Source organism: Leguminivora glycinivorella, chromosome 23, assembly GCF_023078275.1.
Source record: "Leguminivora glycinivorella isolate SPB_JAAS2020 chromosome 23, LegGlyc_1.1, whole genome shotgun sequence".
Classification (NCBI taxonomy): Eukaryota; Metazoa; Arthropoda; class Insecta; order Lepidoptera; family Tortricidae; genus Leguminivora; species Leguminivora glycinivorella.
In genome coordinates this window covers 3826434-3898522 of record NC_062993.1, presented here as the reverse complement: position 1 = coordinate 3898522, position 72089 = coordinate 3826434, and the positions used below count along the sequence as shown (strand labels likewise).

Sequence of the window (72089 nt, the reverse complement as noted above, 5' to 3'; positions counted from 1 at the left end):
CTATAATTAAATAGTTATTTTTATTTTGTCTTTTGTAAACAACAACCCTGCGGTATCACAGGCCTGGGGTCCGTTTTGACAACTAATCCCAAAATTTGGCGTAGTTTTACGAAAGCAACTACCATCAGACCTTTCAACAATGAGGGTAAAAGGGCTTTAATGGGATTCATGCGGTTTCCTCACGAGGTCTCTATGAACATACATACATACAATCACGCCTGTATCCCATAAAGGGGTAGGCAGAACACATGAAACTACTAAAGCTTCAGTGCCACTCTTGGCAAATAAGGGTTTGAAAGAAAACGAATAGTGTCTCTATGAAATAAGGATAATCATAAGTAGTACTTATCTATATCCTTTTTTACTTATAAAAATACAAAGTTATAAAATGTATCTAGATTAAGGTACATATTTTTAGCAGGGAAGTTATGGATTTATTGTGAGTAGTGGTTGAAACTATTAGTCCTATTACTATCCTATAGGTGTCACAAATTTTAATGAATAATAAAATGAAATATAAAATATAGACAACTACAAAAACAAGGACGTAGTCTAGAACGTTAAATTAACAAGAGTGGCAATATTTTTTTTTAGTCGATTAATTGTTAAAAGCTGAAAATCACTTATTCTAATCTATATCCTACGTCTCATACCAAACGTAACTTTTATATAAAATTATTCAATTAAAAAACAGAAGCTCACTCAGTATAATCTAAAGTATAATCAGTCGCTTTAATTAATTAATAATATTTAAAACGGCGGTAAATTAATTACCTTTTGACAAAAACACGGGAGTTGACTTCGGCTTATCGCTGGGGTTGGCTTTTATTGTTTTATTACTATTACATTATTCGTTATTATATTTTAAGCCGTTGGAATTGTTAAGAATAGAATACAATCGTACACATAACATAGATAACTAAAATGAATTTAAAAAAAATCCACAATATATGGTCTTAAACGTCTTTTAAAATGGCTACTATTTAGTTAAAAAAAAAATCTGATCAGTCACAAAATTTCACGAAAATCGATTGAGAATTGCGACCTGTAGAGAGTAAGTAAAAAACATCAAACCTTAGACCTACGCTGAGCTTCGGTCAATTATTTGAGATGACTTAAAATAAAAATCAATAAGAAATCATGATTCTTGCAAATTATACGTATGAAACTTTTTTCTAAATTATAAAAAATACAAAAAACGATGTGGTCATTGCATCAACTGTTTAAATGAAAAATTATTCATTTCTAATAGGTAGTTTAAAGTTAATACAAATTAAAAGTTGGCCATAACATTAAAGTGGCCAGGTTATCAGTAACAGTTGAACTAAATTAGTCCAACGCACCCATCACAATGCCACAGTTAAATATAGTTTAGCAGTATACTGTTTAAATCTAATACGGGCGAATTTTCAGAGTAATTGAGAAAAAGTTAAAAAAATATCAAGGCCATTTATGTTCCCGCAAGATTCTAATTTTCTTTTGTATTTATAAAATGTAAAAAACTGAACATCTGTTAGATTAGATAAAATCACAGATATAGGAAGGAAAGACATCGGACATGCATGGCGATTCGTATGAATTTTACGCCTATCGCAAGTTCTTAAACTAACACACACTTGTAGATCGACGCCCCTTTTGACCATTCAATTTCGTGAAATTAGTTCAATAATATATCCAATACGAACGATTTAAATTCTACAACAGAATCGAAAATGAGCAGTAAAATTACTAGCCGTCCCTTTTCAAAAATAGCATTACGGTGTTTTCCACAGGCTTACGAACGGCGAATTCGTGTGTTCGAAATAAAAAAATCGGTCCCCAGCGAGTCGTGTCATCACGCACGCACACAACTACAACGTATGCTCATTGCTCGATGAGATAAATAACAACCGCGATAATCCATACTAATATTATAAATGGGAAAGTGTGTGTGTCTGTTTGTTTGTCCGTCTTTCACGGCAAAGCGGAGAGACGAATTGACGTAATTTTTTAGGTGGAGATAGTTGAAGGGATGGAGAACGTCATAGGCTACTTTTTGTCTCTTTCTAACGCGAGCGAAGCCGCGGGCAAAAGCTAGTAAATACATAAATGAACATGAAGAACTGCGATATGTCCACCAGCGGTGATTCCCGTGGCCTATTATACAATAGTGACAATTGTCTCCCGACACTGACAATTCGCCGTTCATAGCTTGTTCAACAAGGAAATATCGACGCTTAGTAACAATGCTGGTACTTTTTTTTTAATTAAATGGCTTCAGTCCCAATAATTGGGACTATTTCGCCAGTGTTAAGGTGATATGAGCTAATTAATATTAATTAGTGATTTTAGTACGGTAAGTACGACAGTGTACGGTGAGTTAGCACTTATAAATTGATACCTTGATTTTACATGAGCACGTGGACTACCGGCCGTTCACGACAAAATAGAGGCTAAACGCGTTTCGAGATTAATTCTTCATCAACTTGTCACTACAACATTAGTTTACTGCATAATAAACTATCGATATTACACTTTAAACAACATTAATGAGCAAAAGAAAAATAAATTTTTCACGACACGAGACCGCTAAGATGGCGCTTGAACCGGAAGTCAATGCAGGTACTTATCAACCCAGAAATAGGCATAGAAGTGTCAGTGTCAAGTGTCAATATCACTGTGGTAAAACAGCCCACCGCTCTCTAGTATTATTTGCTTTGAGGGTAAAATACTGTATGTAAGTATTCTTTTTACTGTGACCTTTGCCCTAATTCCGTTTTAATTCTCTGTCACGGAGGGCTTAGTCATGGTGACATGAATAATTATATCATTACAATAATCTGTTAATGCTGAATACGAGCCTTGCTCTATTAGCATATTCATAGTGTTGTATGTATAGTCTATGACTAGGAAGGTTTTACACATGTTTTGTCTTTGAGAGATATTTAGATCATCATCCTGCTTGCGTTATCCCGGCATTTGCCACGGCTCATGGGAGCCTGGGGTCCGCTTTGACAACTAATCCCAAGATTTGGCGTAGGCACTAACTAAGTTTTTACGAAAGCGACTGCCATTGACCTTCTAACCCGAAGGGTAAACTAGACCTTATTGGAATTAGTCCGGTTTCCTCACGATGTTTTCCTTCACTGAAAAGCGACTGGCAAATATCAAATGATATTTCGCACATAAATTCCGAAAAACTCATTGGTGCGAGCCGGGGTTCGAACCCGCGACCTCCGGAACGAAGAAGGAACGGAGAAGTCGCACGTACTTACCGCTATGCTACCAGCGCTTTTGAGAGATATTTAGATATTTAGACTAAATTGGGTACAGTTATGATTAATTGAATAAGATTTGGTAACACGATTCATTAGGGAAAGTCGACTTTGTACTTTCTGCTTCTTCTTCTTTTTTCTTTTAGACACATATATCTGATGTTTGTCTTCTTTATGTTGGTGGTACAATAAATTGTTTACTTACTTAATGACTTGATTTTAGAACATTTCTGATCTTACGATTTTTATAAGGCACAGCGGGGCAAATCTCGACTGGGGGGCAAATGTAACTGGTCTTTATTTTTCATGTTTTACAGTGTTTGCATTTATTAAATAGAGTGTCTACCGGTTATATATGGTAGGCGTGATCAGTGGATACATGTAGAACTCAACATCATAGAGTAATAATGGAAAAAATGGATTAGTTACAATTGTCCCCCAGTCGAGATTTGTCCCGCTGTACCGTACACTAAAAAAAATGGCGTCTTTTTTATCACCGTTCTATTTAATATTTTGACTGGACTGTTTTAGCTAGAGATTAATATACTATATTGGAAATAATCTATCAACTCCTTAAACATTCAAGTAATTTACATACAAGCATCCACGGCCACTTAAAAAAATACGTAGCGCCTATATGTAAAAAAAAAAAAACAATTCTGTCACAAAACTTACAAACAACTTCAAGAAATATTTAAAAACATTCTCTGACAATGTTAAAAATTGTTTTTGTCACCTCAACACACGTATGTAAATTACCAAAATTTATTTTCATTTAATTCGTGCTTGCCCAACCAATAACGGTTATCTTCAAAATTGAATTAATTTCAAAGTAACGAAGCACCGGGTCACAACACAACACTCACAACATACGAGGGATTAATTGTTATTTTATTCAAATGCTTTTTAACATAAAAGTCTGGTCACCCTGCACGGGAATTATGGTTGCGCGATAGACGATAAAATATCAGGCCGTCCTTATCGCACTTACTAATAGTGCGATAGGGACGGCCTGCTATTTTATCGTCTATCGCGCGACCATGCTTCCCGTGCAGGTTTCTAATTTTACCCTCTGCACTCTGGGGTAAAAAGTCTTATGGCACTCACTCTCGTAGTAACGAATTTCTAAAATCTTGGGACTGCTGGAATAACGCTAGGAAGAAAAGTCCGTGTTGTAACAAATTTTATGATGTACTTTTTTAAAAGACTAAGGTGTATTCGGGTAATGCCATTAATCGGATAATTCCGAAATTCAAATGATAATCACCCGTGATTCCATAGTTATAAGGGTCCCTTTTCGGAATTTACCGACGGTTTTTGACGTTCGGAATTACCTACCCGAGTACACCTTACGTGAGTTTTGAATACGTGTCTTAGAAAAAAATAATTCAATAGGTAACCTAACTTAACTTTTGTCTTTTTGAAATTTACTCATTAGGTCCCTCTATTATAGTTATTATTTATGAAACTGGGGCATGCGCCCTAACGACTAACGACTTCGAAAAAAAGTAATACTGTTTCTATAGAACTAATTTTAACATTTTCAGTTTTTAGGGTTCCGTACCAAAACTATAGTACTCTTTATTATATTGTGCTTATGGTGCGACTCTGTCCGTCTGTTTGCCTGTCACATTACCAAATATGAAGAACCAAACAAGAAGCACTTATTTGTTGATATTTATCCCGAGTCTAATGGCTCTTATTTGTAATGAGTAAAAAAATAATTAATTTTCTTTAGCCCCTTCTAAACAGCATATGTAAATGTTTAGGGCAATTATGTAAAATTTGGCACACAGGGTTTGCATAATGATCTTAATTACAAAGCTCATTAGGAATCAACTTAGTTTTAATTATGCTTATCTTGTTTTAGATGTGAATATTTGTTAGACATTAGATATTATCAAAAATACACATGAAAAGTTTATTTTATCGGTAAGCCAAAGTTTCAGACAAAAACTTCGATTTTTTTTTGGAGTTATATAAAAATGGTTTATGTCCAAAATAGACAAAATTATGAGTCGTAATTACTTTTCATATTATTCTAGTAAGTCAAAGCTGATGGTCTTTGGCCTCGATAAACCGCTGTTTGACCTCGCGCCTCCACAAGTGCTAGCCTCGGGCGATATCTTAGAGCGCGTTTCTATAGCTCGAAATTTAGGTTTGCTTATGGATAGCAAGTTACGCTTTGAAGAACATGCGCTCGAACTCGTTAAGAACTGTTTTTATAGGCTCAAAGTTTTATATAGTATCCGCGATTTTATTAACGTCGACTTACGCGTAAATCTCTGTGACACGCTTATCTTGTCCAAGTTAAGTTACGCAGATGCAGTTTTCGGTGGTTGTATGCTAGCGCGTACCTCAGCATTAATTCAACGCGTTCAAAATGCTTGTGCCCGTTTTTGTTTCACTGTCCCGTCTCGTTCTCACATTACACCATTTTTGAACCGTAATAATTTATTAAACATGGCTTCAAGACGAAACTTACATTTTGCATCATTGCTTTTTGGAGTAATTCGTGATAAACAACCGTCTTATCTATTTGACAAACTCACCTTTTCAAAAGTTCTTATACGTGGTGCTCTCAGACTTAACGGTACACAACATAGAACGTCCGCTTTCCGTGGCAGCTTTCGTTATGCCGCAACGAAGTGTTGGAATAATTTACCGCCACCAATAAGAAACTCTAAGTCGATAAACTCTTTTAGGTGTAACTTTAAAAAGTATTTACTTGAAATCCAACAACAATAGGACTAAGCGGCCACATTCATAACTAAATTATCTATTATTACTATCTTTCTCTCTTTCTTATGAATGAGTCCTGATACTTGATTTTTCTTCTCTCTCTGTTATTGATCTGTATGTTCCATGTATGGTCTGTTTTGATCTTGTCATAAGTAGTTTTAAGTTTAGTTTTAATTATGGGTGCCCTGAAAATCAGTGCCGTGTCTCTTAGACATGGTCTACGCTGAGCGGCATCCTATTTGGTATACCGGTTCACTCTATTTGTATTGTGTTGTACCTATACTGTTCTTATACCAAATAAATATTTTTTCTTTCTTTCTTTCTTTCTTTCTTTCTTATTTATATCGTATTAGCATCAAACAAGAGGATATTTATATTTCTAACCGAAATAAATCTATGTAAATTGGTATTTAACTTAAGCTGACCCTATAAAAAACCTTTTAACAGTACAATTCAATTCATAACTTTTTAACAATTTATATTCCAGCTTCTTTATAAAATGTTAATCAAAATTTGACGTTATTTATTTGACAATAAAGTTTGATTTTATTCAAAAAGATCCGTCAAAAAGTCTAATAGCTTCAATGCTTTGCAACATGAGACGCTAGTATTTACCTATTCATTTTCAAAAAAAGGAACTTAACGCCCAAATCGACGCACTAATCTTGAACAAAGAGAAAAATAAACGGCTTTATATAACTCGACAAATTTATAAATGCAGTTTAAAAAGTATAAACGTTCTTTTAACCGTAGACAATAATACCTATAATAAAGTGTAATATTCTTTCATGCCAGTATAATGTAACTTGGCACACAGTAGGGGAAAAAAATAAAAAAACAGCTCCCTTCTTTTTTCAAATTGTAATTCGTAGGTTCAAATTGCGAATGCGGCGTTCTTATTTCAAAACATCAGCGAGGTGTCATTGGACACTCCCTCCTTTGCACGGTACATCGAAATTTCGGCCTAAACATTACCTGAGGGTTCGGTCGTTCAAATTTTGTGTAGAATTTATATGGCGCATTGTTTTAATTGTTCATGTTTTCTACTATAAAAGAAATTGAATAAATTAAGGTATTAAGTTTAAACAATATTCAACTATATACTGCTAGGTACGTAAATCTCAAAACATTCTTAAATTGGTTAAAATGTTTTATTATTTCTGAAAAGCAGTCAAAACGAGCAATGATTGTTATGCTTCAACCTACTCATGTACAAATAGATGTAAAACGTAATGTAAATAGCATATTTACATCCGCGTATTATTTTAAAATTTAAATAAAGTCGTGGAGAGCGCGAGTGAGTGATTAATTTTACCATTCCCAATTAACTGACGTGTCAATAAAGCAATCGTGTGTTAAATAAACCAGTTCATTATATTTTCGCGTCAATTATATTTGATTCATGAGCTTTACCAATATTACATAATTTTGTATCGGCTGCAATTAGGTATCGCTTTAGCGTATTATGATAAATTTACATTCAATTTATAATATAATAATACTATTGTTGGTGCCGTACTTACGCGTGGCCGTACAAGTACTTTAAATTTTGAAATTCGAATCGAATGTTTTTAAATGTCGCCTAAATGGTGTTCGGATAGTCGTCACTTTAACACCTTGGAATCGAATTACAAATCAGTATTACTGTTCTTAAGTCTCCTATTTTCACATGGCTAAGGTCTATATCTGCGGAACGTAGTGTTTATTTTAAGTTGGTATCCCTCTTTTGTCGTTATAATCTGTGAGCTTTCTTTGAAGATAAAATCGCATCAGGCAGGTAGAGATTAGAAGCGATTTGAAATCGGTATTTTTATTACGTAATGTTTCGCAAGGGATACCGTCTTCTGAGAAACTTTAGGCTAAAAGGAAATGTAAACAGTAGGATAATGTTTGTAAGCTGTCTGCCGATTATGCCAAAAATATGCAAGACACAAGCCCAATGGATTTGAAGCATTACTTAGATTAGATTTTGGATGCGATATCGTATCCGTGGGATTCGGGCTGTATGGTTTTCGCAGCCTTTCTCCAGGCAAATTAAAATTTACAAATTAAAAAGTGACTCAATTTTATTCTAAAGATAATTTCATTTTCAACCAGGTATTCTAAGAAGACTGTGACAAAGAAAAATATGCAAATTTTCATTAAGACTACGTTTTACTTGATGGAAACATTGTGAAGCAGACTCTAATTTAATTGTTGGATAGATACGACGACGAGCGAAGCGAGGAGCAGCGTGTAATACCTATCAACTGCGAGTACTCCGAACGAGTGATAGGCGAGCGTCAAATATATAATTTTTGCGTCTTTTTGATTTGTATTAGTGTTGAAAGCCTGTAAAGTGTTTCATCATCGCTAAGAGCTCACATTATGTGTACTTGTTACCTACCGACGGCGGAGGGCAATGCGTTATCCAATTACGCTTAGCCCGCTCTTTACATAAAATGATGGTTGATAGGTACGACGACGAGCGAAGCGAGGAGCAGCGTGTAATACCTATCAACTGCGAGTACTCCGAACGAGTGACAGGCGAGCGTCAAATATATATTTTTTGCGTCTTTTTGATTTGTATTAGTGTTGAAAGCCTGTAAAGTGTTTCATCATCGCTAAGAGCTCATATTATCTAGTTGTTACCTACCGACGGCGGAGGGCAATGCGTTATCCAATTACGAAATGATGGTGGATCTGGATAGGTACGACGACGAGCGAAGCGAGGAGCAGCGTGTAATACTTATAAACTGCGAGTACTCCGAACGAGTGACAGGCGAGCGTCAAATATATATTTTTTGCGTCTTTTTGATTTGTATTAGTGTTGAAAGCCTGTAAAGTGTTTCATCATCGCTAAGAGCTCACATTATCTACTTGTTACCAGCGGCGGAGGGTAATGCGTTATCCAATTACGCTTAGCCCGCTCTTTGCATAAAATGATGGTGGATAGGTACGACGACGAGCGAAGCGAGGAGCAGCGTGTAATACCTATCAACTGCGAGTACTCCGAACGAGTGACAGGCGAGCGTCAAATATATTTTTTATTTAGTGTTGAAAGCCTGTAAAGTGTTTCATCATCGCTAAGAGCTCACATTATGTGTACTTGTTACCAGCGGCGGAGGGCAATGCGTTATCCAATTACGCTTAGCCCGCGCTTTACATAAAATAAACATTAACGCGTGCCGCCCGGTAGCTACAGTCCACACGACTGCCATTGGTGAGTTTTAGATTTTTTTATACCATTTAGTTGGCAAACAAGCATACGGCTTGAGGTAAGATAAATTTAATATTTATTTACAATATTAAAACAACAGTAAAATAGGTAAACAATTCAAACTATAACATTTAAACTAAAATTAAACCTAAAAATAAAACTAAATACCAAGCTACCTATGAAAATACTTAACGGCTCAGCCACGACATTGGTCTAAGCGAGACAGCGGTGAGCGGCGGCCATACATTGGAGCGAGACACAGCGATGGGACTTTTCATTCGCACGTATGGCTGCCGCTCACCGCTGTCGCGCTTAAATCAATGTCGTGGCTGGGCCGTAACAACAAAAAATAAAACTGTTATAAAAAGAAAGGTAGTGGTAAGTAGTATTAGTCACCGTATCCTAAAGACGCCCGCAACTCCAGAAGCGTTAGCGACTTGTACAGAACAGAATCGTTCAGCCGGCCTAGCTGAAATGAAAATCGTTGACGCTAGACGCCGATCAAAACGCAGTCTGACTCTGTTGCATCAATAGGGAAGAGTGACAGAGATAGGTAGCTACGATAACGAAATTATCGTAAAAGTTTGTGTATTTGGCTACATAACAGTTACTTATCATTGGTAGGTTAGTGTCACTGCCAATAACAAGATGACCAACCTACCGATGTGCCGACGGAAAGTTTCATAAATTCTGAAATTTTCACAAAGGAAAACTTAGGAAACATTCCATACTTCGTGTGGACAATTGTATGGATGGAAACTTTCCATTTCATAAATTCAAATTACCTTTATTTTTCGTGAAAGTTTCGTGAGTTTTTCAAGAAATTTAAGATTTTTTTGGAAAGTTTCCGCAACTTGCATATCACTAGATCAACCATTACAAACAATGCACCCTTATTCGTCGAACAAACCAACTTTCTATCTCTCTCCAACATCGCTCATAAGTAAGTTAATTTATCGTCTAATTACACACGTATCTGTCTGTCTGTCCATATGCAAATGTGCCCAAACTCACAAACCCCTCCGCCTTTGATATGTTGTAACTACCCTCGTTTTTATAAGCTAAATTGAATCTTTTTTGTTTAAAAATAAGGTTGAAATGAGTGGGAGTTGATTATTTTTGTTTATGTTTTGTATGGCGACAATTAAAGTGAGTAAGGTATATTAATTGTTTTTTGGTAATAAGGGGAGATAAGAGCTTAACATCGTCTTATTGATAGCGCCACGTGGCGATGGGTTAGGGTTCCGTATAGTGTTATGAGAACCCTGGAAAAAATGTTATGAATCGTGATATAACTTGGGTTATCGGGCAGTTATACATAATGTCTATAACTGTCTATATGATAATTTATTCAAAACCAATTCGTTAATATAATATCTCATAACTAAACACTAATAACAATAAAAACTTAGAACTATCAAAATAAACTATTCCCTGTCGTTCCCGGTGCAAAAGTGCCCATGACGCTCGCAGCGTTTCCGCGTTGAATTACAATGGACAGCTTTTGCACCAGGAACGACTCGGGGCGGAGATGTCTATAACCTAAATTTTGTAGGAAAATTAATTACATATTTCACTAAAATATTTGGATAATTTTATAGTCTTCTTAATTATGAAGTTCCCCGGGATATCAATCATTGATGATATTGAATGCATTTATTTTTATTGTAAACTACCAGTACACAAAGCTATTGGTAATAATGAACGATACTGTTATATCCCAATATTAACTGAAATACATAATGGTTTGACGACCGGTTTGGCTCAGTCGGTAGTGACCCTGCCTGCTGAGCCGCGGTCCTGGGTTCGAATCCCAGTTAGGGAATTTATTTGTGTGATGAGCACAGATATAATTGTTCCTAAGTCATGGACGTTTTCTATGTATTTGTATATTAAGTATATCGTTGTCTGATCTGGGTACCCACAACACAAGCCTTCTTGAGTATACCGTAGGGCTCAGTCAAACTGTGTCAGAATGTCCTATAATATTTATTTATTAATTTAAAATAAATAAATAAAAAATAAAATAAAAATAAAATATTTCAAAAAGGCCAGGCCCCGTAGCCGAATGGCATTTCTCCGACGCCAAACGAAAGCGATACGCCGCTGGCTCTGTCGCGCCAATACGCAAGCGCGATAGAGATAGATATCTACTAGCGCTTCGTTTCGTGAGCGTTTCGTGAGCGATTGTGCCATTCGGCTAGCCACCCAGGTCTCAGCAAACAAAAGTAGAATACAGAACCCTTACATGTGCAAAGGGAGTCTCACTCCTGGCAGTTTAGAAAGCTAGCGCATTTAAAATGTGGCTATGGCAATTTGTATGTTTAAATTTAATGGATTAATTTACTTAAGTAAGATAAATTAGGACTAAGCTTAAGCGCTGGTGGCCTAGCTCCAAGTACGTGCGAATTTCGTCCCGGAGGTCGCGGGTTCGAACCCCGGCTCGCACCAATGAGTTTTTCGGAATTTATGTGCGAAATGTCATTTGATATTTACCAGTCGCTTTTCGGTGAAGGAAAACATCGTGAGGAAACCGGACTAATTTCAATAAGGTCTAGTTTACCCTTTGGGTTGAAAGGTCAGATGGCAGTCGCTTTCGTAAAAACTAGTGCCTACGCCAAATCTTGAGATTAGTTGTCAAAGCGGACCCCAGGCTCCCATGAGCCGTGGCAAATGCCGGTATAACGCAAGGAGGGATGAAATTAGGACTAAGCTTTAAAAAAAGCAGTAGGGTAGGGCCCAAGCTGCCGGTGGTCAGGGCTGCAGAGAGAGGAACCGCCGAACGGTCAATCAATTTTAATTTTGAGTGCAATTTAAAACCTTATCTTATTGACACCGTGTTTTTTTTGCCATAAAAATCACTTTGCTCATCTTGTCCTCCGCTTTCACGAGATTCTCATCATTGCTGATAGTGACGTATGATATGATGTTGCTTGAAATTATCGGAAGGCAAGCGCTAGCCTAAATACTGAGCTAGAACCATTTCGTGGCTTTTACTAGTCTATGTTTTCTGCCCTGACTGATTCATCAACTTACTTACTTAGCCAGCCCGATATCTCCAAAATTAGTTTTGGCCTCCAACACAAGAGGACGCCACTTTGTTCGGTATTGAGCGGTATCGCGCCAGCTTTCGCCAACGCCGAGCTCACGGAGGTCTACCTCCACTCTCATCATCCTCCTTGCGTTATCCCGGCATTCGCTGCGGCTCATGGGAGCCTGGGGTCCGTTTTGACAACTAATCCCAAGATTTGGCATAGGCACTAGTTTTACGAAAAGACCTTATTGGAATTAGTCCGGTTTCCTCACGATGTTTTCCTTCACCGAAAAGCGACTGGCAAATATCAAATGACATTTCTCACATAAGTTCCGAAAAACTAATTGGTACGAGCCGGGGTTCGAACCCGCGACCTCCGGATTGAAAGTCGCACGCTCTTACCGCTGGGCCACCAGCGCTTTTTTTAGGGTTCCGTACCAAAAAGGTACAAACAGGAACCCTTATGGTGCGACTCTGTCCGTCTGTCTGTCCGTCTGTCACATTCCTAAATATCTCGAGAACTACTAATGCTATCAACTTGAAACTTGGAATAGTTATGAACATTGTAAACCTCTACAAATAGAAAGTATAATTTTTTTAAATATATGAATTTTAATTGTAGAAAATGGCCAAAATGAATGGGGGCAAACTGTAAATTTCAAGTTACTAGGTCAAGTGGGATATCGTTAGAAAGAGCGCAAATTGAACGTAAATAAACTATTTTTTATAATTTTTTTGTCGTGGAAAAAAAAAGAATTTTGAAGGAAAATGTTAAAAAAAATACCGTTCCCCCCCCCCTTATCTCCGAAGTTTACCAACTAAAAATTATGAAAATTTTAGGAAACATTGGTTTTATGCTAAATATTACAGGAAAAATATAATTGTGTTTGTATCTTAGAAACTTTTTTTTTAATTCACAAAAAACTTTTCATATTTTTACTTTCAATTTACCCACCCTTGCGAATGTATATCGTACTTCAAATTAATACGAGATGTTATATTACGTAAACCGTCTTCTTTCCAATAAAGTAAAAACTGTTTAAATCGGTTAACATTATCAAAGAGGATCGAGTATTATAGAGAATGACTGTCAAAGTAAAATGTGTAATCACAGTGCATAGACTGCCATCTCTCGACACAAGCTTAAAACTTTTGAACCTCAGTTTTGACAATTTGGCCCATATTCTTAGCTTGATATGTTTTTAAATGTCAAATATTAATATTAGCGACATCTAGCCGAGCGTACCCCAAAGGTGTATCGCCATCTAGCTCACCGTACCTTTTTCTGTATGGTTTTGGGGTACGTTTTTTTCTTAGACTTTACCGGTCTTTACGAAGTTATATAGGTCTTTGACATTATAAAGAATTATCCCTGAAAAACCAACATAGTATACAGGTCGCGCAAATTAGTTAGCGAATTCACCGAGAGATGGCGCTATACACAATAATGCTCATTAGTACCTATACTTTTGTCTTCTAGTCAAGTCATTAGAGTTATACATATGAAAACATGAGATTATTTTAACTAGGTAGTTTGAAAGAAAGTTTATACGGGACCCTCGGTGGGCGAGTCCGACTCGCACTTGGCCGGTTTTTTTTTACCAGGTCTACCTCCACTCTATCTGCCGAAAGATATTTTGGGTGACCAGCAGACGTTCGGTCTCCCCAAGTAGGCCCTATTGACTGCGCGATCTTCACCTATTTTTTCAAGCCAACGGAGAGGATTCATCAACGCAGTCACTAAACTACAACTAAAGCACAGTAATAAAGAGTACTATCGTACAGTATGGCCACTCCCGCTCCCCGATGAAAGTGCCGCCCACTCGCTCTCGGTTACCTCACAGTTATCGTCTGTCAAAAACGCAATCAGTCGGCCTGTCATATCTCACTCATACAAGCATGGTACGCGTTCACCTACACGAGCTTATACTGTGTGCGTAGGAACGCGCCTCATTCATAATATTTGATCGCCAGTGGCCGAGGTGTGACTAAAGCTAGAAAGGTAAAATTCACAAGTTTTTTTAAGTTTTTTTTTAATAATAAATGGGCTTACTCTTGACCACAGACTAGCCAAAGGCAAAGACGTGGCCTACGATGGAGTGGGCTCGCCCAGAAGATGCCTGTTCACTCTTGATTTGAAGGTTGCCGGTTAATTCATAGTTCATAATAATTTATTGATAATTTAAAATTACATGTCCACTACTAGTACTACCAGTTGCAGTGCGTATTTACATTGATTTTAGGTATTATTGTACTATGTAGTTGTTTGGCCAATAAACTCAATATATTATTCTATTCTTTATTATTAATAAAGCAGCGACTCCACTAACGGCCAAGCCGGACCGTTATTAGGTACTATCTCCACCATCGCTAATTCTAACGCGATACTATCTCCGTATTTCGGGTGGTTGTCTATTGTTTGCCCGACAGTCATTTAACATAATATTCACTTGCCCGAATCTAACTTGCCTGAATTTCATTTGCCCGAATGATTTGTTTACCATAAAAATCATATGACATACTCGTTGTTTATCCGAATATTACCTTCCATAATCATACAATGCCATACTATTTGTTAGCCATATTATTAAGTGCAATAATATGGTTTCATAGAATATTCAAACGCCATAAGCAATTATTGCCATATTAATTGTTGCCCATATTATTACCTAACCTAACCTACTTTCTGATAGCAGTTTCATTTTCCAAGGGTCACAGTTCTAACCTAACCTAACCTACTTTTCCAGCAGTTTCATTCTCCAGGGGGTCACAGTTCTAACCTAACCTAACCTACTTTCTGATAGCAGTTTAATTTTCCAGGGGGTCGCAGTTCTAACCTAACCTAACCTACTGTCTGATAGTATTTTCATTTTCCGGGGGGTCACAGTTCTAACCTAACCTAACCTACTTTTCAAGCAGTTTCCTTTTCCAGAGGTTCACAGTTCTAACCTAACCTAACCTACTTTCTGATAGCAGTTTCATTTTCCAGGGGGTCACAGTTCTAACCTAACCTACTTTCTGATAGCAGTTTCATTCTCTAGTCCTTCTAGTACCTATTATAGTAGTTTTCGATTCTGCCAAAGCACATTATGGAAATTGACTTTTCTGGACGCTAATTTGTATGACAAATGATGGTATGGAATGTGGTAATTACGGATTTCGATTATTCTGACAAATGACATTATGGAAACTGACTTTATGGGAAACAAAGTTTCTGGCACTAGATTAATATAGTAAACAATGATTATGGCATAAGTTGTTATGAGAAACAATATTATGATTGTTGAATAGGATGGCAAATAAAATTATGGCAAATGAAATTCTGGCAAATGGGGGTATCCCATTTCGGGTCACTGCTTAAAAACTCATTATAATTAATGCTCACGGGCCTTATTCGCAACTACGCGACGAGGTATCAAAATTATATTGAAAGACAAAACCATGATTTATTTTTATACAAATCTATATTTCTTTTTCTATCAGCATTTAGATATTATCCCAGACTCTACCTACTTATGCCATACCATGTACCTAGCGTAAAGTTATAACACTTAGATAGTTCTACCCTCTTATATTATGTAAGAAAGGACTCCCCTCTGCCAACGAACTGTCCTGCAGTTTGGCAGAAGAATTCATGTTATCAAAAAAGGGTTTATTTTGAGAATAAACGATTTTTTTTATTCATTTTTAAAATTATTGAAAGTTAAAATGTTGTTCACTATCGATTAAAAGTCTAATTACCACCTTTAGAAGTTTAGACTGTAGCATTGATATTGAATTGGTATTAAAATTTAGTTTCCGAATAAACCTCAAATTCAAAAATTATACACTTAATTTAATTTATTTGTTTTTTGCACGATTTGCGTGTCAATTTTGACTTTTTTGGGGATGCGCATGTTATTTGATGGTATGTTATGTCACTTAGGTTTCATCGTTAACATAAATAAAGTAATTATTCTTATCAGTATGTTAGTCTTTACCAAGTCAAAATATAGCGATATGTAAGCGGAATTTTTGGGACAAAATAATTACGTAGAAATTTGTATACTGTATGTACAATCAACAACACAGCTGTGAATAGAAAGTGCCAAAAATATGTATGTAAATGTAAATATGTATATGTATGTACCTTAATGTACGTACAGGCAATAAAGTTTTGTACAATATACATATTTTCACCACACTAAGTAACTGGTAAAGACTTACTTTGCTATTCGAAAACAGATGGCAAAATTGCATTTTATCCACAAGAGTGCAAAGTAACTTCATACAAATTTTAACTTGATGTCTTAAGCTGGCTGGTAGAATTTACCTATAAATGATGATTTTGAATCATAAATATTGAATAAATCGATGGATTTTAGAATAATATTGAATGGTATCATGAGAGAATAAACGTGTGTACAGATATTTTAAATAAGTTTATACATACATACATACATACAATCACGCCTATATCCTACTAAGGGGTAGGCAGGTAATTTCCTGTGTACATGAGAATATAGTTAGACAAATCCAAGGTAAGACTATCTATATACTCAGCGACAGTCAAGCGGCACTCAAAGCCTTCACATCGCCCAGAGTTACCTCTAGACTGGTATTAAACGGCATCCAAGCTCTTAACAAGCTTGGAAGGCAAAACAAGGTGCAACTGGTATGGATACCGGGGCACGAAGGCTTCATTGGCAATGAAAACGCTGATGAACTTGCCAAGGCCGGATCTGAAGACAACTTCATAGGTCCGGAACCTTATGTGGGCCTTTCACAAGGAACCATCAGAACGGCTATGAAAGACCAAACAAAGGCTAGTCACCAAAAAGAGTGGGATGCCCTGGTTGGTCTGAAGCATTCAAAGCTCTTTATGCAGAGGGTAGACTCTGGATGGAGCAAAAAGCTAGGGAAGCTAGGCAAAAGACAACTCCAAATTATAACGGGGGTGTTCACAGGCCATTACGGGGTCAAAGGAATTTTGGCCAAGATGGGACACGCCGACAACACTGATTGTCGCATGTGTGGCGAAGAGGAAGAGACCGTCAGACATTTAATGTGTGAATGTCACGCCCTCGCCAGACAAAGAATGAAGAACTTTGAAGCAGGCTACCTGGCACCGAAGGACTTCAGAGAGCTACCCATGAGCCTCATCATCCGATACGTGGAGATGGTCGAGAAGCTCCTGAATAGCTGAAGGATCTTAGGATCGTAGGGGGTAATTGCACAAAAGATCCCGATGGGTCGAAGTGTATCCGTAAGGGCCCCCGCAGATTTAAGATAAGATAAGGGGTAGGCAGAGCATATATATGATCCACTCAAGTTTCTGCCACTCTTGGGAAAAAGGGGTCGAAAAAAAAAACGAAATTGTGACGTAAGTTTATCTAGAAAACAAAGCGGGACCATAAGAGTTCCTTTTTGGTACGGAACCCTAAAAATTCCGATTCATTGGGACGATGAACGTGACGAAAATGACTTAATCTTCAGGTAAAATGTTTTAAATAAATTAAAAAAAAAAAATACCTGTTGTATGAATGGATTAAAAAAATAGGTAGGTAGGAAGAAATATGAAGTATTCTTTTATACTACGGCGGTGGCAAACAAGCATACGGTCCGCCTGATGGAATGCTGACACCATAACCTATGGATGACTGCAACTCAAGGAGTGTCACATGCGCGTTGCCAACCCATTAGGAACTTGCAACATTTGCATTAGAAAGTTACAACTAATAAACGCTTCCGATGAAAAATGTCACTGTAATATTAATTAAACACGCCATTAACTCCTTTGCTACAGCTCAAACATACATTTTGAAAATTAATCTTCGACTTATACTCTTTACAGATACTTATTTCTTATTATAACTTAACACAAGGAAATAAAGGTTACTTCTGCAAACGACTTAAAAATTGATGTGTATAAAACAAATTGGTAATATCTTCAGCTCACCATTTTATTACAACATTCCAAATAATCTCTCTTAATCCTTAAAAATAAAGCAATAAAGGTTAAATTCGTTTAATTATGACATCATCGGCCGTAAATAATCAATGGGCAGCGAGTCAAATCGATTATCGCTTCTGAACGCATCTGCCATTCCAAATTTGAATAATTACAAGTTATAAAACAAACATGGCCGACATGAAACCAGCCATTAGGCGGTGTTACCTGTTGAAAAAACTGACGTGCCCGTAAATTACATTTTAACCATTTATTAATTGGTATGTTTTTCGTGAGTAGAATTGCTACTCAATTTGTGGGGGATGTGGACATTGCATACGGTATTTTTAAGTTAATAATTTAGTTATCGGTGATCTTAATAGGTTTACGCATTTTATTGTAAAACGATCCGCTTAAAATATTTGACGTATAAGTAGGTAATCATAATAAACTTATTTAATACAAACATTGTTAGTTATTTTATGGGAAAAAAATAACCACAATGTCTTTGCACACAGCTAGTTAGTTAGGACTAAGGACTATTTGATAAATAAAATAAATAAATATAGCCTGTCAACCAAAGTTTGGCAGTAGCAATGTACATCGAACTAAAGTATGGTATCCCTATAAAACGAACAGAAACCAGCAATGTACGTCGAACAGCCACAGATATTTTTTTTCAAGGGGCTCATTCGGCTCATTGGGTCTGCAGCATTGGAATGCCTCCCAAATAAAAAAAGCATATGAAACGCGTATACTCATCCTTTACTTCCTTACGAATTAGATAATGTATTAAAAAGGGACGGATATATGGTAGTTATTTCTCTTTTTCGTAGGGTGGAGGTTTCCACAGATAAGATACAAATGACACGCGAATATCCACCGATTTTCAAAACTAGTGTTGCTAGCCCGCGATTTTTCAAATTTGCCGCCTATTTCTAGTGACAAGATTTGGTTGACGGTCTATATTAGGGACACCTTACACAGATCGACTTAGACCCAAACTAAGCAAAGCTTGTACTATGGGAGCTAAGCGACGATATACATACATACTTAAATAGATCCATGACTCAGGAACAAATATCTGTGCTCATCACACAAATAAATGCCCTTACCGGGATTCGAGCCCAGGATCGCGGCTTAGCAGGCAGGGTCACTACCGACTGAGCCAGACCGGTCGTCAAATATCGTCGTGATATTCTGTTCCGGAAGCTTACAAAGTCACAAATAGTTGCCACTTGACTTCCTAAATTGCGCTGCATAGTCCAAACTAGTCTAATAGCCAGTTCCGGTGAAATCTGGGATGGAACGTGCTCACGAAAATATTTTTTTAAATAGGTAGTACCTATTTACTACTACTACACTTACTGAATGCAAGAATATCAAATTTATTTTTAAACTCTATTAAATTTAAACTATTTTTCAAATGCTGTAGATGCTGTAAATTTGGTCCAGGCTACATTTTTGTTACCTACCTTGTAGTATGGATGACTACGGCATCTTCAATTTGAATCATGCGATTTTGTTTATCCAATTTAATAGGTATGTTTTGATTGATTTAGGATCCAAATGGGTGTGTACGGTGGGATTCACAAAATCTGCCACAGAGCCCTATTTAACATTAAACGAAAACACCACTCATAGATTTAGATTCTTACTTTTTAAATCCCTGACTCCTTGTCAACCATAAACAAGTCAAAATAAATGAACGTCGTTCAAACAAATAACAATCGGAACAAACCACCAACGAACATTCCAATTTCGTAATTAAGTGACAGCTGATAACCGAAGAAGCACGGAAACGCACGAAAATCCCCGACAATCGGAGCGTGGCAACACTTGGGGGCATGCGACCGATCGCGCGATAACGTTCCAATTTTAATTAAATTAAGATTCCACCATAGATTATAAATCAGTAGATGACGGGTAGGTGACGTCATCATGGCACCACTTTTCCGTACGACAATATTTGATAGCCAGCTGGTTAACAAACATTCGTATTATTTTTATGGAGATTAAAAATATCGAAAAAAAGCGGTACAACGGTACTGATTGAAGATCGAGTTAGTTATATCTGTTTCTTTCAGTATATGGTATGTTTCATGAATGTACAGGATGACATCAGGTTATTTAGATCCTGATTATAATAGAGCAAGAGTCCCGACCTGCCAGACTGTTGCGACCGGCGGCAACGGTATGGCAATCACCATTGCATATCATATCATATGAATTTCTAACACATTACATACAAATCAGACATCCTTAAGAATTAAGGAAACTTAGTGTTATATTATTTTAACCTTTTGGTCGAAAAATTAGATAGTAAACATCGATACTAACTCTACATTTTCCTATAGTTTCATACTTGAGAAAATTAGGAAGGTCTGGCAGCCCTGGGTCCATAACCTTCCGTCTATATTTGTGTCTATGGAGTTCACGCCGGGAGATGGAGCTGTACTCAAAGCCACTCAATTCTCAAACCCGTACTCTTAAGGTTGATTTTTCGTTGTTCGCTCGCGTGTTTCGATGACATAATTAAAAGCATAAAAAAGCGAGCGATAGTAAATTATATGAACATTCATTTAAGGTGCATTTTAATAGTGATTGAATCGAATGGCGTGCACTATACGAGTAACAGTAATTAAGGACATAGTGCTGAACGAATGTAATCTCTATTAGCTGTCGATAAAATTGAAGTTTCTATGCTTTTATAAAGGTTTCGTGTTTTCGTATCGTTTTCGCTAAAAGGTCTGTTTTGTAGTTTTTACGGGAATAATCGAGTTAATATCGTGATCGCTTAATTAAATAGATATCTTCGTGAAACTGTTATTGGAATTAATGGCCCATTGGCGGCGTTATTGGCGAGTAATTTCGTTTTTGTAATGACTTTTATTATGTGTTTATGTCGTTTCTATAATATTGTTGGGATAATGATAATTGAGTAGGCATGTACTTTATATTTTTATCATGCATCGCTTAATGTGTCATATAAAATGATGGTAGGTATACATACATTTTTTTTTACTTTACTCTTTAGGTAAGAGTAGAAAATATGAGATAAAAAATCGGTAACGATCATTTAACTATTTGGCTAAAAATACGTTGGCAGAAATTTATAGCACTAAATCTCTTTAATACCTATTTACTATTTCGTTTATTTATCTTAACTCGTAATACTTACTTATTATTGCCAAAATAAAACTACAAATAACATTAAAATTATATTATCCACTTAATATCTACGATAGTATCAGACAACCCAATTATTTGCACTACTTATTAACCCCAAACTCTCTAACCATTACCCTCCCTAAAAAAAGCGGCAGATTCCATTTACAGTGTTGCCCACTTCCGCATTAAAAAACCAGTGTCGGAAGCGCCGGATGTGGCCGTTTAGTGTTGCCAGCGTGGGGCTGTGGGGTACCATGATGCTTATCACATTGTATTTACCCGCCACGCGACAAAATTAAATTTGGAATTAAACGGTAGTTTGCGTTTAACATTCGGTACAAAAAATACTGGATGAACTATTGTATATGCAGTAACGAATAAGCTTAGCGATACAATGAGGAAAATGTGCCAGTGTCTACGGCACCATGCTTATGGAGGATACCTAGTTTGTAATATTTTTAGTTTAGTTATGTATTTATTTTTAAATAATATTAGGTAACCTAAAATATTAGGACTTATGATTAGTATTTATTTATTTATTTTAAGGTTGATAAAGTGGACTTTTTGTATAAATAAATACACTCATACACAGCCAATGATTCTAGAAAGGATTAATTAACTTAATGGTTAAGGTAAAATAAAAAATAAGTATACATCAGCATATTTGTTTTATTCCTCTTATCTTATAATATTACAATATGACGAAGATCTCAACTACTATCAATAAATAACATTAATATTTAGAATTAAGCTTCGTTTAATTATAGGCTAGCAACATTACGGAACGTCCAAGCGACATGGCAACACAGTTTATACAAATGACAGAACAAGGACAAATCGCATAAAAAATAAAATAATATATATAGGTACTGCGACATAGATAATTTAGGTCGGCAACAGAAAGTCTTAAATTTCATAATCTTATAAAATTAGATCGACTGCCTGCGAATAATCTGAATTTTAAGAATGTGTATGGCAAACACATTCTTAAAATTATTCGCAATCTGTCAGATAAACCTGAAAAAAATCATAATCTTAAAAAATAAGACTGTATGTGGACAGTTGCGAAATTGTATGGAAATCCGTGCACTCGATCTGATTTCATAAGATTATGAAATTTAAAACTGACTGTTGCCGGCCTTAAGAAGGGCGCCACTTTCTACGTACCTGTCACATTTTTGATTTAAAACGATTTACATGGCAACAGTTTTATATGTAACAATGTTAGTTCCATTTTATTTCATTTCCACTATTTTAGGCACAATAAATATTTATATTAATTGCTATTGGATTAATTTGTGTTTCATTTAAGACAAAAAAAATATTACACTGTAATAATTATCTATTTATGCAATTTGTCCGAGTTAGCTAAGATTTACAGTTGAAAATAAGTTAAAAATCATGCTTAGGGCAGAAGTTTTAATAAGCATGATTTTTAACTTACTTTACAAATTGCCATGGAAAGACTGCAACTGAATAAAAAATAATGTAGACAAAAATGAAATCAATATTACTACATTTAAATTGTTGTCAAACATATTGGCACCGTCCTGCAAGAATATCTTTAATTTTTCATTTACAACTATTTTCTCTGATATTTATTATGAAAAACCGAAAATACATTTTACATCTTTAACAGAATCTTAAGAGCTGTATTCAATGAAGGTTTTTAAATACGCACATGTAACTGTACATAATAAGCATTAAAACACTCGCGTTGTCTTATTATGATACTCGCTTTTTGGCTCGTTTCATAAAACAACACTCATGTTTTAATGCCTCTCATTATGCACCAGTCACATGTCACATCAATAACTATTTACTTTTCACGGTAGACTTGGGAAAGATTAAATACAGAGAAAACTTCAAAAACAAAAATATTTAAAAATGCTTCCAAACATCCTAAACGTTAATCAATAATAATTATACCTAATCGATAAAAAGCATAGTCAGTTCTTTGCGATATATTTACATTTACAACTAGCTTACTACAGAATAAATATAAATACAAGAGAATTTCGCTATTCGCTATTTACAATAATTTACAACATGGAATGACGATTTGTACGTTATTTTATTTTACTTGTCTATGCCTCGAAATCGGTTTTTGAAAATCGAATCTAAAATTCCGCCAGATACATCTCTGACATTAGAAATGGCGCGAAAAACAAATTGTCTAACGGATGACAACACTTCGCGTGCTTATTTTTTAATTTACCGAATTTTTTTGACTGACGAAAGGTGTGTCAGAGTAGGTATGGGTTTTATAGCCTGTTAAGCGACTTCCGTCACTAGAAATAAGCGGACATACATTTGAGAACAAAATTATGATGGCGAATAATAGTAATTTGAATAAAAAACAATAAGAACAATTTCATGTTTTACAACTTTTTCATGTTTTAAAAATATAGTTGGATGATATGTTTTCGCAGTTTTTACCATTATTAATATGCATCAATTGCACCAATATAACAAACACAATTTGATTATACTTGAAATCAAATTACAATTTCGATAACAACGCTAAGCCTCGTTTGCAAGGGGTCAAGTAACTCGACTGTTTATACAAGTCGAGAGACTCGACCCCTCACTGCACTTGAAAGATTTCATAAATATGCATTTAAAAGACATAATCTAGCTTACAATACCTATACATATATGTCACATTAACATTTTGGCATTTGACATTTATGATATGACTAGTCCATTTGACACTCCGAGTCCCTAAAAATGTCAACCACTTTATAATGCAAGTATGTAAAATAATATTCTTACATGCAATGGTGTTCACAGATATTGACGAGTTTTGACACATTCTGTAAAAATTGGCAAAATCTATATGACTTGCCTGAAAAATATCACGACAAGCCTAAATGCAATGTAAGACTTAAGACATACTGTACAAATACACAATCGATCATAGTCGATTTGTGCTAAAATCTGCTTCACCAAAATGACAGTCATATGACAGATTCTATGAAAAGTCTTGTGACTGTTTCCATACACGTTTAAGGTATGATTGACACCGTGACACCGACAAACTCCATAAACGTAGATTCTCACTGAGTCACTTGTATGAAAGATTTCAACGCTTCCACTTCACTTTGGCGTTTAGGAACCGGATGTATCAATCAAAAACTGTTCAGGCCGTTCGGCCGTCACCTGACACTACACTAGGCTGCTCAGCGGCGCGCGTGACGTCACTGGCGACGCCGGCAGAGGCTGCAGTGGCGCCGGTGGCTGCTGCGGGAAATACACTCCGGGCTCGTTTGAAAACTGGGGGTGCATCGGCAGTGGCGTATGCGGCATCCCCGACGGTCTCGACTCGTGGTAAAGTATCGGAACGCGCACCAGCCGCTGCGCCGCGTGCGCCATATTAGCCGCCTCTAACTCAGCAGCCAACTGCCTCTTCCATTTATTACGTCTGTTCTGAAACCAGATCTTCACCTGCGTCTCCGTCAAGTGAAGACTCGCCGCTAAGCCGGCGCGTTCGGAACTGCTCAAATACCGTTTCATATCAAACGTTGATTCGAGTTGGAACACTTGGGATCGCGAGAAGACTGTTCTAGTCTTCTTCTTTCTTTTTCCTAGGTTGGTGTTGGGGTCTCGCTTTTCGTCTTTGTCAAAGTCATCGCTTTCATCGACGTCGGGGTCTGAGTCTTGAGGGTCTTGCTGTTGGGGGTAGAGTGCGGGGTGCAGGCGGGGGGAGGAGCGGGAGGGCGAGGGAGGGGTGGGTGCGCGCGGCGGGGAGCGCGGGCGGGGGGAGCCGCCGGCTGAGCCTTCCTCATTCGTGATGTCTTCTGTAACAATGAGAAAAAGAGTTGAGTAAAGTACGTTAGACCATGAGTAGGTCGGTAGAAAAGTGTCCTCTGCGTAATTTTTTACGTTTCAGATACTATAAGGTAAAATCAGAAACGATCATTCAAATGGCTTCATCGCTTTTAAATCAGCGGCCATTCACCCAAATCCCCGTTATATACTTATACAAAATAATGAATAAATATTGGGGGACACCTTACACAGATCTATCTAGCCCCAAATTAAGCAAAGCTCGCACTATGAGTGCTAGGCGACGATGCACAGACTTATATTATACAGGCAAAAGCCCGCGGCTTCGCTCGCGTTAGAAAGAGACAAAAAGTAGCCTATGTCACTCTCCATCCCTACAGCTCGATAGTTGTGGAGATCCACTTAAAAAATCACGACAATTCGTCGCTCCGTTTTGCCGTGAAGGACGGACAAACAAACAGACTTTTCCATTTATAATATTAGTATGGATATATAAATCTTCTAGAATCTCCAAGCCAATACCATTCCAGTCGACTAGCTACTGTTTTATTGATTGTTTACCCGCGCCATAAAATCACAGCTAACCTACAAAAACGGCTTATTCGCTTTGATTACAATCGGTTGCGAGGCTTCCAGGATCCTATTACTGTCGCTTACGTTTTACGCCTCCGATTAGATTACGGACTAACGCCTGGTGACACAACGTTTTGTGTTTATGTATAGTATTTTGATTCTGATTTAATCGTTTGTTTTGATACGACCTTGCCGTTTGCGAAATGAAACCAGAATGTTCGACAACCGGTGGACTACTTAACCACGTTCTGAGTTCGAATCCCGGGCTATTTTATTTGTGTCATGAGCACAGCAAATATCTGTGCTCACTCCAAATAAATTATATACTCAATGGCAGTCATATTACTTTTTCTTTGACATTTTTTTTGTTAATCATTAGGTATAGCAAAGGCAACATAAACAAAAACGAAAAAAAAAATGTTTATTTATTCACGTATGACGAGATGTTTCACGAGATTACATGTAGGATTAGTCTGTAAGTGGTATATATGTATAACTAGCTTTTGCCCGCGGCTTCGATCGCGTTAGGAAGAGACAAAAAGTAGCCTATGTCACTCTCCATCCCTTCAACTATCTCGACCTAAAAAATCAATTCGTCGCTCCGTTTTGCCGTGAAAGACGGACAAACAAACAGACACACACACTTTCCCATTTAAAATATTAGTATGGACTAACTAAATAAAAATAAAAAAGTTCTAGTTTAAAAGTTGTAGCCCATTGTGATAGAAACATATCAAACAGTTATTCTAGCCTTTACAATAAAAGGCCATTCCCATCTGCATTCTAAATTCAAAGTCGCTTCTAGCCATTGATTACCGAGTAGGTATCTGCGAGTAATGGTCGGGAGTGGTGTAAGATTTACGATGCCCGAGGCTTGAGTTTAGCCACAGACAAAGTAGAGTTCTGCGTAACGGTTGTCTATGAAATGAACTGGAGAATAGGGTTGTACTCGGACGAGACGGCTTTGTCGTTAGAAAGTGCAGTATTTGAAAATAGATAGTTTAGAAAGATCGTTCTACAATTAAATTTGAGTGGGTAAACATAATGAGATTATGAGTAGACTATAATATGAGTTTAATCATTTTAGTTGTATGTAACAAAGCGACAGACTGCGAATAATATAATAATCAACAGTAGGTTCAACTTCAAGAAAACTACAATTTTAAAATGTTATAAGTTGAACAAGAATAAGGCCTTGATTAGTTAATAAGTCAGTGTAAACGAGGGTTAATATAACCTCAAAATAACTGACAAAGATATTCAATAAAATCCATTGATTTATCGTAAAAATAATGAAGTAAAATAAACGTGTGTGGTCTACGCAAGTGTAGGTGCAAAATACATAGTAAACTAATATAATACATCGACGGCGCCTTCGAAAATTCATTGCTGCGTTCGAAATTCAAAATTCGAAAATGGACGCGTGAAACCAAATGTCATCAACACTGTTGAACGAATCACTACAATTCAATTCAGAGCATTCTACGCTCATTCTAAACCGAACTCTGTGAGTTATAACATAGGGTTTAAATTCAATAGGAAGGGATTTTACTTTTAAAGTGAAAACAAAGATAGTGTGCCAGTATTAATTGAGCTTAGGATGTCGTTTGTTAGAGAAGTATGGAGGGGCCTTTAAAAATTGGTTAGTTGTCTGTGATTGAAATTGATTTTCGAAGCCGTACAGCATAAGCCTTTGTTGGTGGTGCGTTGCTTACAAATGCTTACCAGTTTAAGCAGTTTACGAGTTGCCTGCATTAGATATCGTTAGGTTCCAATTTGCTTAATGTATAGATTTTAATGAATTCGGGGAATTGCTAACGGTACTAATGGATTAATTATTACGAATGTACAAATTATTCTTTGCTAGTGTTTCTCTGAAATTATATAACAGTTATGTACACTGAATAAAAACAGTAAAATGAAACAGGTTTGTTGTAAAGCTTTTAGCTACTTAGCACAAAATAAAAAATAATATATTTTTCATCACACCCGCACTTTAAATGTGCTATTGCACGCAGGCGGAGCGTGAGTAATAGAAATATCGTTACCCAAGGGAATAATGAAATTTCTTGTACCGTACTTAACTTTTTTACATCTATTTACATATTTTTTTACATTGCGAGTGTGATGAAAAACATTGTGTGTAACTCGGGGAGTACGAATATTACTAACTCGAGTCTTTAAATCGCTCCGGCAAGCCGTCGCGATTTAACTTACTCTCGTTAGTAATATTCAACTTTCTCCCCTTGTTGCACAATGTACTATTAATATCCTGCCATCATGTTATATACTACTTACCTAAATCTATAACTAGTAACTGTTACACAAAGGTATTAACGTTTATAATGTAAGGAGTAGGAGGCCATCTAATGTACCGTTTTCACACACATGAAGTCATTTTAGTCACTCAACACTAAAATGCCACCATATATTACCAAATAAAATAATTCCCGCCGTTTTCACCGGTCTACCAACATAACGAACGCAAACCACAGATAAAACTAAATAGCTAGAATATTAAAACGCGACATTGCATCCAAACGCGTTTGGCGCGAACGCGTATCTAAATCATAAGTGCGAGCGAGACAGCTATAGTTTCCAATGTTTCATGTTTTCAAACTTCAGTGTTGCTATACGTGAATAATACTTCCCATTGTGCGCTCGGTTAGGGCCGCGTGAAATGGCGGGCTTTGTTCAGTGTTTCGGGAATTAAAACGGGGTTGAAAGAGCAAAGATGTGATGATGATTGCTTTTCCAGTTGAGATGTGAGATGAATATTGGGGTGGGGTTACTGTGATTGTGTTTTTCCAATCTTTTAAGTTTGTAGTATATTACAGGGTGGCCCAAAATTACGTTGACAAAGAATAGTAAAATGTTGAAATGAACCAAAATATCGAAGTAACCGAAAATATTTTTTGGGCCTATATATATTGTATATTTCTACATTCACCATGGATATTTCAACAGCATTCATGTCCATTTCGCAAGGTTTGCAATGTAGATGAATTGTGTAAGTAAACATTTTTTCCAGATTCATGAGTTCGATACGTTTCAACCTACTTAAGTAAATTCACATCATTAATGATACATCTAATGGGTTAATTCTTTCATTTCCAGCCTTATCAGCTATCTCATTTCCGGTTATTCCTTTATGTGACGGGATCCACATAAAGGAACTTTCAATTCCCTTTTTAACCCCCGACGCAAAAACGACGGGGTGTTATAAGTTTGACGTGTCTGTCTGTCTGTTTGTCTGTCTGTCTGTGTGTGTGTCTGTCTGTGGCATCGTAGCTCCCGAACGGATGAACCGATTTAGATTTAGTTCCTTTAGTCTGAAAGTTGAGTTAGTCGGGAGTGGTCTTAGCCATGTTTCAGGAAAATCGGCCTACTATGGGGCGGTCGGAGGTTTTTCAATTTAATTCTTATAAATAGTAATCATTATCTTAAAAATTTTATACAAAGTTTTGAAATGTATTTTAAAACTTTCTAAAGTTTAAATGAAGCAAAAATGCATGTGATGTTGCCATACGTAAAAACGTATGAAGTAAAGCTTGTGCTCAATCAGTGCGATAACGCCGGTAATCGGTTACGCGACGCCTTACCAGTGTAATCCTCTGACGTAACCGAGACTGGCAAGAAGTGGTAGTCTGGGACAGTCTAGCTTTTTTAATAACAATATGAGTAATGGCAAAGAGGATCAAGTATTATAGAGTATTGTAGTTACTGTCGAAGTAAAATATGTAATCACAAGTGCATAGACTGCCATCTCTCGACACAAGCTTAAAACTTTTGAACCTCAGTTTTGACAATCAGAATATGAATTTTCAGATTATTTCTAATTAACAATCTGTAAAGTCATCATTCATGTGATGAAAAATATGAAATAAGTATTTAGTAGTAGTAGTAAATACTTTTCCCCTCACTAGCTCGGAAACACGTGTTTTGTCCTTTTATACCAGCGGGTAAAAACGCATTTTATCCACTAGTGGGTAAAGTAATTTGACCTTGAATAAAGTCAAATTAACTGCTGTAAAATTGATAAAAGTAGGTGAATCTAGTAATAAAGATGATTTACCACCTGTGGAACTACTGGAAGCAGTAATAAACGCATTTTTTGCGTTGTAGTTTCCTCGCTATAGTGAGGGGAAAAGTTTTGTGTTACTCTCGGGTGCAAATGTATTTTACTTCTCGTGTGTTAAAAAACTCGCAAGTTCAGGATTCTATTCTCGAACCACTCGCTTCGCTCGTGGGTCAACTATAGAATCCTTTCACTTGCTCGTTTTTCAATTCCACACTCGGCGTTAAAATACAACTTTGCCCCCTTGTATAACAAATAACTATTATTGCATAGAACAAATTACAAGTACAGTGAATGATTATAATGGTTATGTACAAAGGCGAGCTTATCCCTTAAAGGGATCTCTTCCAGCTAACTTTAGAATAACTGAGAGAGAATAACATAATCCTAATCATAATCATAATCATAACTTAACCTAACCACAAAATTAAAATTTTGAAAAACGCCCTGTCCGCAACATAGTGGACCGATTTTCATAAAACATGGCTAAGAACACTCCCAACTAACTCAGCTTTCAAACAAAAAAACTAAATTGAAATCGGTTTATCCGTTCGGGAGCTACGATGCCACAGACAGACACACACACACACAGACAGACACGTCAAACTTATAACACCCCGTCGTTTTTGCGTCGGGGGTTAAAAATAGGAGATGGTAGACATGCATTTACCTCTAGGTGGGGACCTGTCGTGGGGTCGCCAGTACCACGGAGGCATCAGCTGTCCGTACCGCCCCGCGAGGGCGCTCCACTGTGTGATCAGGCCCAACCTGGAACAAAACAGATGCTATATAATCATAAAATTAATATTTTGAAAAAACCCCCGACCGCGACATAGTGGTCCGATTTTCATGAAACGTGGCTAAGAACGCTCCCGACTTGCTCAGCTTTCAGACAAAAAAAAACTAAATCTAAATCGGTTCATCCGTTCGGGAGCTACGATGCCACAGACAGACACACACACAGACAGACAGACAAACAGACAGACAGACACACACAGACAGACACGTCAAACTTATAACAGGGCGTCGTTTTTGCGTCGGGGGTTAAAAACAACAGCCAATACTCGTGATGAGTATGATTATTAATAAATAATTTCGCGTAAAATTCTTCGCAGATGTATGTATGTAGATGCTAGCGTGGGGACCACAGGCCCCGTAGCCGAATTATAATATTTATAGTCTGATATTACCATCCGTAATATCCGTCCATAATCCTTGTAAAGCTTGCTACTTCTATTCAATCTAAAACTATCATCGTAGTCGAGCAAAAAGTGAAAACTCACACTTTTAGTTTCATCGCAATCGCTTTCACAAAGGGGATCTAACTTTTCACTTACAACTCACAATATAAGAATAACAACAAAAAGAAAAGGTAATAAATCACTTTGGAGGAAATAGAGAGAATCGCGGGAAACAAGCTTTCTCACTTTGCGGGAATCGAGATGTCGATAGTATCGATTGCGGGACAAAGAGTATTGCGCTGCCCTGGGGGCTAGGGTGGGGGCTTAATTTGTCGATAATTTAAAGTTTGCATATTAAAGTACTGGGTGCGTAGCCAAATGGCACAATCGCTCAGGAAACGAAACGCTCGTAGATAGGTATCTATCTCTATCGCTCGTGCGTATTGGCGTGACAGAGCCAGACTACCCCTCGCGGCGTTTAGTTTTCGTTTCGCGTCACAGAAATGCCATTCGGCTATGGCACCAGTTAACTCTGGTTCATAACAAACTAGTTTTTCCCGCGGCTTCGCTTGCGTTAAGTTCGAAAATTGTGGAATGATCCATATAAACTTCCATCCCCCATTGTAGGGGGTTAGAAAGAGACAAAAAGTATCATATGTCACTCTCCATCTCCGTTTTAAAGCATCACCTCAATTCGTCGGTCCGTTGTGCCATGAAAGACGGACAAACAAACAGACACAGACTTTCACATTTATAAAATTAACTATGGATATTACCACAGCTCGGACACTGGCGATCAAATATATGAAAGAGGCGTGTTCCTAGCACACAGTCTAAGCTCGTGTAGGTGAACGCGTACTATGCTTGTATGAGTGAAATATGACAGGCCGACTGTTCACATTTTTGACAGGCGGTAACTGTGAGGTAACCGAGAGGGGGTGGGCGGCACTTTCAGCGGGGAGCGGAAGTGGCCATACTGTACGATAGTACTCTTTATTATACTGTGATATTACCAAGGTTTCGACGCTGGTTTTTACTTATCTTGGTTGCGGACAACTCTGAAATAAGGTTTTCATGCCAGCCAATGCCTAAAAGTATGTCTATTTTTTTTCCCCTCACTAGCTCGGAAACACGTGTTTTGTCCTTTGATACCAGCGGGTAAAAACGCATTTTATCCACTAGTGGGTAAAGTAATTTGACCTTGAATAAAGTCAAATTAACTGCTTTAAAATTGACAAAAGTAGGTGAATCTAGTAATAAAGATGATTTACCACCTGTGGAACTACTGGAAGCAGTGATAAACGCATTTTTTGCGTTGTAGTTTCCTCGCTATAGTGAGGGGAAAAGTTTTGTGTTACACTCGGGTGCAAATGTATTTTACTTCTCGTGTGTTAAAAAACTCGCAAGTTCAGGATTCTATTCTCGAACCACTCGCTTCGCTCGTGGTTCAACTATAGAATCCTTTCACTTGCTCGTTTTTCAATTCCACACTCGGCGTTAAAATACAACTTTGCCCCCTTGTATAACAAATAACTATTAATGTCTTTTTGCCATAGGTACAATAAGTGTGTTGGATTAGAACTCTTGCAAATTCAAGAAATTTTCTTTCTATTAAATTATGATGAAGTAAGTAACTTTTGCGAGCTTTTGCCCGCGGCTTTGCTCGCGTTAAATTCGAAAATTTCGGAATGCTCCATACAAACTTCCACCCCCATTTTAGGGAAGAGGGGTGTTAGAAAGAGACAAAAAGTAGCCTATGTCACTCTCCATCCCTTCAACTATCTGCACTTAAAAAATCACGTCCAGTCATCGCTCCGTTTTGCCGCAAAAGACGGACAAACAAACAGACACACACACTTTCCCCTTTATAATATTAGTATGGATATATATAAATTTTTGTTTTTTAATATGTCGACACCGTTACATGCATCATAATCACGGGTAACTGAAGATGGCTAGTACACAAGTTCCGTAGACGGTATTTGAATAACTACCTAATCGTAAAATGACAATTTAAATCGATACTTTACCACAACACAAGTGCATCACTAGTGACGTACCTCTATTCAGCTCGATATCGACATTGAGATTGCTTGTCAATGGCTATTCAGCGGCTAATTGCAATCGCGTAGATTGTCGATACCTCAGGGATAGTGGTAGCGATGTAGTTGTAGATTTGTGTACCAATGTTATAAGGTATCAAAGCTGTAATGGAAAATGATGTCCAGAATTTTTCGTCGTCTGGAGGGTTTTAGAATGTCGCCTAATGATTTTGTCTTGCGTTGAAAGTTTATAATTAAAACAATAGCTAAAAATACAATAATTCGACTTTATCAACCTTAAAATCTATATATATAAACGGCAAAGTCCTGAGTGACTGACTGACTGACTGACTTAAATCAACGCACAGCCCAAACCGCTGGTCCTAGAGATTTCAAATTTGGCACGTAGATTCCTTATATAGTGTAGAGGAGCACTAAGAAAGGATTTTCCAAAATTCACCTCCTAAGGGGGTCAAATGGGGGTTCAAAGTTTGTATGGGGAAACAAAATTAGTTTGACTATTTTATTCGAAACTTCACAGGAAGATTCCTTAAGACATATGACTGACTACGTGTTTCAGGTTTTTTGAAAATTTAACCCCTAAAAGGGTGAAAAGGGGGCGATAAAGTAAAAAAATCAATATGGGTATCGTTTTTATGGTTTATCGGGTCGCTGATCACGATAAATACAACGTTTTTAAAATCTAACGAGGCGGAAGTGAAATACCTTCTCCCCTGTTGTGGTGCAATGGGGTTTAAATATATAAAAGAAGATATTGACTGACTGATTGACATATCAACACACGTCTAGAGATTTCAAATTTGGCACATAGGTTCCTTATATGGCGCAGAGGAGCACTAAGAAAGGATTTTTCAAAATTCTCCTCTTAAAAGGGTGAAATGGGGGTTCAATGTTGGTATGGGGAAACAATATTAGTTTGTCTATTTTATTCGAAACTTCACAGGAGGATTCCTAAAAGGCATATAACTAATACATGTTTTAGGTTTTTTGAAAATTTGACCCCTGAAGGGGTGCAAAGGGGGTAAAGTCAAAAACACAATATGGGTATCGTTTTTATGGTTTATCGGGTCGCTGGTCACGATAAATACAACGATTTTATAATCTAATGAGGTGGAAAAGAAACGTTCCCCCCTGTTGTTCTGCAATGGGGTTAAAATATCCAAAATAGCCATAAGTATAGCTTTAGTTTTTATCTTTACTTCTGGTTCAAGAGATTTCAAATTGACACGGAAGTTCCTTAGAGGAGCACTAAGAAAGGATTTTTCAAAGTTCACCTCCTAGCATGATAATTTGACAGGGGCAAGGACAGGGACAGGGCCATCGATAGGGACAGGGACAGGGACAGGAACGGGATAGGGTTAGGGTTAGGGATAGGGATAGGGATAGGGATCGGGATCGGGATAGGGATGGGGATAGGGATAGGGATAGGGATAGGGATAGGGATAGGGATAGGGATAGGGATAGGGATAGGGATAGGATAGGGATAGGGATAGGGATAGGGATAGGGATAGGGATAGGGATAGGGATAGGGATAGGGATAGGGATAGGGATAGGGATAGGGATAGGGATAGGGATAGGGATAGGGATAGGGATAGGGATAGGGATAGGGATAGGGATAGGGATAGGGATAGGGATAGGGATAGGGATAGGGATAGGGATAGGGATAGGGATAGGGATAGGGATAGGGATAGGGATAGGGATAGGGATAGGGATAGGGATAGGGATAGGGATAGGGATAGGGATAGGGATAGGGATCGGGATCGGGATCGGGATCGGGATAGGGATAGGGATAGGGATAGGGATAGGGATAGGAATAGGGATAGAAATAGGGGACGGGGACGGAATAGGGATAGGGGCGGAGATGGGGACAAAGATAGAGATAGGGATAAGATAGGGATTGGGGTCGGAATAATCGGTCGGCAATCGATATCTAGGCAGTGTAAAATGCAGGTGGCTCAGTGGGAAGGGATTAGTATGTAGGCATCGGCGAGTATCCTGCATCCGTAATAACTATTACAATGTGCTGTAAGAAGATCGTTGTTTTGCTTGCCTATTATATGTTCACGTTTGTAATAAGTATAAGCAAAATGGAAAAAAATGTAAGGGATAATGCAAGGAAGTACTTTTTACCCTACCGACCATAGCGTCGAGATACTGGCTATGTGGGTTGTATGAAGTTTCCGCAGTATAAATATTTATATAGGTAAAATACATACATATTCGTACCTACTACCTACGTTGTGGTCGCTGTGTAACAATCTATAATCATTGCGAAAATTTCTTTAAAAACAATAGTAATATGTGTAAGGTACAGTCAGCCAAAACCGGATCGTACAGCAAATAGATCAGTTACAATGGCCCCCCAGTCGAGAATTGCCCCGCTTTACCTTAATCGAAATAATCGCGGACAGATGTACCTACAAAGAAACCTACGGATCCAAATGAAAATCTTATTTTTTGTAAACGTTTCAATAAGAATAATTTTATTACGCGGGCGAAGCCGCGGGTAAAAGCTAGTAAAAACAATAACAGCTGTGATAATAGAAAATAAAATTAAGAACTTTTCGTCATCTGGAGAGTTTTAGAATGTCACCAAGGATTTTGTTTTGTATGGGAGTTACAGATCCAAAAAAAAAAAACTTTAGTGTACAGTGAAAATTGTGGCTTTCTTTTATAGAAAGGTTATTAAAATACGGGTTTGGCCATCTGAGGTAAATTTAAATTACTTAAATATAGCCTGTCAACCATATTTTGGCAGTAGCAATGTACATCAAACTAAAGTATGGTATCCTTATGAAACGAACAAAAACCAGCAATGTACGTCGAACAGCCACAGATATTTTTTTTTTCAAGGGGCTCCCTTCTTCCTTACGAATTAGATAATGTATTAAAAAGGGACGGATATGTGCTAGTCATTTCTCTTTTTGGTAGGTTGGAGATTTCCACAGATAAGATACAAATGACACGCGAATTTCCACCGATTTTCAAAACTATTAGTGTTGCTAGCCCGCGATTTTTCAAATTTGCCGCCTTTTTCTAGTGACAAGATTTGGTTGACGGTCTATAAATCAAACAAGTCACGTTTAGTTAAATGCACACACTCACACGGACAAAAATGACTGAACAAGACACTACTATTATGAGCATAAAGGTGTGTTCACATATTTTGCTCGTATGTCAGATGTTTATGTACGCGCACTGCACATGGTGACATGAATTGGCTTAGATTTAGGTAGTTAGGTTATTATTTATTTGATAATGTAAATTAATGACGGAATGTTATAATGTGACAATTTTAGGGACTTTTTTTCAAAAGGGCTTATTTTTGTATTAAGTTCGTAGAGAAATAGGCACATTTGAAAAAAAAAACCACTCCTCATTTAAGTACAGTCAACCAATTGGAACCCTAGGCCACTGAAGAACTATGTCACAGTGACTTTATAAATCAGATTGTAAGAAATCTCTTACTGCTTCATTTTGACATGGTTGTGGAGTGGCCTAGGGTAGGCGAGAGGCTGGCAACGTGTCACTGCAATGTCACATTTTCGATTTCTTTCAACCCCTTTTTGCCAAGAGTGGCACTGAAACTTGAGTAGTTTCATGTGCTCTGCTTACCCCTTCATGGGATACAGGCGTGATAGTATGTATGTATGTATGTATGTAAATAAATAATTTAACACTATTTTGCTATAAAACCTGTCGCCGGCATCTTTGGTACAATGCCAGCTTTAAAGTTCAGTCTTAGTTTGTTATATAATAGTTATTTGTTATACAAGGGGGCAAAGTAGTATTTTAACGCCGAGTGTGGAATTGAAAAACGAGCAAGTGAAAGGATTCTATAGTTGAACCACGAGCGAAGCGAGTGGTTCGAGAATAGAATCCTGAACTTGCGAGTTTTTTAACACACGAGAAGTAAAATACATTTGCACCCGAGTGTAACACAAAACTTTTCCCCTCACTATAGCGAGGAAACTACAACGCAAAAAATGCGTTTATCACTGCTTCCAGTAGTTCCACAGGTGGTAAATCATCTTTATTACTAGATTCACTTACTTTTATCAATTTTAAAGCAGTTAATTTGACTTTATTCAAGGTCAAATTACTTTACCCACTAGTGGATAAAATGCGTTTTTACCCGCTGGTATTAAAGGACAAAACACGTGTTTCCGAGCTAGTGAGGGGAAAATATGTAAATATGGTCATGCAAATAATACGTAGTTATTTGTTTTACAAGGGGGCAAAGTTGTTGTTTAACCGCACGTGCCAATATTGATAACCGAGCAAGCGAAAGATTCCAATATTGAACCGTGAGCGTAGCGAGTGGTTCAAAATGTGGAATCTTGAGCGTTGCGAGGGTTTTAAGGCACGTAGGTTAAACAAACTTTGCCACCGAGTGAAACACAAATATTTTCACCACACCAACACGAACAAAATACTGACTACAAAACATCAAACTAAATCAAATCCAGCAATCTATTCAATATTTATGTTTCCAAATAATTATTTTTAAGTAAATTCTACCAGCCAGCTCAAGGCATCAGGTTAAAATTTGTATGAAATTACTTTGCACTTTTGTGGATAAAATGCAATTTTGCTATTCGTTTTCGAATAGCAAAATTGATCTTTATCAGTTGGTGTGGTGAATTGTTTTTAATAAACCTGTGTTTAAAATTGTTCACACCTATTCAGAGTTCTATGGCCGTTCGCGCAAATACTCGTGAATCGTACGGTGCGGTGCACAGAATACGCGACCGCACGCAAATAATGCAGGTATAGGGTTGCACGGCTCCCGTTACCAATTTGTTGCACGACTCTAATCACACGTGTTTGATTAGATTTGACTCATTAAGCGGAGGGAGAGGACTTTAAGGTAACTTTGATGTTGTTGTACAAAAATACTTAGTTTTAATTACAATAGAAATTTTGTTCATACACTGTTCATTCAATAACAATATTTGTTTTAATTAGCTTGTTTAATTAGTTCTCAATTTCGATATTTAAAGAAGAATTTATCTTATTATTATTATTATATCTTTAAACGAGACATTCTTGTATACTTATTTATTTATATGTACCGGCAATCTCGGAAACCGCTCTAAGGATTTCGCTGAGATTCGTTTTGTGGGGGATTTCGGGGGTGTGGGGAATTTCGATTTACCAGGTACTACTATTCATATAAAACAAAAATGTAATTCTTTATAAATGTTATTATTGCAATCTTATGTTTGTACGTTAGTAAAAATATATATATCAAATTGTTGCCATGCTTACGTGATATGCCATTTACTTTATCCCAATTAACTTAAAATGTAAATGAAAAGCCTGAACATTTTAATTAACGAGCCAAAAATAAAATAATATAACTTCGTAGCGGTCTACGGAGCTACGAGGCGTAACCCCGTACTACGGCGTAGCGTCGTAGGCATAAATGTAGAGCCTTGCCTTGTTCAAATACATCTTTGAATCTCATTCCACTTCACCTTACATTTCGACAAAGTAATTAACTGTTATTTCTTATGCGCACTGCCAAGGAGTGGATTCCTTGCCGGCGTCTATATTTCCGAGCTCATATAACCCGGCAACCTTCAAATCAAGGGAGAACAGGCATCTTCTGGGCAAGCTCACTCCATCGCAGGCCACGTCTTTTGCCTTTAGCTAGTCTGTGGCCAAGAGTAAGCCCATTTATAGTTATAAAAAACACAATATTTTGAATAGATATCTGAAATGAGAATACTGACAACTTCAAAGGTCACAAAACCCACTTGAATCCTCTAAAAACTAATTGGGTACCAATTACCAATTAAAAACTCCCAAACCCGCTCCAGGCTAAACCCTTCTCAAAGCTAATTAGCGAAAAAACGCCGTAAAATCGATAAAGGAAAAAATCCCGTCGGTTAATCCCGCCGTTCCAAAGTTCTGAATTCAAATTCCATTACAGCGCTCCTTTAAGAGCGGAATGGAAGAAACCGCGCGATTGGTCGGCTCACCGCGCTGTGATTGGCTGGCTGGGTGACCCCGCCCCCGGCGAGGGTATAAAAATCGATGCGCGCTACGATTTTACTCTTTTTGGGCCGACGCGGCGCGCGACACTGTACTCCCGATACTAATAATGGCATTTGTGCTTTTTCACTTTAAAGTGTTTAGTTGTATCAGAGTTGTCGCCTTTTGTTGGGTTAAGAGCTTTTTACTTATTGTGAGTAGTTATTTGAGGAAGTGAAGACGTTTTAGCGAACACAACGGACAATGCTTTCAGCTGCCTTTGTTGAGTTCAGGTTCTGAGATACACTCTTTTAAAGTGTGTCGGACAAGCAGCTTGATTGCTTATGCATTGGAGCGTTAATTCATAATACAGACAGTTTATTTATAATTGTTGAGGTATATATTCGAGATGTATTTAAATGTGGAACTTTTAAATCAGATTATTTTATTCACCGTCACGTTTTTCGTAGCGCTACGCTCGTAGCAGATTCTAGTGTGTATTCGCTTTGTAGAAGAAAACGCCGGGCTTGTATTCAGGACTCAACTGCTAATAAATATATGTCCATATGCGGTTTTTGAGGAATTTCCTCCCGCGGACGCTCCGGCTGTGGAATGAGCTCCCTGCCGAGGTATTCCCGATGAACTACAGTATGGGGTTCTTCAAAAAAGGAGTGTACAAGTTTCTAATGGGTCGGCAACGCGCACGTGACACACCTTCAGGTGCAGGAGTCCATAGGTTACGGTGACCGCTTTCCATCAGGCGGACCGTATACCTGTTTGCCACCGACGTGGTATAAAAAAAAACACCAAACCGTCTGGCACCGAATTCAGCGTTCATTTTTTTGCATCAGTAGATTTTTAACCCCCGACGCAAAAACGACGGGGTGTTATAAGTTTGACGTGTCTGCCTGCCTGTCTGTCTGTCTGTCTATCTGTCTGGCTGTATGTGTGTCTGCCTCTGGCATGGTAGCTCCCGAACGGATGAACCGATTTAGATTTAGTTTTTTTTGTCTGAAAGCTGAGTTAGCCGGGAGTGTTCTTAGCCATGTTTCATGAAAATCGATCTACTATGTCGCGGTCGGGGGTTTTTTCAAAATTTTAATTTTGTGGTTAACTCTTAAATATAGTTGATGCAACTGGCCCCTAATGGAGTAAAAATATCTCTAAACAAATAAATATCGCTAAAAAATATTAAGATATATTATAATTACAACTTGACAGTGTTAAAAGTTACGTTTCTCCAAACAAAACAACTTTTTGATATGGAGATTTATCCGACCCATGACGTATCTAGATCTAATATTTGACGATTATTAATGTTCAAATCGGGCAGATTATCGGCTAAATTTCTTTCTGGTACTATGTAAAAAAAAAAATGTAACAAAAAAAACTATACATACCTACTTTTACTTTTATTGGCCGACTTTAGAAAAGTGTATATTAAAGTGTAGGGTTCGTGACGTTCTCAAATAAAAGATCTCACATAGTCGTTTACCATAAGGAAGACATTTTCTCGTATCGTTATAAGTATTATCTTGTATTGAGCGTTCTAATTGCACCTTTTTAATTCATAAGCGACAAGGAAACCTTTTGCCCGAGAACGGCACATTTTGTGAATTATAACAAACATACAGGCAGAGTAACTTATTTTCTGATTTATAATGTTTTTCCTATTTAATTTAATTTATTTCGGTGAAGGAAAACATTGTGAGGAAACCGGACTAATTCAGGATGGAAGGTCAGATGGCAGTCGCTTTCGTAAAACTACTAGTAGTGCCTGCGCCAAATCTTGGGATTAGTTGTCAAAGCGGACCCCAGGCTCCCATGAGCCGTGGCAAATGCTGGGATAACGCGAAGAGCAAGGAAGTTAATTTAATAATGACAAACATTACAAATCAGATTAGATGGGTTAAATTGTGGCGTAGGCGAGAGGCTGGCAACCTGTCACTGCAATGTCACAGTTTCGTTTTCTTTCAACCCCTTATTTGCCAAGAGTGGCACTGAAGCTTTAGTAGTTTCATATGCTCTGCCTACCCCTTAATGGGATACAGGCGTGATTTTATGTATGTACTTATGTATATATGTATTACAAATCAGACTAAAAATCTCCTTCCTACCTATCTAGTTTCGAAATAGAAATCCCTTATTCCTCGCAACGGATCCCTAAAAATATGGACTAGAGCATTGAAGCGCCGTAATAGCCACGAAGGGCCCCTCAAAACATCCCGCCCCTTATATCAAATCGGATAAACCGATAAGTAACCTCTTAACTTGGCACATAGGCTCCGATTTTGGGTGTGGTACAAGTTGTGATGTAGAGCGGGTAAGAAATAGAGTTTAAACTTAAAACAATTTAAAATGCGGGGCAACGCGGCCAGCCTTCTGGGCACCTTACCTAACGAGCAAGGCCTGGGACAAATTTTCTATTTATAAGTTTTATTGTAAGTTTTAATGTGTTTATTTTATTATGTTGTTTATAAATAAATTAAAATTAAGCAAACAAACACAAACACACAAACAAACAAATTGACAAATTGTAATTAATTTGCCTGTGTGGTGACGGGTTAAGAATTTCACCACCCCGTTTCTTCCCGTGGGTGTCGTAGAAGGCGACTATGGGATATGGGTGTAAATCACCTTTTATAATTTGCATCAAAATAATTGGCAAGTACAATAAAGTTAATAAATTAAATTAAATCCATGTTTGCCCGGGGCATCGTCCCTAGGACGCTTGCCGCGTTTCCCCTCTGTATGGTCAGACTCAGCCGTTGTGCTAGGAAGTTGGCCGTGCGTAGGTCACCAGACACCCAGACAAGTTTGGTGGAAACCTCTTTCACAAACTGCTTGGTGTCTGATGACCATGGTCCAAATGTTTCAAATGCAAGTGCCGCAAATATGTAGTTTTTTTTTAAAAATGCATATTTGCGGCACTTGTTAAACTGGGCATTTTCAGCAGCAGTCCCCGGTTTCTGGGCCGAGCGTTGGACGTTGGACGGTGCCAAGGTATCCACACAGGTCACGTCCCACGCCAAGGGTCGTCCCAGAAACCAAGGCACAAGCGAGCAACCATCAGGCCGCTTTCCGTCTGCTGCTGATAAGCCGACAGGTTCGAGGGTTGCCGGTATGTTCGCTGTGCCGAGAGCCTTGCGGATTAGGTCGTTGAGTGCAGCGTGTCTAAAAATTCGGCCGGCACTAGACTGGCAGTGGAGTCCGTGGTGTCCTAGTGCGTCGACTGAGGCTCCGCAGCGGCAGCAAGGGTATGGTTGGCAGGTCTTTAGCCCCAGTCTTAGACAAATGGCTACACGCAGTGCGGCCGGATCCAAAATAGAACCTAAGTTCCGTGGGATATGGGTTAAATTGTGGCGTAGACGAGAGGCTGGCAACCTGTCACTGCAATGTCACGGTTTCGTTTTCTTTCAACCCCTTATTTGCCAAGAGTGGCACTGAAGCTTTAGTAGTTTCATGTGTTCTGCCTACCCCTTTATGGGATACAGGCGTGATTGTATGTATGTATGTATGTAAAATTAAGCACTGCACCTACCGGATCAAAAAATGTGAAAACGCTCTTACCATATCGTTTATGAATAAGCAAGTTATTTAATCGGCTAGAATTTCTTTAACCTATTACAAACAAGGCATTTACATTAGTAAAAATAAGCGCAACATATAAAAATGTAGATGTTTTGAATTATTTCCCCATAATAGGTACTTTAAATTTGCCTTTTTACTAACAGAATATGATACCTACACTTATAGTTTTTTTTTAATTATTATGAATGGGCTTACTCTTGACCACAGACTAGCCAAAGGCAAAGACGAGGCCTACGATGGAGTGAGCTCGCCCAGAAGATGCCTGTTCACCCTTGATTTGAAGGTTGCCGGGCTATATGAGCTCGGAAATATAGCCGTCGGCAAGGAATTCCACTCTTTGGCAGTGCGCATAAGAAAAGAAGAAGCAAAGCGCTTCGTGCGAATTCGCGGAATATCTACCAAGAAAGGATGGAAACCGGCCGTGCGTCGTGCGATGGTGGAATAAGCTCATGTAGCTCTTGAGCAGCTAGCTACAACATACAGCCCATATATAGACTTTTTTCAATTTAGCTAATTACATATTATGTAATTATTAAACCAACCAATCGTATTAGAGTTGTCAGACAGGAAGTTTTGTCTAGTACTTACTTAGGTAGATATCGCGCAACGCACTAAACGGCTAAGAAATATATTTCAATCGTTTAATTAATTTTCAAGGAATTTTGGTCAGTGAGAGAAATAAAAAAAAATCATATGTAATTGTGAAACGGTACGCTATATCTTACAACTTAGACCACGCCAAAAGGGCGTTAAATTATTTATACGGGAGGGGCTCTCCCTCAAGACGCTCGCCGTATTGTTGTTAGCGAGCTAATCTCTTTATGGCTGCATATTAGCTGACTCAATTATACCATACTCTGATTTGTTTCTTCATTTTTCCTTGATAAATTGAGCGGTAACAAAAACTTGTACTTTTAGGTAGTTGTTATACATTTATACGATCAAGAAACTTTGGGGCAATTTAAAAGCTCAGAGTACCTATATTTTCTAGGGCATAATACTTCAACCGATACTTTAAAAGGTTCACATTAGGTGGCTTGATAGAAGACCATTAAATAAATCCTTTACGTAAGCTTCTTCATCAAAATTAGGTATGCTAGAATATTTTTTAACCAAACCAGGAAAAAGCGACCATCAATTTTTTAACACATTTAAGCTGAAAGTACTAGTGCTCGACGCTGAACCAGTATTCGATACGGGCACTTTGACAAAGTGACAAGGATTTAATTCGAATATTGAAATATTCGTTGTTCAAAAACTTTTATGACTTTGTCATAAAGTGCCCACGTCGAATAGGTACTAATTCAGCGTTGGACTTGTAGTGTTACTACTTATTCAGTGTTGGTTAGTACTTTCACCTTTTTAATAGGCTAGTTTCCTACTTGTCAAATCAGCTTCTTTTTAATTTGCTTTACTTATATGGAATTAATATGAAATCGTGAGGAGTGACCTCACGGTCAACCCATTTACTTTGTAATATAAACTTTATATCTTTCTCTTTAACTTATTACCTGCATCTGCCGTTAAATTGTTAGAAGATAATGTCACAGAATGTAGTAGAGACCTTGTATTTGAACATGTTAGTACCTCAGATATAATTAAGGCATTTCAATCAATTAATGTTAAAAAAACTTGTGACCTTTGGGGAGTCTCTGTCCATGGTGTTAAATCTTTAATAGAAATTGTAGCGCCTGACTTGGTAGTTATCTTTAATAACAGTGTTGATTGTGGTGAGTTTCCTGATCTTATGAAACACAGTAAAGTCATTCCATTATTTAAATCTGGTAGCACATCCGACCCCACTAATTTTAGACCGATATCAGTGTTACCGACATTCAGCAAAATTTTTGAAAAGTTAGTGTTATTTCAGCTATTGCAACATTTTAACATCAATAATCTAATGCACAATAAACAATTTGGTTTTACACGGGGTCGCTCAACAACCGACGCTGGTGTTGAGCTAATCAAACAGATTTTCGATGCCTGGGAGGAGTCACAGGATGCCTTGGGTATCTTCTGTGATTTATCTAAGGCTTTCGATTGCGTCTGTCATGAAACACTGATCAGGAAATTGCACTACTATGGAGTGAGAGGATCGGCACTGAATTTAGTCAAATCTTACTTACACGATAGAATACAAAGGGTCGACGTGAATGGACAGCGATCACCGGGGTCACTAGTCTCTATGGGTGTACCGCAGGGATCAATATTGGGGCCTTTCCTGTTCCTTATCTACATTAATGACCTGCCATATCTTGTAAAGACCCACCATGATATAGTATTGTTTGCAGATGATACTTCCCTTATTTTCAAAGTCAAACGTCAGCAACAAACTTGTGAAAATGTAAACAATGCTATTTCCGAAGTAGTTAATTGGTTTAGTGTTAATAACTTATTGTTAAATGAGAAAAAGACTAAATGTATTAAGTTTGTAACGAGTAATGCTAAAAATGAACAAGCAAGTGTCGTTGTGAAGGATGAGGAATTGGAACTGGTAGATAGTACAGTTTTTCTTGGCATAACTTTAGATTCTAAACTTCAGTGGGGTCCCCATATTGCTACCCTCTCGAATAGACTGAGCTCTGCAGCATTTGCAGTGAGCAAGATCCGTCAGTTAACAGACGTGGAAACAGCTCGATTAGTTTATTTTAGTTACTTTCACAGCATTATGTCATATGGTATTTTACTATGGGGCAGTGCTTCAGAGATAAATACCATATTTGTTCTGCAGAAGAGGGCTATTCGAGCAATATACAAAATGAACCATAGAGACTCACTTAGAGATAAGTTTAAGGACATTAATATAATGACAGTGCATTGTCAATATATTTATGAGAATATTATGTATGTACATAAAAACATTTGTAAATTTAAGAAAAACTGTGATGTACATAATATAAACACTAGAAATAAGCATAAGCTTGCAGTGCCCTTCACTCGGCTCCATAAAATTAAAAAATCATTCATGGGTAATTGTGTAAGATTTTATAACAAACTTCCTAATGCCATCACTGAACTGTCTTTTAATCGATTTAAACATTATGTAAAGCGTATACTGATCTCTAAAGCCTACTATAGCACACAAGACTACATGAATGATGAAACACTGTGGGATACAAGTATTGCTGAAAACCATTAATTATATAGCTTATTAATGATGATATTGATAATTCAATGTATTTTTACACAATTTTTTTGACATTTAGAATTTATTCTAGAAGTTTTTATACTAGTATTTTTTTATACAATTTAGATTGATATCATTTTATTAAATCAATGTAGTTTTAAAACAATATTGTTTATTAACAATAAATTGCTCTGATATTTAGAATAAGATGAATATTGTACACTGTTGACAATTTAAAAGTGCTTATTGTAAGCCTATTTGAATAAAGAATATTTTGATTGATTGATTGATTGATATTGATAGAAATTATGTTTAAAAAAATAACTACTGTCCATATTTTTCTTCTAATTATTTGGTTCTTTATAATTTGATAAAAATTGAGAAAACGTATTTGTGTGCGTACATTTAAAGGGGACTCATACTAAGATGTACAATAATTTAAAACCTCCAACAGTTTCATACCTTCATCCCCATATCAAGACAGCCATGTTTTTTTCTCAAACCTCCAAGATATAACATAAATAGCGAGAGAGGGTGCGGGATACCGTAAATAACTCAAGACGAGGGATCACACCCCGAGTTTAACTTAGGAAAGAGATAAAGCTATAAAATTGAGAGGGAAAGTATAGTAGGTATGGAATTTAAAATTTATGAATAAAACAGTGAATTTTTAAAATATGAAAGTGTTATGGCATTAGATCTTTCGCACTTAAATTTTACAAATAATATGAAACTAAGTAAGTACTAAGAACTAAAAAAACTAACTGTAAAACTAAGTTTTTAGTATTTTAGTTTAGATTCGTTTTTAATTTAATTTAAAGTTGTTTTATTATTTTTTTACAGTTAGCTTATTATTTACTTGTTATTTAAGTTTTATTACCCCAATAAAGATGTCTTTATCTGTTCAAAAATTGATAAAATGGTAAAAATTTACTTATTCTTTTATTTAACAATGTGGCTTACATAATTGAGGATTAATGTTATATTTAATATAATAAATATAAATATTGAAAGACAGGACACATCTTCCACAGATAAAGTTCAACCCTACACTGAGCGTGGCCCGACACGCTCTTGGCCGGTTTTTTTCTAACTGGTCCAAGGACTCCAAGGCGTTTCTCCCCTAATTAAAGTAAAAATTTACTTATTCTTTTATTTAACAATGTGGCTTACATAATTGAGGATTAATGTTATATTTAATATAATAAATATAAATATTGAAAGACAGGACACATCTTCCACAGATAAAGTTCAACCCTACACTGAGCGTGGCCCGACACGCTCTTGGCCGGTTTTTTTCTAACTGGTCCAAGTCCAAGGCGTTTCTCCCCTAATTCTAACAAACGAATAAAGCTAAAAAACCTTTTAAAACATGATACTCAAAACAAAACCAAAATATCCATCTTAATTAGCAAAACAAGGACAAACAGCCAAGAATTAAAAAGTTAATTTCGTCAAGATGGCGGCTACACGAATTAACAAAATGTCGGACATCTAGTCATTAAGGAGGGTCTTTTACAGATTTTGAAATATGTTCGCCTTCAAGTTTTATCGTAAAGTTAATTTTGTGACAAAGTGAAAATTGCGATGTTTTAGACGTTGTATTTTTCACTTTCTCGCGATTTCTTTTGCTATAAAATTATTAGCCCACTCAATGAAGGAAAAAAAATCGTGTTGGAAGCTGATCGTGATATATTAAAAATAAATAAATAAATATTGGGGACATCTTACACAGATCAACTTAGCCCCAAACTAAGCAAAGCTTGTACTATGGGTGCTAAGCGACGATATTATACATACTTAAATAGATAAATACAGTTCAAATCAAGTTAACTTCAAACTCGGGTAAATCGATTCTGATATAAGGTTGATTCTTTTTCAGATTATATATATTTTTATACATAATCAACCTTAAAGCAGAATGGATTTAAATACCCGAGTTTGAGGTTAAGCGACACAATTAAGGAGTTGAAAGAAAACGAAATTGTGACATTGCAGTGACAGGTTGCCATCATCTCCCCTAAGCTACAATTTAACCCATATCCCACAGTTGACTTCTACGACACCCACGGAAAGGGGGCAGTGAAATTCTCTCGAAAAAAATTGCAAAACCGAAGTTCAAAAGTTTTAATCCTATGTCCAGAGATGGCAGTCTATTTTACTGCACATTTTACTTTGGCATCATCATTCGTCTGCCATTATCTCAGTAACTTGGGGTCGGCGCGGCATGTCTTCCGCTTCCATACCTCCCTATCATCCGTCATCTCATCATTCACTTGCTTTCGCTTCATATCATCTCTCACACAATCCATCCACCTTTTCCTCGGTTTTCCTCTTCCGTTACTTCCTTCCACATTCATTCGCAATACCTTTCTCGTCACATGACTTTCATCCCTGACATGCCCATTTTAGTTTGACAGTAATCCATACTAATATTATAAATGAGAACGTGTGTGTCTGTTTGTCCGTCTTTCACGGCCAAATGGAGCGACGAAACGACGTGATTTTTAAGTAGAGATAGTTGAAGGGATGGAGAGTGACATAAGCTACTTTTTGTCTCCTTTTTACCCCCCACTTCCCTAGAATGGAAGGTGGAATGGAAGTTTGTATGGATCATTACACAATCGAATTTAACGCAAGCGAAGTCACCGGCAAAAGCTAGTTCTCTAGATACTCGATCCTCTTTAGTATAGACATAGAGCTACTACGGAGCCCACAACTAAGGTGTACTGTAATCCTACCGGCTACTCAGGAAACTAGCACATCTACCCACTTGCGGTGGATAATACTCCATCGATTGGTGGTCGGTGCTGCGTTTAGATGGGACAGTACTAGAGCTAGTTACGTCAGTGCTGTGTTTAGACAAGACATTATAGGAGCGAGTTATAACTATTCGTTGATAGCCACTGATATCAGAATGATGGACTGTTATAAGAGCCCAGAGCCACCTGACCTTCTTAATTTTCCCAAGGGTTAAACATATGGGATAATATATTGATTTAGACTAACACGATTTGCACTCATAATTTTAGAACAAAACAGGACTTAATCGCGTAAACACTTACATTTATATTTGGCCCGACGTTTCGAACATCACATTATAGCAAAACCGAAAACCGCCAAATTAATAAGTCTGCGGTAGCTGAACATCTGCTACAGTCGGGACCAAACCACTGGATCGAGCTCCATAGTCCCAAAATTCTATCAACGGAACGTCTGTTCTACAGCAGAAAAGTACGTGAAGCGATTGAAATTAGGAAGCATCGAAATTTCAACCAAAATGAGGGACAGGGAATTTCTTCTTCGTGGAATCCAGTGATTAGCAAATGTAAGCGTGAAAAAACACCGAGGGACACACCGGCTGATGTCGTGAGTGTTGTGTGTAGGCAAAGTGACAACCCTAGCGCAAAAGTGAATAATCAAGAACAAGTGCGGGTAGTTCGAGAAACTCGCGCGGCTAGAAGATGTTGATGCAATTCCTCGCCAGTCTACCCGTGACCACGAACATAATGTGATGTTCGAAACGTCGGGCCAAATATAAATGTAAGTGTTTACGCGATTAAGTCCTGTTTTGTTCTAAAATTATATGGGATAATGTAGAGTTCGTATTGATTTTATGTCTGCATACGTGTATGATCGGCCCGACGGCCATTTTTCCGCTACCAAAAAAGAAACCAAACGAGTACAACTAACGTTTCTTAAATTGTCAAAGCTGATATTTATGTATTTGTGTAAGAAAATACTGTTGCCAGACCATATCCGCCGGCTTCTACATTGCTGGCAGTTTCATTATCATTAGAAAAGTGATACGGTCTTAATGTATATTTTTTAATTAGGTAAGGTCACGATTTAATTTCGTGGTGGGCCAAGTACGAAAAGTACGGATTGTATCCAGCTCGCCACCGGTCCTTCAAAATAGTGTATGGTATAGCCAATTGGCCAGCACTGTAGTAAAACTGCATTTTTTGTCTAACTGGCCCGCCTCTAAAATTCCTTCATATTCTGGCCCCCAATGAAAAAAGTTTGCCCACCACTGGTTTAGTTATATAACCTACTTAATTAATTTACTTAAAAAAAAAACACTTGCTAATAACCGCCTGTCGAAGTAAACTAATACTTGCGTCTAGCTATAGCTGTATAGCGGGGCGGTGAGTTGCGAAGTAATCTCTGTTATCTATTGAATAGACGTTCAAGTAGCCATTTGCCGGCGGTTACTTAATGCTGGGTATCGATTGGAGGCGACCACAGTTGGTGCCTCGTTTACGTACACTACTGGAGGCAAGTAGCTGCTGGCTAGATGATAAAGTGAGAGTTTACGTACGCTACTGCAGGCAAGTAGTTCAAAAAAGGAGTGTACAAGTTTCTAATGGGTCGGCAACGCGCATATGACACCCCTTGAGTTGCAGGCGTCCATAGGTTATGGTGACCGCTTTCCATCAGGCGGACCGTATACCTGTTTGCCACCGACGTGGTATAAAAAAAAAGTAGTAGCTGGTGAGATTATTCCTAAGGTAATAAAAACTCTAGTAGTAAACTCTTTTTTGTACAATTAATAACAAAAACACAGTAATTACAGTAAAGAACAGTACAAAGGCGAACTTATCCCTCTGAGGGATTTCTTCCAGGCATAATTTTAACTTTAATTTACGCGTAATAGTAATTAACTCTATCATCAAATTCAGTGACAAAAAGTTAGAGATTATATCTATCGAATCTATAACTAATTTTATAATAAAATTCGATTTAGACTATTTAGACGCTTATTCATAAGCCTAATACTACTTCTTTTACTTATGTAGGTTCCCAAATTGTTACAATTCAGACGATGATTTTATTCAAGATTAAATTACGAGTTAGCGATTAGTGCTAACTTGTAATTTAATCTTGAATAAAATCAAAAGTGAAGGCATATTTTTTTATATTTGTGGCTCGTCATTCAGTAAATTATTCTGTGATCGGTCAATGCTGCACCCCTGCTGTAATTTGATCCCTACATTCGTAACATCTGTTCTTAATCGGAAGTTGAACACTGATTAAGCTTGACAATCATTAGGCTTTGTAAAAATATATAGTAAATAGTAGCATTATAATTTTAGTCAAAGTCAAGAATAATTTTTAGATACGTATACGTTGATTTATCTAGGATTTTATAGTATGGTCCTGTGGACATAGAAAAACGAATCTACAGGAGCGAAAATGCTAAAATAGACAGGAGCCCCCCTTTCAATTTGGGAATTCTAGTTTAATATACTAGTGTTATTAACTAGATTTATCGAAAAAAAATGTCCATTAAGAAGTTAAAAGTTAAAAGATATTGCGAAAAAATCTTTAAAATTGAGGTTCCGCTCTCGACTGTTTCCTCCTTCAAAACTTAATCAATCGTAACAAAATTTGAGAATCTGAATAACAATGAAATAATTTGTGTCGGACTGTTAAGGTTTTTTGGCTAATTGTTACCAATCTTGAGTATCACACCTTTTTTTGCGCCATACTGAAAAAGGCCGTTTTTGAAAACTTTTGATTAGCTCTAGCGTCTTTAAAAATAAAAATATCAAAAAAATCAAAACGGTCCGACACGGATAAAAATAATAATAATCTGTGTTGAAAAAATCATTGCTCTATCTTCAAAAACCAGGGAGGAAATAGTTGAGAGCGTTTGTATGGAGAATTGACCCTCCTGTATCGTCTTAAGCCAATACGTGAGCGGCAAACACGACCACAACTCTGGCAGTAGTAGTGTGCCCGTGGCGAATAGATATCGAGCCTGGTATATACATTCAGTACATGAGGCTCAAATAAACAAACTAGTACATACCAGTACGTATACCAGAATGATATTGTAAAATTGTCCACAGAAGTGATTTTTAAAACCATATAGACGTTAATATACGGATGTACTTATTTTAATATATCTCGATATTTCGAGCGATATTGAGATCCGTCATCAGGCATGAGTGCTCGCGGCAACTAGTATTCGTGCAGAGTTACGGCTCAGCCACGACATTGGTCTAAGCGCGACAGCGGTGAGCGGCGGCCATACATTGGAGCGAGACACAGCGATGGGACTTTTCATTCGCACGTATGGCTGCCGCTCGCCGCTGTCGCGCTTAGACCAATGTCGTGGCTGGGCCGTTAAGCTAGCTAAGAAAACCCTACCTATTTACTCATGCGGTCTATTTGCAGACACCGCAAGTAGGGCGTCCTATTTTGCAAATTTCAAAATTTAACAACGCATACCCTTTAAATATACTGACACAAACCCAAAATACCATGTATAAAAAATCAAGTCTTTCCTGTAGGCCTAGCACATGATGGCCGCGGGAGTATGTCGCCGCGAGATAGACTACCCGTCCTTATGTCATTAATACAGTTAGAAGAAGACGTGGCATCTATCTCGCGGCGACATACTCCCGCGGCCATCATGTGCTCTGAAACGGGAACCCGTGCAGATTTGCACTCGGAATTATACAAATAAATTATTAGAAGTACCCAATTATACCCATACAAATAGTAATTCATAGTAACGGAAAAAGGCCAAACAGTAACTTGACAGCTTTGTATTGGATTTCTTTTCGCATCGAGATTTTTATGTGATATAATGTGTACACGATATATTTATAAGCGGATGAAATGAAAAAAATATATAAAAAAAAAAAAAAATCTTCAAAATCGGAATATCGCATAAAAGTCAGCACGGATTGTAGATTGTAGTTTACAAAAATCACCTTATATTTATTTACCTAGTAAGTTTTTTGAGTTCAAATAAACCAATTCAGGGGGTATGCGTTATTAAATTATGAACATTATAAAATAAAGGACATCCTAACCACAGGACTTGACCGTAAGTAGCGTTCAAACGAGGCACGTAAGATCGGCGATCGCTACTTAGTTCCCGGCACTTTAAGGCTATTCGGGCATAATTACCGAGTTCAAGGCTTGTCTGAACTTGGACAGCTTTATTATACCATTTATACCTAGTCGGACGGAAATCTGCTTTATTTTACTCGAATGTTCCCTGATTACTAAAGCTAGGTAGGTACATATTGTACCTGCAATCTGCCTCCTATAATAGAGTACTGATTACCAACTTCTTTTTTCCAAATGTAAAAAAAAATTGTTACTGACAATGCTAGTAGACCCGTTATCTGAGTATTCGAAAACAATAACTTATGTTCATTTTGTTATCATTCACCTGAGAATTTCTCACATTTATTAACCTAAGATCATGTACCTACCCCGGACCCAGGGCTTAACAGACGAAAGAAAAGCGATTTCATCAGACTTGTTGGTTTCTGCACATACGGTTGTTTCGATGTTTCGTGCATAAATATACACGTACACGCATTTGCAAATCAAGATTTTTTTTAATAACCTATAATGTGTCCCACTGCTGGGCAAAGGCCTCCCCTGTTTTCCGTCACTCGTCACGGCTCCGTGCATGCTCTCGCCAGCCGCCACAAAATGTGTCCAGGTCTTTCCGCCATCTCATCTTTGGTCTACCTCGGCCTCTGGTAATTTGTGGCACCCATTCGGTCGCTACCTTGGCCCATCTCTCCGGATGCATCCGACAGACGTGTCCCGCCCAATCCCACTTGAGCTTGGCTGCGTTCACACCAACATCTGTGATACCTGTTTTTAAGCGCAGTTCCGTGTTCCTTATCCGATCGATTCTACCAAAATTCTACGGACTCAAAATCAAGCTTATAGGCGCTTAAAAAACACTCGTTTCCACTCAAGACACAGAATTGAGTCTAAAAATTCCTCAGAAATCTTTATCCACCACAAAAAACGAGTAATACAACATTTACCACCCCAAATGTCCAGCAAACTACAGATAAAGGCTTCATAAACCCGCCGAGGGGCAGTTGTGGGTAATCAGACATGGTTTTATCTGGCAAGACGCATTTGTAGACAGACGGACAAATGGGACGTCGGACACGGGACGGTGGGGTGACGTGTCGGACCAATTCGGGGATTTGTTTTTTAGTGTCTGCCATTTTGATGTAGTCTAAACAATTGTATTTTGCCGGGTGTAGCTTGATATGGGTGCTATTGGTGACGAAACACAAAATTACTTATTCAAAAATACACAGTTTTATTACCGGAAGTGTTGGGACAAAACTGACTTTCAAACGTCGATAAAAGATTTTTTTACAGACGCAAAAACGACGGGGTGTTATATATAAGTTTGACGTGTCTGTCTGTCTCTGTTTGTCTGTATGTCTGTCTGTATGTGTGTCTGTCTGTGGCATCGTAGCTCCCGAACGGATGAACCGATTTTGATTTAGTTTTTTTTCGTTTGAAAGCAGAGTTAGTGGGGAGTGTTCTTAGCCATGTTTCATGGACATCGGTCCATTATGTCGGGGATTTTTTCAAAATTTCAATTTTGTGGTTAGGTTATTACATAAAAAGTCTTCCTGTAGTATGAATTTCAGTTTGTCTTTGAATATTTATCGTTTTGCTGTCGCTCCCCGTCATCATTTCATAGAAAAATGGTCTTTCAACTAACATTTGCACCGGCAAGGCAGTCGAAATGGCTGCCAAGAGTGCCAAGTTATGTCTATAATTTCATCCGCGCACGGACACTCGTTTCGTTTAGCCGTGCCTGCTAGCAGACCCATTAAGCGTCTTAAGAATATTCTAGGGTAAATCGAACTTTAAACAAGGCTAGTAAACAAGTAAATGAGACTAACCTTGATAACATAGCATCATTGTTCCCAAAATGATTCGCCGCTAGCGCTGCCTCTAACACATTCTCCCTCCTTGGCTCAGCCCTATTCAAAATCGAGCTGATCGAGAAACTCGTATACGCCGCGCTACCGGTCGCCTTCTCTTCTTTGTCCTTCTCGAAGAAGGGGCTCTTCTGCGTGCTTCTAGAAGGAGAGATGTCGGGGCTGGACGCGCCGGAGACGACGTTAACCTCGATGTCACGCTCGTCTTGCGAGGAGAGGGGGGAATCCATGGTGGTTAGTGCATTGCTGGCCTGCGGAGGGAAATATTATTATATGTAATTATTAATGTAGTTTTGTTTATCTCTCGTAAATAGCTAGGTTTAGTTTTAAGGTTATTGGAACGCCCTAACAGGGTATCTACTTATTATTGTATCATACCGTCCTCTATAATGAACATGAACGCAATAAATGATATGAATATGAATATTAATGTTATAATGTAAACTGCAAAGTTAGCGACTCTTTGGTGTGAGAAGATGGGAGACCGTTCTAATGTTCTAATGGCATTCGGATCGATTTATCTTTGGAACAAACGTCATTTTTGACAATAAAATACCTGGGGGGTTACCATGACGTGCTAAAGCCGTTCAGTTTAGGTTGAGAGAGTGGGACGGAGCTATGTAACTGCTATAGCTGTGTCCCTTTCTCTCAACCTAAACTGAACGTCTTTATTACGTCATGGTAACCCCCAAGATTTATCCATTTTAAAGTACAAATTGGGCCGATTGTCATCATAAGATAAAAATTTATTTGTATATAGTTTTTTCGTTTTACATTTTTCATATTCAAAGGTGCAAAGATAAGTTTCACAAATACAAGTCAAGTAAGTAGGTCACCTGTAATAATAGATACCACAATCACTTTATATTTTACATAATGGCACAAACATCTGATACAACATGTTCTATAGAGCCATAAGTCGTGTCATATATTTTTGTGTTCTTCAAAAAAAACATAAGAATTGCAAGGTGACTGGCACCGTTTTTTTCTCCAACTTTATGAAACTATACAATAATTATGATTTTGTGATGCCACGATTACGTCAAATACCGGTCATCCAGGGGTTTCTATTATCTATGTAGGTAATATAATCCACTTCCCCCTAAGTTCTCCCCAAATTACCCGTTTCCCCATTTCTAAAAACTCCATCTCCACTAAAGACGGTGCTCCATTATTCAGCGCTCTTAAGTGCGTTATTGTCCCTCGAGGGACTAGAGGTGCTTCAAATTTTGACCGAATGCCGAAAGTTTTGGCCGAACGTCGGATATTAGGCCACACTCTTTGCGAACGCGCCGAGGATGGTCGAAAATTTGGTAAAATCGTTTTAAAAAGATGATTTATTGGCTGTGAAATTTTATAACCTCAAAAGTAGTGGTACTAGCTGTTTTCTTCCGTTTCAATTTGAATAATTATATGCACTAGAGAATAGTGACTTTATATATGTACCGCAATATTTGATACCTGTCACAGGAACTCTCGCATTACGAAAACAGTTATGTAAATGCCAACATTTGAAGTTTGGAAAATTGTAAGTAATAACTTTTTGCCTAAAAGTAACATTGTTTACTAAGATTTAAATATTGTGTGGCGGCCCTTATGCCTTAAGTGTTACTTCTAACAATTTCCCAAGGGTGCATCTTAACTTAACATAGTAAGACCAGGGGGCCGATTTTTGAGTCTCACGGCGTTCGAATTCAGAAAATTGTCACTGAAAATAATAGGCAATTCACCGTTTTCAACCGGTATTTTAGTGACAGTGAGACTCAAAAATCGGCCCCCTGACTAGAAATATATATGATTATTGTGAGGAGGGCGCTGTTATTCTGATGTATGCGGTGACAGTTCAGTTTAGTATGAAGAAAATAGTACCAATGAAATTCCGCAACATGGCGCGTAGTCATATATTTCTGGCCGATGGTATGTAGCCGAATAGCATAAACGCTCACGAAACGAAACGCTCGTAGAAATCTATCTCTATCGCTCTTACATGTTGGCGCGACAGAGCAAGACTACCTTTCGAGTTTCGCGGCGTTTCGTTTTCGTTTCGCGTCGCAGAAATGCCATTTGGCTACGGCACCTGGCTTTACGTAAGTGTAGATATTTGATATTTTACCAAACACGCATGTAGACACGCAAAAATTTTGTCCGAAACCGAATACCGAATCATAATCGAAAATTCGTAGCATCTCTACGCGGATCCTACACGGTTTTGCATAAATGATGCTTTCGTCTTAAAAAATGCCATGTAATCGCATTAGGAAATATGTATTTCAGAAAACTGGATTGTGTTTTTGACGTATTAGCCGGATTTGCGTGTAATAGAATATTGAGGACGGGTATAAGGTGAGGTAAAAGTAGCATTGCCCGATAGAGTCCCAGTAGATGCCACTTTCAACTTTAAGTCATTCTATTCGAATTAAAGGAAAAAATTAAATTTGAGAAGTAAGACACAGAGTGTTGCCCCGATTACATGGTTTGCCATTCAGCAAATGTTTGCAGATAACAAAATTACTGTAAATGAACTGAAATCTTCTCGCATTGTAATATGCCTACTTAGAAAATAAATATTTCATTTCATTTCATAAGTATTTTGAACCTACCAACCCACTTAAAATTACACACATTACAAATTGCCCACACATACATTATAAATTATCCATATAAATGGTGAAGCCGAAACAATTTAGGTTAGCTCGTTATTAAATTACTCTATTGGGATACAGCGTGGTAAATGTAAATAATTTATGTACTTTTTACCGTTCTATTAACGCCAAAATATTAATAATACCTGCGATATTTCAGCTTATAACTAAATGTCCCTCGAGCATTCAATTAAATTAATTGTGACATGATATTTACCTAGTATTTTCAAGTTTTTCAGGCCAGTTCGAACTACTACTAGAATTTTTAAGCCCGCCAGGCCAGCCATATAAGAGCTCATATGAGAAAACAACTTTGATTGCTGAGGTCGCTGTCATCGAAATCGATGTGGAGGACTATATATATAATACATTAAATTTTTTAAATTGATATTTGAATAATGAAAAATGAAAATGAAAAATATGTTATTGCTAAAACAATGTAGGGGTAACAATTTATGTGGGTTGGAGTCTTCAATTAAGTATAAAATACCCGTGTCAGAAGACCCCGATAATGTTGTTTCTTTATAGTGGGTCTCGCCTGCACCAATACCATAGATTAAATATAAGATCATACCATCCCATTCATTAAAATGCGACCGCCTAAGAATACACTACATCACACATAGATGGCACCACAAAAAAAGTCTTGTTGCCATCGATTATTTGTAGATTGGCGTTAAGTGTCACTTTCGAGCCATACATCTATAAGGTTAAAAGTGACTCTTAACGCCATCTACAAGTATAATCGAAAGCTACAAGACATGTTTTGTGGCGCCATCTATATGTGGTGTAGTGTATGCGCGTATGGGATGGTATGATCTTCTTATTTTTATTTAATCTATACATACGAGTATATACAGAAAAGTACGAGTGCAATAGACAGCACAGTTAGATGTATTTATGATATTTTATGTACTATCATCTGCAAAAGTGCATGGCGAATTAATCAATGAATTTATTCATAATTGTGAATGTAATTAGTTAAAATAAATTAGGCATTTCTGGAAGTATACCTACCTCTACATAGTTTAAAATATTTTTCATCACACCCGCACTTTAAATGTGCTATTGCACGCAGGCGGAATGTGGGTTATAGAAAAATCGTTCTCCCAAGGGAATGATGAAACTTCTTGTAGAGTACTTAACTTTTTTACATCTATTTACAATTTTACATATTTTTTACATTGCGAGTGTGATGAAAAACATTGTGTGTAACTCGGGGAGTATGAATATTACTAACTCGAGTCTTTAAATCGCTCCGGCAAGCCGTCGCGATTTAACTTCCTCTCGTTAGTAATATTCAACTTCCTCCCCTTGTTGCACAATGTACTATTATACCATGCACCAAACAAAGCATAAGAGAAAAATGGACAGTAGATATTTTTAAATACAATTTCTATTTAATAAGTCGTATAAAAATAATATATTAAGAAAATGAGCGATCCGTGACGTCACTGAAATCCACTTCGTATTAATTCTACATTAGCAAATTGTTAAAATTCGTTTTGACAGTTCTTAAAAAGAAGTTGACTTGATTAAAAAGAAAGTAGTCTATTTTCAACAAAAATGTATTCAATCAATCAATCAATCATTTGTTGATAACAAGAGTTACAAGTCATTTTAAAAATCAATAAATGAGAATATTAACTACAATGATCAATGATTTTCATGTTCAATGATTGTAGCTTAAGTATAAGAATGCTGTTTTTAAAAATATTGTCCCTGCTTACGAAGCATAAGGTCCCGGGTTCGAATCCTGGTACAGCCACTACAGCCATATTACTATATAGTACTATTTTGATCGGTCAAAAAGCGGACACGTGTTTAAATGTAAATGATTTTCCAAATTCGCCATTTTGTCACTACGATGCCGCGATATGGCCGCCAACTGAACATCGGACATGAATTTCAACTCATGTTTTGAGGCATTCACGAAACGTTTCGAGTTTCAGTAGCATTTCTGCGAGTTTGACTGATACCTACATTGGTTACCACGTGTGAAACTAATTTTCTATACATCTCGCTTGCACAAAAAAAAAACATTCAGAAAAAATAACCTGGCTACATTTATTAAGGTGCCCGCCAAACTGTAAAAACAGTATGTTGGTATCATGGTATCATATAACTAAGCCTATTTATAAACTATTACAGGTTTATTACGTAAATGTAATACTTAATACATATGTTGTTTAGGTAGGATATACATTTTGAAAAAATAAATTTTTAGGCATCGTCAGTGTAGTTATGATAGTATTTAAAAGGTGGCGCTAAAAAATCGAGGTACAATTTTTAGTACGAAGTATGTAAATCCATAGTAATCCATATATGTTATGTAGGTACTATGTAATATTATAAATGGGAAAGTGTGTGTTTCTTTTTTTTTATGGGATGTAAACGAGCAGACAGGTCGCCTGATGGTAAGCGATCACCGCCGCCCATGGACACCCGAAACACCAGAGGTGTTGGAGGTGCGTTGCCGGCCTTTAAGATGGGTGTACGCTGTTTGTCTGTCCGTCTTTTACGGTAAAAAGGAGCGAAGAATTGTCGTGATTTTTTAAGTGGAGACAGTTGAAGGGATGGAGAGTGGGCTGAGTGTCGAGGTACAATTCGAGGTCGAGGTCAAAATCGAGGTACAATTTTTAGTACGAAGTATGTAAATCAATAGTAATCCATTTATGTAGGTACTATGTAATATTATAAATGGGAAAGTGTGTGTTTCTGTTTGTCTGTCCGTCTTTTACGGTAAAAAGGAGCGAATAATTGTCGTGATTTTTTAAGTGGAGACAGTTGAAGGGATGGAGAGTCGGATGGACATGGGCTACTTTTCGTCTCTTTCTAAAGCAAGCGAAGCCGTCGGGAAAAGCTAGTCCTATATAAATAATCCTTGTTTTAAACTATTATTTTCACAATATGTGTAATTATGAATGAATAAGTATTATTCCCAGCTACACTAGTCCCGAATACACCAGCGAACGGAAACGATTCCCGCTGATTGGTTGCGATCTCATGTTTAACCGGACATGATGCCGCCATTACGTGCGATACACTTTATTTGACCGGAAATGGAGGTTTAAAATGAAAGTACATATTGAAATGGCTGGGAAAGGTATCATTCGAGTCATTTTACAAGCGTATATTATCAGAGTACGATGTTTGTTTGTGTTATTTTAATTTCATTTTAGTAATTTTAAATTTTTTTTTAGATCTAACCATAACAGCGTAGGTAAGTACACACGATCCGTCTCACGTTCGAAGTGTAAAATTTCCTTAGTTTGCTCTTGCTATCTACAATCTTGGCACGTTTGAATCGGCTACCTACCTTACCTACCACCTGGCTCTTTAAATACACACCATGTTAAATGTAATGTTATACTTATTATACTTCCAAATGTCCCACTATATTTCGCTGATAAACTCCCATACAAAAGCTGATGCCTCACGCTATTAAGATTTTTCCGCAATAATATAAGTAGCTAGTTTGATTATGGAATAAGCGAGTTTTAAGCTGTCGAGAAAGTGTTTATTTACAAAGGGTAGGAAGTGCAGTGCAGTATAGTGAGTAAACACACCACGATATGGGTAGGTAGGTAATTTAGTTCCTTGGTACAATGCCTTAAAAGCCTATTCTAGTTAAGATTATATTACATTTAAGTAAATTTTCCCAAGTAAATAAATAAAATTTTGTTATTGACATATCATATAATAATTTAAAAAATGATCTGACGTGTTTCAGAGTTTAAAACAAAGTTAGTGGCACCCATAACCGATAAAAACCGGCCAAGAGCGTGTCGGGCCACGCTCAGTGTAGGGTTCCGTAGTTTTCCGTATTTTTCTCAAAAACTACTGAACCTATCAAGATCAAAACAATTTTCCTAGAAAGTCTTTATAAAGTTCTACTTTTGTGATTTTTTTCATATTTTTTAAACATATGGTTCAAAAGTTAGAGGGGGGGGGACGCACTTTTTTTTCCTTTAGGAGCGATTATTTCCGAAAATATTAATATTATCAAAAAACGATCTTAGTAAACCCTTATTCATTTTTGAATACCTATCCAATAATATATCACACGTTGGTTTTGAAATGAAAAAAAATATCAGCCCCCACTTTACATGTAGGGGGGGTACCCTAATAAAACATTTTTTTTCCATTTTTTATTTTTGCACTTTGTCGGCGTGATTGATACCAAATTTGGTACCAAATGTAATTTTTTACATATTGGTACCAAATTTCAGCTTTCTAGTGCTAACGGTTACTGAGATTATCCGCGGACGGACGGACGGACGGACGGACAGACAGACATGGCGAAACTATAAGGGTTCCTAGTTGACTACGGAACCCTAAAAATTAGTGGCAGGCAGCATAACTTCCCGGGTTCGAATCCTGGTACATCCAATGCAGCCATAACTATTTAGTATTATTTTGATCGGTGTAAGATTGCTACTTACTTAAGATTTTTACCCAACAAAATATGTAGGTACACTATGGGCATTTTAAGTATTTGGGTCTCCCCAATTAGCGTAAGTTGTTAACAAAAACTAACTGGCTTTCGGTTTTTTGACGACAATTAAGCATAAAATCTGTCTAAAAATTTACTTTCACATTCTGAATGTAGATTATCGGTTAAAGTGTATGTAAATAACACAAAACACTGACATTGAAATACTTTATTGAAATTTCATGCTTAATTATCGTCACAAAACTGACAGTGAGTAAATTTTTCTTAACAACTTACGCTATAAATATAAAACCGGCCAAGAGCGTGTCGGGCCACGCTCAGTGTAGGGTTCCGTAGTTTTTCGTATTTTTCTCAAAAACTACTGAACCTATCAAGTTCAAAATAATTTTCCTAGAAAGTCTTTATAAAGTTTCTACTTTTGTGATTTTTTTCATATTTTTTAAACATATGGTTCAAAAGTTAGAGGGGGGGGGGCGCACTTTTTTTTCCTTTAGGAGCGATTATTTCCGAAAATATTAATATTATCAAAAAACGATCTTAGTAAACCCTAATTTATTTTTAAATACCTATCCAACAATATATCACACGTTGGGGTTGGAATGAAAAAAAAATATCAGCCCCCACTTTACATGTAGGGGGGGTACCCTAATAAAACATTTTTTTCCATTTTTTATTTTTGCACTTTGTTGGCGTGATTGATATACATATTGGTACCAAATTTCAGCTTTCTAGTGCTAACGGTTACTGAGATTATCCGCGGACGGACGGACGGACGGACGGACAGACAGACATGGCGAAACTATAAGGGTTCCTAGTTGACTACGGAACCCTAAAAACGCCAGTATATTAAGCATTTATTTCACAGTAGGCGTAAAAATGAGTTTAACAGTTAACATAAAATAATTAAAACTAAGTTAACATTCAAGAGGTCAGTTATAATGTCCGCCTCCAACGCGATGACATGACAGAAAGCTGTTAACTTTAACTATTTTTCGCCACTCCCCGGTCATAAAGTTAAACTAATGGTCAAGTGTACTTGGCAACAGGATTGCGTTCGGTTAAAGTAATTTGTCGGCTTATGTAATGAGTTAATGAGGTTATATTTAACCGTGTTAAATCAGCCGATTATAAAGAGGTCTCAATTTCAACTTGGTCATACTTTGGGTATGATTACCTAGCTGTTTCATTTATAATAAAGTTTTCTTAATTTTGTCATGTTTTAATAATATTACTCATTTTCTTTATTTTCAAATGACGTGTCATAATCCGTCTATTTTAGGGCCCAACAAAAAGAAACATCAGTTTAAAAATTATAAACAGAAAGTTAAACTAACGTGAAACAGGGTATCGATTTTTGAATTTCGAACGCACGAATTCGCCGTTCGAAAGTCTGTGGAAAACGACGTAATGCTATTTTTGAAAAAGGACGGTTAGTAGGTAATTTTAAAACTAGTGGTAATGATCACTCGTTTTCGATTCTGTTAGTAGAATTTAAATCGCTAGTAGTGGAGATATTATTGAACGAATTTCGCGAAATCGAATGGCCGAGATTCAAAAACGGGACCCTGGCCACAAAATTAACAAAATACAAAAAAAAAAAGAAATTATTTTGTGTTCTCATGATATCATGTTTTCAATTGTTGTATATTTGTTTCTGTTAATTTCATCTATGCGTACAATAATACAATTATTTAAAAATGTAACAGATTATAATTTGAATTTGTACAAAAGCTACTAAAACGCATTAAAAACTTAAAAACCTCCCACGTTATCTATGGTAACTCGATACCACAGATACAATCACACCGGCCGCGTAATCGATATTTTAGAATCGATTTACTTTTTACGAAGCGGTGGCTGTTGGCAAAATATGAATTAATTTGAAATTGGAGCCTGTGCACCTGTGGTCAATTAAAAAAGTTGAGAGATACATTACAATTTTTTTCTACTCCCGAACTGTTATTCGTCATTTACAGGGTCGTGCACAGATCTTTAAAACCCTACATAAAGGTCTATTCCCCAAAGCCAGCGTCTGCCGGCTTTCCGCGCATGCGCGCAGTATCGAAAAAACTGAAAACGCATTGTTTGGCTCTGTAACCATGGCAACGCCTTATAACGACACTGCGGGCGTGCGCGGGAAGGCTTTGCGCAGCCGAGCTGACAGTGATAACCTTTGAGTCAAAATACAGGAAACAGTGTGAATTTCACGAAATTTATTCAAGAAAACTATTAAAAATTAAGTGCATGGTCGTAGAAAAAGTATTGTATGTGTTAGTTATATAATAAAAATAAGACTATAAAGTATAAATTATTGAAAGATGTTAAATGATAAATAAAAATAAAATGATTATTATTTGTGGTTTTATTGAAAATAAACAATATGGGTATGTTTTTAAATTCGTATAACTGTATTTGTACCACCTTTGTACATAAAAACATTATCAATATTAACAACATGTCAAACATGTATACACCTGGTTCAACACAAATCAAAATAACGTAAACAAAGTAAATATATGAATATTCTTTAAAATAGTCTGATGGAAAGAGGATATAACAAAAACCAGGTTTATACACCTTAATTTATAAAATGTCTCAATAAGCAGAATTATATTAATACTAAGCAATATTTGAATATTATTATTTTCTTTACTAAGCAATAAACCAATATGTGAACAAATAGCAAAGCAATATCTACTATAAAAATAATTTCATTTCATTTAAATCACAGCAATATAGAAAACTATAAAATGAAGCATGATCGTACCTCTTGTTGTCTTGTCGCTTAACCAGAACAAACTCTGCCCGAGAACCGAGCTACCTGGCCTTTTAAAGCCTTTAGAACAAGGAGCAACCATGCTAGTATGACCAGTTATCATCGTTATCAGTTAACCATCTTTTAAATAAATGGACAATACATTATGATCACAATTATTATCTTTACGAAACTTCAAATCACATAAGATATTTGTTTTCTTAAATTACATTACAGTAAAATACAATTAAATTATAGATAGGAATAATAAACACTAAACTGAAACATCAACGTCCAAGTAACCAAATCGTGATACTAATAATGAGGGTAGTTTACAATTCTAAAATGTTACTATGACACAATCTTTAAACATAATGAGGTTTTATAAATCTGTATGTGTATGTGTTTGTATTGTATTGTATTATATTAGATAGAAAGCTATTGCAAATATAATCTATCACGGCCATACTGACAAGTACTTCGTTCTCGAAGTACCCAATAAAATAAAAATCTTCTGATAGTGATTGATTGTATTGAATATATAAGTTTTGACCACTTGCCAAGTATCTAGACATGTTTGTCCCATTCACCCGCTGCTTATGAGAAAGACAAACACCAAACAAATGGCCGACCAGCGGAGTGGATTAATATATATTTATAAAATTTGACCACTTGCCAAGTATCTAGACATGTTTGTCCCATCACCCGCTGCTAATGAGATAGACAAACACCAAACAAATGGCCGACCAGCGGAGTGTTTCATATATACATATACATAAAATTTGACCAATCATTCACTTTTCAGTAATGTAATTTATAATTTAGGCCGATCAATATAATACAATTCAATACAGGTAAATATACATAGATTAACATACATTGCATCGCAGGTATATTGTGGACAGATCTCTCGATTCCAGAGATCTTTTTCGCAATAAAAAAAAATGAAACTTTCCACAATTCGTTCGGCCAATCTGACAAATTATTTCAAATACTATTGAGCATATCTGTTACTGTAGTGCTCAACATGTAAATCTTTCAAAAATCAAAAATATTTATTCAGCAAGTAGGCCACAGGGGCACATGTACATAAAAAATTATACGTGATAAAACTGATACAAATAAAAAACTAACTAAAATAACTGTGTAAAAGACTCTAAGTAATAAATTAACTTATTTTTCTTTTTCTTAGAGATTATGGTCTCCATATAACAATTCTTAGTCTTAAAGAACAATCACTGTACAAATTATATTTTTATTAATAAATTATTTGCATTTGTATTTAAACAAGCAAGGACTGAACGAAGTGAGGCACTTTAAAAAGGGCTTGAATTTCGCTAGATGTAAAATTTTTTGTCGCTTTAACCACGTTAAAGTATTGCCCTTCAGGGCCTCACCGGCTTCTGCAACGGTTGCGATGCTGCTCCACCAGAACTCCTTGGTAAGCTCGGCGATGTTGTTGCACCACGTCTCTGCACCGTTGTCGCTTATGGCCGGGTCGAAGACGGGTAGCGCCACGTCGTCGTCTGGGCGGCGTTTGGACACAGCCATCCGCGATACTTCTTTTAATTCGGCAGATTCCATCCTGAAACTCGTTTCCAAATGTATTAGCAAATGGGTTCATGTTTCCAGCACTTCTGATGTTAGTTATATAATAAAAATAATAAGCTATATGGTATGGATTATTGAAAGATGTTAAATGATAAATAAAAATAAAATGATTATTATTTGTGGTTTTATTGAAAATAAACAATATGGGTATGTTTTTAAATTCGTATAACTGTATTTGTACCACCTTTGTACATAAAAACATTATCAATATTAACAACATGTCAAACATGTATACACCTGGTTCAACACAAATCAAAATAACGTAAACAAAGTAAATATATGAATATTCTTTAAAATAGTCTGATGGAAAGAGGATATAACAAAAACCAGGTTTATACACCTTAATTTATAAAATGTCTCAATAAGCAGAATTATATTAATACTAAGCAATATTTGAATATTATTATTTTCTTTACTAAGCAATAAACCAATATGTGAACAAATAGCAAAGCAATATCTACTATAAAAATAATTTCATTTCATTTAAATCACAGCAATATAGAAAACTATAAAATGAAGCATGATCGTACCTCTTGTTGTCTTGTCGCTTAACCAGAACAAACTCTGCCCGAGAACCGAGCTACCTGGCCTTTTAAAGCCTTTAGAACAAGGAGCAACCATGCTAGTATGACCAGTTATCATCGTTATCAGTTAACCATCTTTTAAATAAATGGACAATACATTATGATCACAATTATTATCTTTACGAAACTTCAAATCACATAAGATATTTGTTTTCTTAAATTACATTACAGTAAAATACAATTAAATTATAGATAGGAATAATAAACACTAAACTGAAACATCAACGTCCAAGTAACCAAATCGTGATACTAATAATGAGGGTAGTTTACAATTCTAAAATGTTACTATGACACAATCTTTAAACATAATGAGGTTTTATAAATCTGTATGTGTATGTGTTTGTATTGTATTGTATTATATTAGATAGAAAGCTATTGCAAATATAATCTATCATATGCAACGGTGTTTAACTGAGTCAAAAAATACTCGTGGCGTCTCAATAACAATTTTCGGCTTCGCCTCAAATTGTTACTCACGCCACTCGTCTTTTTTGACCTCCTTTAAACGCCTGTTGCATAAAATACTATATTATGCTTTGATAGATGAACCTACCTATTTCTAGTTGTGATATTTGTGATAGACAAAAATCTCTGGGTATCTATTGAAAAGTTTGAATTTAATTCCACTTGAGCTCAATTATAGGAAGGTAATACATTAAGGTACACATTTTAACTATGTACTACTACAAAGTTTTCGGCTGAATACCGATAGTGATAGGTACATATAAAACTTGCTGTCATTCTGTACCATGCGTATTCTAGCAAAAAAAGAAATTTTATTCTATTGTAACTTACAAGTGGGAAATATTTTTCAGGTAAGTGGGAAATAATTAAACCGGCATACAATTATTTATCAACTGGAGTGATTTTTTGTAAGAGTATTATCCATCTTTCCTTAAAAAAGATATTCATCGGAGAATAAATTCCAATGACAGAAAACCTTCTTGAACTATTTGAAATATACGAAACGGAATAATAAAAAAATAAACTTTAATTACCAGTCAATATTAATTTATTTATATAATAACATTTCTAATTTAATCAGCATTGCGATACAGCGAGGAAATGTAGCTAGTATCCTTGGTACAATGTCTCAAGGGCCTATTTTAGACATTAGCTAGCTTTTAAGCTTAGTCTTAGTTTCTTATATAATTATGTAAATAAAGATATAATTCTATTTAATATCGCAGTTTTATCTCAAATCGCATTGGGGCATCCGTCAATTACCCTAAATACTAATTAATAATATAAACAAAAAACCCACTATTAATATTACCGCCTCTTGTTTTACCTCTTAAGTTGTTGTTTATACTTGCTATGTTGTTTCGTGTATTGAGGTGTGCAATAAAGAGTATTTGTATTGTATTGTATTGTAATATTGGACCCACTATTAATATGTCTTTCCCATCACGGAACAGTATTCCGGACCTTTGGAAGGCGTGCGCGGGGCCGAAGCCAACGCGTAGAGGCCCTTTCGACACTTTAATTTTATTAATGTATTCAAAAGTTAAACTCAACATTCTAACCTCAAATTAGATCACGTGTGGTATCCACATCTACGCCGCAAGGACAGCTGTCGCGATACCATCGCTGCTTAACACCGGAAAATGCCTAACCCTTGCATGCTAATCAGGCCGCGTGTCACACCGAAGCGTGTGTGGACACCATATTATTACATACTAGCTTTTACCCCCGGATAGCGCTGGTATCCTAGCGGTAAGTACGTGCGACTTACGATCCGGAGGTCGCGGGTTCGAACCCCGGCTCGCACCAATGAGTTTTTCGGAATTTATGTGCGAAATGTCATTTGTATCTCCCAGTCGCTTTTCGGTGAAAGAAAACATCGTGAGGAAACCGGAGTAATTCCAATAAGGCCTAGTCTGCCCTTCGGGTTGGAAGGTCAGATGGCAGTCGCTTTCGTAAAAACTAGTGCCTAGGATAACGCAAGGAGGATGATGACTAGCTTTTACCCGCGGCTTCGCTAGCGTTCAATTCGAAAATTGTGGAATGCTCTATACAACATATTTTTCCCTCACTAGCTCGGAAACAAGTGTTTTGTCCTTTAACACCAGCGGGTAAAAACGCATTTTATCCACTAGTGGGTAAAGTAATTTGACCTTGAATAAAGTCAAATTAACTGCTTTAAAATTGATAAAAGTAGGTGAATCTAGTAATAAAGATGATTTACCACCTACCAAAACTACTGGAAGCAGTGATAAACGCATTTTTTGCGTTGTAGTTTCCTCGCTATAGTGAGGAAAGTTTTGTGTTACACTCGGGTGCAAATGTATTTTACTTCTCGTGTGTTTTAACTGGCAAGTTCAGGATTCTATTCTCGAACCACTCGCTTCGCTCGTGGTTCAACTAACTATGAAATTGCAAACGTTGTCTGCTCCGCATACTAAACATAACAAGTGATACGGGAATAAGTCCCGTTTGCAATTTTAAATATGTGTAAAAACCCTGTAAGTTTAAATCTGTGCTCCATACAAACGTCCATCCCCCATTTCGTCCCCCCATTTGTACGGACGACTTTTCAGTAGTTCAGTAGTTTAGTAGTTTCAGTAGTTTTATTCATGGTAAACACATAATTATCTACATAAGTATTACATAAATTGTACAATTAATATTAAAAAATGTATGACGGGTTTACCACGAAATGGTCCCGCCTCAGCATAGATGCTGACCCAGGGGTCAGCGCTGATCTTCCGGCGAGCATTCCGCAATTTTCGCAAATTTTAACGCAAGCGATGCCGCGGGCAAATGCTAATAATTTTATTTAAGTGTTACAGTATACACTACACATAAACAAAAGAAGACATATTTTACAGTAGGTACCTACCTATGTGGTTCATAATTCCTTTTTAAAATGAATCGTTTAAAATCGTCACGGTGTAAAAGCATCCCTAACGCATCTTAGCTGTAAAAGGGTTATCAGACTTTGTAATGTAATTTTACGGCACTCGTCAAAACTCGCCTAATAATCAACCCTTCAACCGCGCGGTTTATGGCCTAACCGATTTTATGGCCTTTACTATGTTCACTGGACAATCAAGTTTTAAAGCTTCAAAGGGTTAACGCTTTAACGGCATATGTTATCATTATGTACTTGTACTTACTATTACACATACTATCTACTTGTATAAGAGTTATACAAATATTCTAGCAGTCTGATTTAATTTCTCACGAATTTTACACATCACATAAGTAGGTGCACAGGGTAATTCCGAAAGTCGTCTAATTACGAAAGTCGCATAAAAATCAGCATTATTTCCATCATATCAAGATTCCCCTTTCGGAATTATCCGAGCATTTCTGTCATTCGGAATTACCCTAATGCACCTACTTAAAATTACAAATGGGGTTTTAAAACATAACATACTTTTAAAACATAATTACAGGTACTCGATTAAGTAAGTCCCGTTTGTACTTGTATCTGATTTATCAAACAAAAACACAACGATATCCAATTTATATTAGTATCTATAGCTAATTTTTGATGTATATTAAAGTTCAAAACACGTGTACCTCAAAAATATAAATGCTATCTTACACAATAATTAATAAAGCCACTAGTTTGGTACCAATGAAGTATGAAGTACAATAGACAACGCTAAATACTTAAACTGCTAAATAAAAAATAAATTATCGATAACTCGGGAAAATATATATTATAAACACATATTTATGATAAACACACACAAAATGCCCTTACCAGTATACAAACCCGGGACCTACTGCTTCATAGCAAGCGTTTATGCCGACAAGGTTTAAGAGGCGGTCATAATTATTAGGTTCCACGCTGACGTTAATACATTATTATTATGTACTAGCTTTTGCCCGCAGCTTAGCTCGCGTTAGAAAGAGACAAAAAGTAGCCTATATCCCTTTCCATCCCTTCAACTATCTCCACTTAAAAAATCACGTCAATTCGTCGCTCCGTTTTGCCGTGAAAGACGGACAAACAAACAGACACACACTTTCTCATTTATAATATTAGTATGGATTTAAAAGCACCTAGAGGTCTGAATCGGTACCGTCAACACGATGTTTAAGGCCCACTTTCACCAACCACTAAACTCAGGGTTAGTGGGCTGTCATCTGTCAAATTCCATATAAAATGGTGGATTAACCCTCCATTTTCGTTGATGCAAGTGGCCCTATGCGGTGGTTTAAACATTATTTATTTACTTAACGCCAACGAGGAACATATATTTCATCACGCAGACTCTTTCAAATCACATAAGTAGATATATATTCATCGGATTTTTTTTGGCTTGGAAACACACCTCCTACAGTACAGACAATCTGTCCTAACATTTAAGTGTGCCTCCTCATTAAACAGTTAAAATAATTATTTGAAAAATGTAGGTAAGTAAGAAAAGTAATGTGGTTAAAGTGGTTATTTCAATACTGAGTTTAGATTCATAATTTGTCTAAATATTTTACTTAACAAGCCGAGAAAAGATTTTAAATGAAATAAGTATAGGTAGGTACATTATGTATCTAGTCGGTAACTATGTACTCAATTTAAATACATCGCGGTTTCAAATGTAATAAGTATCTATCGCGCAATATCATTATAGCTGCAATGTTAGTTCTTCTCACCATTTTCGAATAAATATCACTGTCAAGCTTTTGATGATTTCTATACATCAATAAATAAATATTATAGGACATTCTTACACAGATTGACTGAGTCCCACGGTAAGCTCAAGAAGGCTCGTGTTGTGGGTACTCAGGCAACGATATATATAATATACAAATACTTATATACCTTCATAGAAATCGTCCATGACTCAGGAAATATATCTGTGCTCATCACACAACTAAATGCCCTTACCGGGATTCGAACCCTATATATTATACCTACCTATATCAGATTAAGTAATTGGCACCGAAGGCTAGTCTAACCAGGTGCTTAAGCTATTGTACCTCTATAGCTCTATAATCATTAAGTTGCCGTGTTAACTATAACAACCTAGATCAAGGGTCAGATGCAGAAAGCGGTAACGTTAAAGGTACAACCCCGTAGATATAGGTAGTACGTATGTTCATCGGTTCCTCTCAATGTGGCCAAAACCACCGGCATCTTAGGTCCTGGCCCGCTGCTAGCGGCAGCCTAGGTTAGGCGTTTTAATATTTTTATATGTAGTTTATACTTTACTTTTATAACCATAGTTAAGTATCATTTATAAAGGATTTCATAAGACACAATATTATAAACACTATAACTACAATGCACCAGTACACAGTTCCACCAACATACCTCAACAAAAACCTGCAAAATCCCTTCAACACAACACTAACATCACTTCACTGTCACGCACACCCCCATCCAGAACGAAACGCGTTTGCGAACTGACAGCTACCCTTAGCTGGGCGTCACTCTCGAACAGATCCACCCCTCAGCCAACCAACCGTTCACCAGACCTTCCATCCCTTTCTCTCAAAAAAACAACCCTAAAACTCGTTCCAACGCGCTCAAAAAACACCCCTACGTAGTGAAAATACAGTGTTTCACAGGCGTATGGTTTTCTTTGTTTTTTGTACACGATCGATGTTCTGCTTAAAGCAATTACGTTGGTACTTAGTCGCT

At 36.9% G+C, this 72089-nt stretch overlaps 1 protein-coding gene across 1 annotated transcript; it reads right to left on the bottom strand.

Moving 5' to 3' along the window:
- Nucleotides 1–22001: 22001 nt before the first annotated feature.
- On the bottom strand, nucleotides 22002–71831 carry LOC125238348 (homeobox protein Hmx-like). The gene is made up of 4 exons (XM_048145648.1): nucleotides 71760–71831; nucleotides 54404–54693; nucleotides 30440–30537; nucleotides 22002–25129 (listed from the first exon to the last, which is right to left on the bottom strand). The coding sequence occupies exons 2-4, from the start codon at nucleotides 54670–54672 to the stop codon at nucleotides 24498–24500; spliced, it is 999 nt and encodes a 332-aa protein (XP_048001605.1). The 5' UTR covers nucleotides 54673–54693; nucleotides 71760–71831; the 3' UTR covers nucleotides 22002–24497.
- Nucleotides 71832–72089: the final 258 nt, after the last annotated feature.

Coding starts and splice junctions, on each gene's coding strand:
- LOC125238348 (XM_048145648.1), bottom strand. CDS start 54,672: ATGGATTCCCCCCTCTCCTCGCAAGACGAGCGTGACATCGAGGTTAAC. Junction 30,538..54,403: donor AATGATGCTATGTTATCAAG/GTTAGTCTCATT, acceptor GTTTTGTTCCAG/GTTGGGCCTGATCACACAGT. Junction 25,130..30,439: donor CGACAGGTCCCCACCTAGAG/GTAAATGCATGT, acceptor TCATTGTTACAG/AAGACATCACGAATGAGGAA.